The sequence below is a fragment of the Pogona vitticeps genome, chromosome 4 (assembly GCF_051106095.1).
Source record: "Pogona vitticeps strain Pit_001003342236 chromosome 4, PviZW2.1, whole genome shotgun sequence".
NCBI classification, from domain to species: Eukaryota; Metazoa; Chordata; class Lepidosauria; order Squamata; family Agamidae; genus Pogona; species Pogona vitticeps.
Window position 1 is genome coordinate 25,703,726 of NC_135786.1, and position 72,089 is coordinate 25,775,814.

General features: G+C 41.2%; 2 protein-coding genes and 2 long non-coding RNA genes across 6 annotated transcripts in view; all 4 read right to left on the bottom strand.

Moving 5' to 3' along the window:
• Positions 1-425, bottom strand: part of LOC110076760 (WAP four-disulfide core domain protein 12) — a 5,616-nt gene extending 5,191 nt beyond the window's left edge. For 2 of the 3 annotated variants that reach the window (XM_078392590.1, XM_072996936.2), the window contains exon 1: positions 1-424. This exon is cut by the window's left edge and continues 91 nt beyond it. The gene's annotated coding sequence lies outside the window, so the exon portion shown is untranslated. The other variant, XR_012086166.2, reaches the window with a different exon arrangement.
• Positions 426-23,754: 23,329 nt separating this feature from the next.
• On the bottom strand, positions 23,755-37,217 carry LOC110076797 (notewaprin-a). Its single transcript, XM_020789274.3, has 4 exons — positions 31,409-37,217; positions 29,837-29,974; positions 25,276-25,435; positions 23,755-24,136 (listed from the first exon to the last, which is right to left on the bottom strand). The coding sequence occupies exons 1-3, from the start codon at positions 31,491-31,493 to the stop codon at positions 25,299-25,301; spliced, it is 360 nt and encodes a 119-aa protein (XP_020644933.3). The 5' UTR covers positions 31,494-37,217; the 3' UTR covers positions 23,755-24,136; positions 25,276-25,298.
• An 811-nt stretch (positions 37,218-38,028) lies between these two features.
• On the bottom strand, positions 38,029-40,513 carry LOC110076796 (uncharacterized). The gene is made up of 3 exons (XR_012086168.2): positions 40,304-40,513; positions 39,500-39,640; positions 38,029-38,191 (listed from the first exon to the last, which is right to left on the bottom strand). It is a non-coding gene; the product is annotated as an uncharacterized LOC110076796 (long non-coding RNA).
• Positions 40,514-42,860: 2,347 nt separating this feature from the next.
• LOC140706519 (uncharacterized) lies at positions 42,861-55,953 on the bottom strand. Its single transcript, XR_012086169.2, has 4 exons — positions 54,379-55,953; positions 50,732-50,857; positions 47,422-47,565; positions 42,861-45,099 (listed from the first exon to the last, which is right to left on the bottom strand). It is a non-coding gene; the product is annotated as an uncharacterized LOC140706519 (long non-coding RNA).
• Between the last annotated feature and the right edge of the window lie 16,136 nt (positions 55,954-72,089).

Sequence of the window (72,089 nt, forward strand, 5' to 3'; positions counted from 1 at the left end):
CTGTTTCTACGCATGTGTAGGCCTATCAGCTGATCAGTGTGCACATCGGGTCAGCTGATCAGCGTGTGCAACTCCATGAGATTTGTCAACCAGAGAAAGAAGGTCTAAGTCAAAGTCATTCAATGAGCAGCATAGCCAAGGAGGGAAGCCATGGACTTAACGTTTGCAAGAGCTGAGCAGGACTGATAGGAAATTCTGGATGTTATTCATTTGGGGCTTGCGATAAATCAGAGGCAACTTGATGGCACATAACAATAACAACAACAGCAACACCAAAGTTTTCCTGACTCATCCTCCCAGTAAAAGGGATGGGGATAAAAAGAGCTGTTAGGGAGCACTGCCTGAGAAGTAGATTGTGAGATATGTTTGTTCCAGATTCTTGTGAAATAAAAGTATCACTGGGAATTAATAACACTTTTGTCACTTCATCACCCTGATCTATATCACTGGTTCTTAACCTTTTGGAAAGAAACGTCCAGAGGTGGGATTCAGCAGGTTCGCACCGGTTCCATCGATCCGTTTCCTAAATCTGATAATAGTTCGCCGAACCGTTTCCTAAAGGCCAGGTGACCAGCGAGGAGTGGGGGGGGGAGGGGGGCTATGTTTTTTTCCCCAAGTTAAACGTAACTAAGGCTGTTGCTCTGACAATCTGTGGAGACAAATGGCACACATTGATCGCTCACTCAAAAACAGGAAGACAGCTATCAGCTTTTTAACACTAGTAAGATTTACCACCAGGCCAGGGTTAAAGCAGAGCAAATCAACATATCAAAGGGAAATCTGAACTATCCAGACCTTCAGGCTGGGGGTGGGGGTGGGGGCAGGAGGGACTGAGAGGAAGAGGAGGAAAGGGCACACAGAGCATGACAGAGGTGCTGCGTTACCAGACTACGCCAGGGGGCGTAATGGTGAAGTGAACTGCCCAGAGATGAAACCAAACAGACACTGTTGTAGTGTTGAAAGTATTATTTACATTAAAGTCCATATATACAGGGTAAATACAGCTTCTCTTGGTCTTTATACAGTCCTAGTCATTCACAGTGGTTCTTCAGTTAGCAATGGTAAATTACAGTTTCAGTAACCAAGTATTGTTACCAATATAAATAGTCCAGCATCCACGAAGTCTTCTCCTCTCACCACGGAGATAGTCTTCCTCCAGGATCTTCTCCTTGCAATATGGCAAGTCTTCATCCAGCGATGCAGAATATACAGCAACAGCAATCACCAGCAACACAACAATCCACCCAAACTATCCAACAGCCCAACTACCCAAACTACCCAACAGTTTGTCTCTGCAAGCTTGGCTAGTTTTATCCTTGGTTCAACCAGTCAAATTGGTTGTCCCACAGCTGCCTCAATTAACTCAGCTGTGCTCCTTTGTTACATTGTTGCTCTCTAAATCCTGATTCTGTTACAACTTATACACTGAATTGCAATGAACAATTCCCTAGGTTGACTTTGAGACCTGTCAATCTCCTCCAATTGTTTATAGCAATTCTGTAACATACATTGTACATTGCCTTGAACATATACAGAGTTCTTTTTTACATTCATATACATCATATCATTCCCAACATTTCACATGCTTTGTTATGTTTAGTTGGCCCCAATACTTTTGTCAAACAATCAGCTTTATTGTTTTCTGTTCCACAGTATACCAGTTCTATTAAACCATTCTCTATACTTTGCTTTACATTTTGGTACCTGATATCTGTGTGTTTAGATCTGCCTTTTACATTTGGTGAGTTCGCCATCTGTATGACAGCTTGATTATCTTCAAAAACCTTTATTTGTGTTTTTATATTCAATCCCAGATCTTGTGCTAACTGTTTATAGAATACTAGATCTGTACACAATTCAGATAATGCTGCATACTCAGATTCGGCAGAAGACAACGATATAAATTTCTGTCTAGCTGTCTTCCAGCTTATCAAACTTTCTCCCAAATGCACAGTCATGCCTGATGTTGATCTTCGGGTTGTTAAATCACTACCATAATTTGCATCGGCATAAGCAGTAATAGCCAGTTCTCCCACTGGTTCTAAATTTAGCTTTTTATTTTGTGCTTCCTTTAAATACCTAAGTACTCTTTTTGCTGATTGCATGTGCCTTTCATTCGGCTTGCTCACATTCCTAGATAGCAAATTTACAGCTATAGAGATATCTGGCCTTGACCATCTGCTCAAATATAGTAAGCTGCCTATCAGTGACCTATATACATCAATATCACAATCCGGGCCACTAATATCTTCTTTCTCAAACTCTATGTTCATGGGAGTTGCTGCCCCTTTACAATCCTCCATTTTATACTGTTTTAGGAGTTTTAATATTTTGCTCTTTTGTGCTATTTTAAATCCTTTCTTACTTCTTTCTATCTCTACTCCCAAGTAGTTACTTATTTCTCCTAAATCTCTCAATTTGTAGTGTTTCTTTAACATTTGGATTGTTTCTTCAGCCTCTTTCTTATCTTTAGTGAATATGGCTAAATCATCCACAAATACTAATATTATAGCTTGTGTTCTCTCATTTATAAATAAACAAGGGTCAGCCTTTCCTTGCACAAAACCATTATCTTTTAAAGTTTTAGTTAAATGTTGGTTCCATTCATGGCCACTTTGTCTGAGACCATATAGACTTTTTTCAATATCCAGCATTTACCCTCACTTTCAATACCTGGTGGAATTTCCATATAAATTGTGTGTTTCAGGTCAGCATATAAATAGGCTGTTTCTATATCAACATGCCTGGTTATGAGATTATGCTTGGCTGCATAGGTTAAAGCAAATCTCAATGTCTCTGGTCTTAGAGCCGGTGCAAAAACTTGATCATAGTCGTTTGAAGTTTGTGCATACCCTTTTGCCACTAACCTTGCTCTATACCTCACATTACCATCGGCATCCACCTTCCTTTTAAATACCCATCTGGAACCAATTACTTTTGATTTTTCAGGCAGTTTTACCTCCTCATAAACTTTCAGTTGTTTTAATGAATTTAACTCCTTCTCCATTGCCTCTTTCCATTTTATTTGTTCCTTCTCAGGCATATTACATATGTCATTATATGTCTCTGGTTCAGCCACATTGAGACAATAATAGGTCTCAGGCTTGTACCTGTCAGGAGTTTTTCTCTCTCTGCTAGACCTCCTAGGTAATTCTCTATCCTCCTCGAGAGTTTCCCTCCTTTCTGAGTTGGATGGAATTTCTTTGTCAGTTTGCATTTCCTCAGGTTCTACCTCTTCTTTTATTTCTTGCTCTGATTGAGAGTCACTATCCTCTCCACTATCCTCACTACTTTCATTCCTTTCATGCAATTTAATTATTGTTTCTGGGGGTTTACATATTTTGTCCCAGTTACTGTGCTCATTGAATGAAGCACTGCTACTTATTACAAGTTTGTTGGTATTTGGCAACCCAAACCTAAATGCTCTCCTATTTTGCTGGTATCCAAGGAAATACATCAACCTGGCTTTCTTCTCTCCCTTTCTCCTTATTTCTTTTGGGATGTGAACCCATGCAGGAGATCCAAATACATGTAAAAATTTTAAATTTGGTTTTCTCCCAGTCCAAACTGTGTAGGGTATGTTGTTTATTCCACTGTGCCAAAGAATATTAATATAAAAATTCGCACAAAGTGTAGCTTCACCCCAATATTTCTCTGATAGATTACTCCCCCTAATCATTGCCTCAGCCATATTCTGCAGAGTTTGGCCCCTTCTTTCAATAAAGGCATTCTGAGTAGGTGTATAGGGAGCGGCTCTCCTGTGAGTAATGCCATTTTTCTTTAATATTGCTTGAAATTTGGCATTGGTAAACTCTGTTCCATTGTCAGTTTGTACCACCTTAACCTTTTTCCCTGTTTTGCGCTCTACAAATTTGAGCCATTTTTCAAACTCTACATGTACTGTACTTTTATCCTTCATGAGATAACAGTATCCAAACCTGGACTTTTGGTCTTGGATAGAGAGAATGTATCTGGCTCCTCCTAATGATGCACTTTTAGGTCCAATTACATCAACTGATACCAAATCTAATATATTTTTCACTTGTACATCACTATGTTTCATTATAGGAGCTTTCTTACTCTTGGCTAATTGGCAAGCTTGACAATTCACATATTCATTACATTGCTTTAAATTAACTCCTACTGAGTTTTCAATTGTTTTTCTCAATGTTTTGTAGTTTGCATGTCCTAGCCTTTGATGCCATAAATGAATACAATCTTTGTGTATACATTTGTTTTCATAGACATTGTTAGCCTTAGTACAGTTTAGTCTATATAAATTATTTCTAGCATAGCAATTCAATTTTTCATTGTTCTTGCTAGTTATTACACATTTCTCCTCATAGAAAGTGCTAACAAACCCATTCTTTGCTAATGAACTCACAGAAAGTAAATTATGCTTCAATTTTGGAACATGTAAAACATCTATTGGTCTAGCAATATAAGGCAATTTCACTTTACCTTTTCCCAGTACCTTAGCACTAACACCATTTGCTAAGCATACTTGTTGGTTGGATACAGGTTGGTAGTTAAATATTAGCTGTTTACTCTTACACATGCTGGCAGTTGCTCCAGAGTCGACAATCCACTCTTCTCCCTGTTCAGAGTTATAAATTTCCTCAGTCAGGCTTAGTGTTTCTCTCTTGCGTCTGGTTTGTTTTTCTTTTGCTTTCTTAAATTTACAGTCTTTCATCAGATGTTTTCTTGAGCCACAGGAAAAACAGCGTTTTCCAGAATGAATGCTTGCAGCTGTGTCCCCCTCCTCCTCACTTTCTTTCAGCTTATCACGGTGATTAGTGAGTTTGGAGTCTCGGAGCTGTTTGTTATCTTTTCTCTTTTGTTCTTCTTCCAACAGTTTGCTAGTTATATTAATTACTGTTAGCTCTGCTTGAGGAAGAATTTCTAAATTGGTCACCAGCTGATCATATGACTCATCTAATGAAGACAGGATAATAAATGCTTCTTGTATTTCTGTAAATGTGATGTTCTTTTCTCGTAAATCCATCAACATTGACTTCATAACCTCTAAATGTTGAAGCATACACCCTCCAGCTTGCAGTCTAGTTCAGAAAAGTTTTCTGGCAATTTGAATCTGGCTTCCAACGTTATCTCTTACGAAGAGTCTCCTTAAATCCTCCCATGCCTTCTTTGCTGAGTTTTGGCCTCTCAGGTGGATAAGAAGACGGTCTTCTAGAGTTAACCCAATAATAGCCAGAGCTTTTGCATTTAGTTTCTTTTTCCTCTCATTTAGGACTGCTGGGGGATTTTCTACAATGTCCCATAATGCTTCCTTTTGCAATAGCAACTGAACCTTCTGCTGCCAAGTTGCATAATTCTCCCCATTCAACTTTTTTATGCACAGTCCAGCCATAGACATTTCGTTGGCCATTTTTACCACAGACTGTAGCCCACACACTACTTGGCTCTCTCTGTTCAGCAGTTTCTCCAATAACTTCTTAAATTTATACCTGGATGCAGTCTGGTGCGCTGTCTGGGCCCATAACCAATTGACAGAGGTGCTGCGTTACCAGACTACACCAGGGGGCGTAATGGTGAAGTGAACTGCCCAGAGATGAAACCAAACAGACACTGTTGTAGTGTTGAAAGTATTATTTACATTAAAGTCCATATATACAGGGTAAATACAGCTTCTCTTGGTCTTTATACAGTCCTAGTCATTCACAGTGGTTCTTCAGTTAGCAATGGTAAATTACAGTTTCAGTAACCAAGTATTGTTACCAATATAAATAGTCCAGCATCCACGAAGTCTTCTCCTCTCACCACGGAGATAGTCTTCCTCCAGGATCTTCTCCTTGCAATATGGCAAGTCTTCATCCAGCGATGCAATATATACAGCAACAGCAATCACCAGCAACACAACAATCCACCCAAACTATCCAACAGCCCAACTACCCAAACTACCCAACAGTTTGTCTCTGCAAGCTTGGCTAGTTTTATCCTTGGTTCAACCAGTCAAATTGGTTGTCCCACAGCTGCCTCAATTAACTCAGCTGTGCTCCTTTGTTACATTGTTGCTCTCTAAATCCTGATTCTGTTACAACTTATACACTGAATTGCAATGAACAATTCCCTAGGTTGACTTTGAGACCTGTCAGAGCATGTTAATTCAAGCATGCATGCTGCATTTGTCTCTGTGACCAGCATCTTCAGAGGACTGTTCAAACTGGCTTTCACAAGCTTTCATTTTTAAGATTATTCAAGTAAGTAGGTAAGTATAATACATAAAGCAGACTATGTCTGAGCATAAAGCCGCTTTTTATTAAATATTTCCCTGCCTTAGCTGTTTGCCATGCAGTCTTGAGAAATGGAAGGAGGAAAATGAAATGATATTTTATCATGTAAAATATATTTTGAAAATTATTTCAACAGGATTCCCTTTAGGACCTTATTTATTTTATTTATTTATTTATTTTATTTATATCCCGCCTATCTAGTCGCGAAGACTACTCTAGGCGGCTTACAGCAAAGTTAAAATACAATAAGAATAAAACAACAAATTACAAAAACAGGTAAAAGAAAAAAGACAATAAAGAAATAAGAAAATCAAAAATAGTCTTATGAGAAGGCCTGCCGAAACATCCAGGTCTTTAATAGATTCTTAAAAGTGCCCAGCGAGGGAGCTCCGCGAATGTCAGGAGGTAAGTTATTCCACAGGCGAGGAGCCACCGCCGAGAAGGCCCTATTTCTTGTTTTCTCTTTCCGGGCCTCCCTCGGCGTTAGGCTCCTCAGCCTCACCTCCTGGCTCGCCCGTGTGACCCGGGTAGAACTTGGTGGGAGAAGGCGCTCCGCCAGGTATCGAGGCCCTAAACCGTTTAGGGCTTTATACGTAAGCATTAGCACTTTGAAGTCGATGCGGAACCTGATGGGCAGCCAATGCAATGCGGCCAGAGTGGGCGAAATATGTTGGAATTTTTTCACTCCACTAAGTAGTCTGGCCGCCGCATTCTGCACCACCTGTAATTTCCGCAGCAGCCTCAAAGGAAGCCCCACGTAGAGCGCATTACAGTGGTCTAATCTTGAGATTACGAGCGCATGTACTAAGGTGGTGAGCGCCCCCACTTCCAGGTAGGGCCGCAGCTGGGCTATCCGCCTAAGGTGAAAAAAGGCGGTGCGGACCACCGATGCCACCTGTGACTCCATGGAGAGCACCGGGTCCAGATGGATCCCCAAGCTGCGTACCCCATCCCTAGCAGGGAGAGTCACCCCCCCAAAAGAGAGGGAGTTACCCAAATCCCCGACTGTGGGGGGGCCCACCCTCAGCACTTCCGTCTTGTCCGGGTTCAGCCTGAGCCCGTTCTCCTGCATCCATTCCAGTATAGTCCCCAGGCAGCGCTGGAGGCACAGGACGGCTTCTCCTGCGGTTGGCAAAAAGGAGATGTAGACCTTTTTAGCATTTATGTAATTGTTATTGTGTTTGAGTTTAGAAAATTTGATACTTCTAATTTTTGAAATAAATAAATACCTGAACTTTGGAGAAAAAAGGTCAGAAGCCTGTTGGTGATTAATTAGTTATGCAAAATTAACTTACAGCAACTAGGTTTTCAAAGAAAGTATATGTTTTTAAAGAGTGATTTTACAATTTCCACTCCTAGTGAATTTCCATGGCTGAGTGAGGATTTGAACCCTGGTCTCCAGAGTCCTAATATGCCAGACTATTCCTGTATTTGTGATTAACACATGCTTAAGTTTAATTGTGTTCATCAGGTGCCCCAAGAAACATAACCAAATTTTGCCACCATGAGTTAATGATTTTTAACATGAAGTTAATTTGCCTCCCTCCAGTGATGTCCTTTCAAGGGAAAATGAACATTTATGATATAGGCCACTATGTTTAGATTTTCAGGGAGGGAGGGCATAACATGCCACTTTTTTCATTGGTATGCAGAAATCTAGTATTTAGGATCTATGGAAAAACTAATGGGGAACCAGGCTTGGTCAGGAGGAGGGGATGGCATTATATTTTATTATGATGATGATTAAAAAATTTAAAAGCTGGTAAGGGCATTTATTTGCAAAGGCTTTCATGGCCGGGATCTGATGGTTGTTGTGGGTTTTTCGGGAAGAGCAACCTTCAGAACATGGCCAAAGAGCCCGAAAAACTCACAACAACCAATTAAGGGAATAACCTTTCAACTTTTTTGGAATTGGCAGTTAGATGCAGGGAATCCATACAAAGCCTGTGGTTTCTACTTAGGGTGACCCCAGGAATGAGCAATCTCCAACATGGCCTGGCCTCAACAGCCCTGCCCATCTGTTGCAAACTCAAGCTTGTGGTTTCCTTAGGGAGTAGGTCTATCTTGCATTTAGCCTTCCTCTTTTCCTGCTGCCTTCCACCTTTCCAAATATTATGGTCTTTTTCAATCTATGCCTGCCTTCTCATGATGTGCCCGAAGTAGGACAGCCTCAGGTTTGTTTGTTTGTGGTTTTTTTTTCTTTTTGCCTCTGGAGATAATTTAGGCTTAATTGGATCGAGAACCCACTTACTCATCTTTTTTGGCAGTCCAGGGTATCTGCCATACGATCTGATCAGGCCAAGGGTGTCTGCAAAGATGATCGTAATTTTGTTAATTGGGACAGTCCTCTTTGTGTCAGCAAGCTGTTTTAAGCTTCTGTTGTTGTTACATGCTATCAACATTGCCCCTTTGTGCTGTCCTCAACAGCCCTGCACAGCTGCTGCAAACTCAACCCTGTGGGTTCTCTGATGGTGTCAATCCATCTCACATTTGGTTTTCCTCTTTTCCTGTTGCCTCCAGCTTTTCTGCAGAACCTGGAATGGGGAGGGATTAAATGATTGTGACGTCGTTCAGAGACCAGTTCCAAATCCCAGGGTGGCAGCCCTCTCTTGCTTGTGCTACAGAAAAAGCTTTGTTACTGTTGCTTTGTGGTAAGAACTTTTTCTTCAGAAGGGGTCAGAGAATTTGAGAGTTATTCTCAAGTTCATCTTTGCTTTACATGTGTGTTATGTGCCATTCAAGATGACCCTAATGGGCCTTTCAAGGCAAGTGAGATATTTAAAGATATTTGAGATATCTAAGGAGTGGCTTTACGTTTTACCAGTTCCACGCCCTCAGTGAGTTTCCACGCCTGAATGGGAATTCGAATGCAGGACTCTGGAGTCCCAGTCTGTCCCTCTCTGAATTGCATTACTTAATGTTAAGGGGTGTTGTGAAAGGCAGGATGTTATTATTTGCAAGCATATAAGCATGTCCTATTTTGTCTCTGTGAAAAATTTGATTTCTCTTGAAAAATTTCTCTGGAGAGAATTCTACTTCACTGTCATCATTAATACTACCAGCCTACAATTTCGTTACAAATGTGGTAGCTTTGGGGCATGAAATAGGAGCAGTCTAGAGGTAGCTTCCAGTAAACATTTATGGAAACAAGTCATTGATAATGTTAAACTGCAGTTAAGAGAACAAAAGCCAGAGGAACTTCGACAACCACATTGTTGGTGAATTGGGGGGTGGGGGGAGGAAGTGTCTGGCAGCCTACTGCTGAGTCAACATGTTTTTACATCCCTGTCTTGTTCCTTTTCAATCTGTATATTTCCATAACTAGATAGTGCTGTAGTAGATAATAATGTACTGATGAAGGTATGTGAAATCATTCAGGGCCACCCAAAGACAATTTGTGAAGTAGTGTTAATGACACATGAAGCAGAAAATCCTGCAAGCACCTCTCCCCAATCCTGTCAGTAAAAATACAACAAGTAACCCTAAGTTACTAATAATTTCCTGCCATTTCATGACATGAGGTAGTTGTCACACTCTGCATAACTACAGGTTTGACCCTGAGGCAGTGGTTGCTGAGGTCTCCAGGCTTAAAAGGAAGGTCCTTTCAAATTCCAGATGCAGGGAAGGGGGATCAGGAGACAGGCGTCTAGTTGTCTCTTTGCTCCCAGAGGCATCTGATGGGGCCACTGAGAGATCCAGGATGCTGGACTGAGATGGGTCCTTGGCCTAATCCAGCAGGGCTCCTCTTAGGTTCTTATGCGGTTTTACTATTTTCCCATGTGTGCAGATATGGGGAGAAAAATGTGTCTAATTTTCTATATTTTAGACACAGACAGGGTTTTAGCAAATTAAAGTTTTGTGTAGCACAACAGCAGTTTAAGGAAACTTATGAGAAGCATAATTCTCTTGAATAATTTAAATATAATATCTATATACAGCAGGGGTGAGCAACGTCTGTTGCCCCTGATCTCAATTTTTGCCGCAAAGTCTGTAAGTTGCAAAGTCCACCTCCTCCTTCTTCCCAAAGTGGCTAGAATTCTAATTCTGGTTTTCAAAAAGAGTTATTTTGTGTGTGTGTGTGTGCGCGCGCGCATGCTCAGTAATGCCAAAGGGCCCTGTAGATATTTTGTAAGTTAAATCCCTACACCTGGAAGAGCAGTTGTTCACATTCTTTTCACCAGGAATCTTCTGAAGTTTTAAATTTCTGGTCAAATTCCTTTGTGTGTTGCAGTAGAAGTACAGAGATCCACAGAGCAGATGTGACAGGGTTCGTCACTAGGGTATGACAGTTCCTTGATTTTTGATATGGGGGGAAATGGAGAGGTCGAGTTCTTTGGAATAGAAATTTGATTAACAGCTTTAATGGATTTGTCAGCAACAACTTCTGCAGGTGTGCAAAGGTGGCCTCCAGTTAACAACAAACTGAGCTATCAGTCATTTCAGGAGCAGGAAAGGGGAGGGAAGCAATTTTTACTGGTGAGCTATAGGGCGAAATTGGAGGTAAAGGAAAGATGTGTCAGTTCTCTGTCAAACTTGGTCATAAGCACTCACTGTGAGGTGTGTGTGTGTTTGTGTGTGCGTTTTTGGCACAAGCCCATGGTGAGGGTAACAGCAGTGGTATGCCCAAAGAGATACAGTACAGTTATCCAGATGTCCTAATCATGTGAGAGGTAGTTGTGATAATAGGCAGTAGGGAGACCACTATGGAAGAAACCCTCATCAGATCCCACTGTCCTGGGCATTTATTTATTTATTTATTTATTTATTTATTTATTTATTTATTTATTTATTTATTTATTTATTTATTTATTTATTTATTTATTTATTTATTTATTTATTTATCATTAGGACATAGAACCGGTTGTTAATTTATTTGAATCCCACCACTGGAAACGTCCCCTTGAGACATTGAGGAAGTTATAGTGGTGCCTCGCTAGACAGTTACCCCGCATGACAGTTTTTTCGCTAGACATTGACTTTTTGCGATCGCTATAGTGATTCACAAAATAGTGATTCCTATGGGGGAATTTCGCTGGACAATGTTTGGTCCCTGCTTCGCAAACCGATTTTCACTAGACAACGATTTTGACAGCTTCCTCCCCGCTCGCAAAACAGGTGTTTTCGGGACCTAAGCTTCACAAGACAGTGATTTAAACAGCTGATCGGTGGTTCGCAACACGGCTTTCCTATGGCTGATCTTCGCTAGACAACGACGATTCTTCCCCATTGGAACGCATTAAACAGGTTTCAATGCATTCCAATGGGAAAATGCTTTTCGCTAGACAATGATTTTGCTAAACAGCGATTTCAGTGGAATGGATTATCATCGTCTAGCGAGGCACCACTGCATCATTGCCCCCCACCCTATGGTGGTGCGGTAGTGGCGTGGGGAGGCGGCAATGATAACTTCCCCAATGGCGGCGGCAGCACCACATCCGCTGCCAGCACCAGCTGCCCTGGATCCGGTGGCGCAGTGGCAGCGCAGCAGGGAGGGGGTGATGATAACTTCCTCAGTGGCGGCGGCACCACATCCACTGCCAGCACCAGCTTCTCTGGATCCGGCAGCCTGGTGGCAGCACAGCAGGAAGGGCGACAATGATAAGTTCCTCAATGGCAGTGGCTGCAGCAGGGTGACCACATCCGTGGCCAGCACCAGCTGCTCTGGATCTGGTGGCGCAGGGGAGGGGGGGTGATAATAACTTCCTCAATGGTGGTAGCGGTGGCTCGGTGGCTCCATCACCCCCCTTCTGTTCCTTCGCCCCCGTGTTGCCCCTTTTGGTTCAATCGCCCCCCTGAAAAATGAAATTATCTCCTGGGGGGCAATACTGTCCAGGTTAAGAACCACTGATCTATATGAATGCACTTATATGCGGGGTCATAAGTTTTTGGTGGAATTTTAATTGCTGGGAGAAACGGGGTATTTATATTTGTATGGTGAGTGTTGTGTATATTTTTAACTTTTTTTTTGTAGTGGTGTTGTCCAGTTTTACCTTGGGGAAGAGCACCTCATTTCGTTGCACCCACTTGTGAGTGCAATGAGAAATAAATTTCTTATGTCTAATGTCTTATATACCCATAGAATATACTAAAATGAATATTTTGGCAGAGGGTCTAGTCATTTAGTAGGGCTGCATGTAGTCTGAGAGCAAACAGCACATGTGTGCATGTTGGTGAGGCAAGAGACATTCAAGCACTCATCACCTGAAATCTAGGAGTAAGTTGCAACTAGAATAAGCTGATAGAGAAAAGGGGCATAGCAAGAGTGGTGTCTGGAAAATGGGACTGACATAGAGCTCATAGCCTGAACGCCCGCTGACAATGGAGACTTCAGAGACCTGTAGCTGATGCTCAGCATGCTCAAGCTGCATAGTAAGGTACCAGGTGAGAGGTTCTAAGTGGCTGCTAGGATGTCCTCTCAGAAGAGAAGTCAGCATTGGTGGAAGAGAAGTGGTTCATGGACAGTGTGTGATTGTAAATATTTATGCACAACCAGTAGCTTGGGACCAATGGGGTTAGGATGTGTAGGGCCCACAAGGATTCCAGTGAACTGGTCAGGAGGGCATAAAACACTTGGGTGGGGGGCAGGTTATAGATTCCTAACGTGTGCAATCATATCCTCAATCAGACATAAAACAATAATTTATGGTTTCATTAGTAATTACCTCTTCCCCCGTGGCATGAGAGGGTAATAATAAGATGACAACAACAACAATTGTCTTATGTGTCATAACAACATGTCTCTCACTTTCCCCCTACACACACACCTTTGAGGGTGGAACATTTTCTATGGATGTCACCAAGGCACAGAGAGCAAGACCGAGCACTGTGAGATGAAGTTGGAAGTGTCTTGTGGTTCAGTGTGTCCCTCTTCAGGAAAGTAATGTGTGGCAGTTCATCCATACTCAATTCAAGGTGCTGGTTAAGACCTAGAAAGCCCTTAGTGATTTAGCACCTCTATACTTCTCAGAATATCTCTCATAGACATCAGCTACTCATTTCACTTGCTCCTCTCAGTCCATGTTGCTAAAAGTGACCACACTGAGGGAGGTAACAAAAGCAGTGTCAAGGAAATTTTCAGTGGTGGCCCCCAGTCTTTGGGATAAGTTACCAAATGAGATATACCTGTCTCCTTTGTTCTTTAAATTCAGGACACTGGTGAAAACAGAATTATTCAAAGTTGCTTTCAACAACTGATCCTAACAAATGTTGTTAATATTATTTCCCCCCTCATTTTAGATGCTTTTTCGATCTACACTGTTAGACTGTGATATCATTCTATGATCTGTGGGATTTTCTGGGGCTTAGTTTCAACCTGTGCACCACCTAGAGTAGTGCTTGTATTAATGGGGCGGTATGTAAATTCAACCAACCAACCAACCAACCAACCAACCAACCAACCAACCAACCAACCAATCAGTACCTTGTTATCACCCAAACATCAACCACCTGAGGGGGTCACTTCAATATAATGACAGTATAATAGCAGAGATCTGCCTGTTGGAGATAATGCTATATTTCCTAAACACAGGCTCCTCTTGTCATTATACTCTGAATGAGAAACAGATTATATGAGATACAGTCATTCCAAATTCTTGTGAAATGAAAGCATCACTGGGAATTAACGAAACTGTATCAGTACATGTGGACCTATTGTCACTTCATTACGAGTTTTCTAAGCAACAGGTGAGCTAACTTTAATTTCTAGGATTCCTAGTTCTCAAAATGATCTCATTTGATTGATGTTACTGGATTCAAGTACATTTTTAACTTCGGCGTGACTGAACTATAAAGTATAGTTGAACTGGCCATATCTATGTTCTATAACTCTAATATTTCTGTTATCTCAATAACAAAGTCATTAAAAATATAGGATAGTAACCAAAACTGAAATGCAGTTGTAGAAACAAAGTTTAATTGTATTTATGCCTGAATTGTATGCCAAGCTAGCAAAGGAGACAATGAGCTGTTTTCTACTGAGTTTTGAGCTCAGATTTGAGGGGAGGAAATGGGTGTATGCGCGTAGGATAGAGAGAATATTTGGATGCAGAAATGTTAGTATTATGCCAGAATATCTTGCCAAGCCAGTAGAGAGATGGTGACATCTTTTTAAAAGCACAATTAGTTCAGGTGCTCTTCCAGATGCTAGTTTATCTTAAAGAAAGGAAAAGAAAAGAAATCAGTCATCAACCAAGTAGCTTAAGCTACTCTTCTCTTTCACATTCTAGGAGGGAGGAGATAAAGTCCAGCCTGTCGGCTAGGTGCACCCATGAGGTCCAGCTATATGCACCACTCAAGTGTTGTTTCTGGCCCTTTAGACGTCCAGAAAAAAATACATGCAAAATTTTAGCACAAATAATATGACTTGCTGCTGAAAGCCGGTGACAAATCACAAGTCTCTGCTGCCTGTGTTAAAAGAAAATGTTATTGCAAGAAAATATAAGCCAAAATGCTATTTATGTGTGTTAGGTTTGTATAACTTGCTGCAGCTAACTGACCATCAGCTGCATCGTGTGTCCAGGCATGCACCTGAAGATGTAACTAAGATGCACCCTGGCACCTCATCGTTTAGTTGCAATTAGCTGCAGCAAGTTACACAAACTGTAGTGTATACCAATCGGATTACAGCTGTCATCTTCAGAGTTAACATACTGTATTTTTTGCACCATAAGACTCACTTTTTTCCCACAAAACAGGGGGGTGGAAAGTCTGTGCATCTTATGGAGCGAAGAAAGCAGATTATATTTCCCTGTTTTCTTCTCCTAAAAAATCGGTGCGTCTTATGGAAAGGTGCGTCTTATAGAGCGAAAAATACGGTAATTTGTTTACTTATGTTGACTTTAGAATGATTTTTTTTAGTGAATATATCTTTGTTCTTATTTTGGAGAAAGGATCATTTAACAGCTTTTCTACTTAACAAATTATACCTGCTTTGGCATCACTTAGGCTTTGCCACTGTTTGTGCTTAATGGATGGCTGTGAATATAGCCGCAGTATCAGGTGCATCATTCCCTAAAATGTGTACCATTCTGCCATTCAACCAGAGTGATGGGATTTCTCTGTTAACTCCAGTGAAGCCTTCTTTAACAATCTACAGAGTGTGCATCTGGCATGTAGTCTTTCTTCCTACTTGGACTTTCACAGACTCAGAATCAGTTACCTTTATATTGGATCTACACAACCGAGATGGCAGGGTTTATAACAACATTTCTGTTGACGTGGACATTGGGCATCCACTCTACATTCATCTCTCTGTGGTTTCAAACATGCAATTGCGATAGCAGGAGGACATTGTCCAGGTTTTTCTGTAACAAAGAACGGCAACAATTAACATAAAGAGGCCTGTGGAGGGCCATATACTGCCAAGGTTATAATGTAAAAGTGGGGGAGAAGGGGGGGAGACAACGATTCTGATTGTTTCTATGGTGGATGCTCTTCTCATTTCCAAGGAACATGCCTGGGCTGCTCCGTTTCTCCTTTGAATGGTAGCAAGTGTATTTCGAGGTGTGGAGAGACTTTGGGGTATCTTGTCTGTTGGGATAAACCACCATTAGCCCGAATTCAGCAACCCTTTCCTGAATGTTCCTGAATGTTCCTCAAGGGCCTCTTTAGTAATTATCCAGGAGACCAGTGGGGGTATTATCCTGAAGATGGGGTGGGGTATTCAGTTGTGAAAAGCACAGACCCCAGGATACAGTGGCATATCCTTTATTCTCATATCTCTGAGCTAATCTCTGTTCTAATTCTGCTCCATCCTGATCTCAAATTTTTGTAATCCCTTCACAATTTACATTTCGATATTATTTCAATTTTTACTTCATATTGATTGATTGATTGATTGATTGATTGATTGATTGATTGATTGATTGATTGATTGATTGATTGGATTTTTACCCCACCCCTCTATACAATGTCTACTCGGGGCGGCAAGTAGACATTGTCTATTTTGTAGGCATGATTTTTTTTGTAGGCGTGATTTTTTTAAAAAAAATACAACCTTTACATTTCTAGATATATTTCTTTAGAAAATATACATTTTTAGATGAATTGCAATTTCATCCTTTGTGAGTAAAGAAAGGCTTTGGAACATTGACAGTCAATTCTATGCATTTATTCTAGGTTGTCCAAATGACTATTTTTGTCTGTATTTCATTAACTACTGATTCTTCTGTTATCCACACATCCATATCTCCATCCATGGGGAAGGGTATTGTGTTTTTATCCTCATTTATCACATCCCAAATATAACTTATGTCCCGGAGCAGACTGGTTTGTGCTTAAAAGCTTCTTATATTCGGTGTGACCTATTTTATTTTCCTCTTGAGTGATCATTCAATTCATACTGGAAACGTTTATTCTCCCACTTGGTTTACCTGTTTTACTCCTGAACAAGGAGGAAACAGCAGCACTAGTGGAGGACAGTGTGAGGAGAAAACATTGTGGTGAAGACTGGGCAGAGGAAAGCGCATAAGAGCAATGTATCAATAAAGCATGTATTAGAATTGTGCTGCATCAATTAGGGAAATATTAAGGGGGGGAAATGAAAATAGAGAAGGGGGCTTCTCCATCCTCTCTTTTAATGTCACAACCCATCTAATACATCACAAGGTAAGAGGTTTAATCCTCTGGCTGGCTGGCTGGCACCCTCGCTGGGCATTTTCAAAAGCCAGTTGAAAACTTGGCTATTTAAGCAGGCCTTCCCTTCAGACAACTAAGTGACTCGTATTTTTTTTCCTTTTGATCTATGCCATCCTGGAACTGTTTACTTTAAATTAATTGTTATATCTTATATTGCCTTGTTTTTAACTATGTAAAACTGTGAATATTTTAAATTGTTTTATTGTATATGTTGTGAGCCGCCCAGAGTAGACTATGTCTAGATGGGTGGCATATAAATAAATAAATAAATAAATAAATAAATAAATAAATAAATAAATAAATAAATAAATAAATAAATAAGGTCAGCACATCAGATAACGCTGCTCTACAGCTCAATTTAGCTCCATCCACACAGGCTACACAGTGCAATAAATAGTAGTCCGCTGAATTGTATAAAACAAACAAACAAACACGAAGCCCCACTGCTGTGCAAGGAAGGATCAGGATAGCTCTTAAAGGGGAAGGATGGGTCAATCTATGGTAAATAGAAACATTTTGGGTGCCATAATTTGGTTCAAACCAAACTGTAGTCACAACAATCCAAATACCAATCTATAGGCCCATTTGGCCAGATTCTATGTGTCCATATGAAGTACCTGTTGCTGGCTTCACACAGCGCTTTTTACAGCAGGAATAACAACAAACCAGCCCTCTTTTGCAAGAAAAATGATCTGTGCACTCATCAGGTAGAGGACCACTGCATCTGCATAGATCTATTGGACAAATCCGAAGCCTTCCTTCTGGAAAAAAAAGGAGATGATACAGAACTGTGCAGTGTCCTAAACAACAAGTATTTGCTGCAGTTATGTAATAATAGTGACAGTTCCTGTACAGCAAGGTGCTAAGAAACAGCCATGCTTATACTGCTTTCAAAACCAGCTATAGAACCATGCAATGATCAAATCATCTCATCAGTGTGGCTGTTCTAATTTTGGATGTGACAGTTCCAAACAATGAGCTTGTGTTGCATCCAAACCCATCTCCCAAACTGTGCACCCAATAAGTTCCTTTCCTTCCTGGACTTCTTTTCCCAAGTATTATGTCCTGGGTTATCAATGGTAAACATCTATTCTTCTTCTTATGATGGGACTTCTGTATTTTTGCTTTCTGTATTGGTTTCTTAAATGGTTTCTCAGTCTTTACTTAGTTCCTTAAGTACAACATTGCTGGCCACATTTCTGATCCAAGAAATCCCTAACATTATGAAATAAATCTGTAATTCAAATGCTCTTACCTTGTTTTATAGTCGCCTGTGTTAAAGTCCATGATTCCATTGCCATGCAGTAGAAATCAGAGTACATAGCAACATACAATGTATGTTTTCAAGACACATTTTAAATTTTTGTGGTATGCTACATTCGTAAGGTCTAAATGTTGGACCTTTATTGCACGGCTATAATATATTTGCCGAAATTCCAAAGTACCTTTATTTAACAACATACTCCACAGTTTCATTTTAAATCTTTAATCATCACCATCATCTCAGAACTGCAGAGCTGGAAGGGACCCTATGGATAATTGAATCCAGCCCTTGTCAATGAGGCATAGTGGGGAATTAAACTCCTAACCTCTGGTTCTGCAGCCAGAGGATTAAACCTCTGAGCTATCCAGCAGTCCATTATTGGACTTACCAATTACCATTGAAAGCACTGTATGCCAAAAGCAAAAAAGCTTGGAGTGACTTGATTTTTTAAAAGATCCCATAAAGGTACAAAGTTTGGACCTTGCCTGGTGATTGCTCCTATGTTCCTTAACGAATACTGAAATGGAGGCAGACGAATGTTGTACTCACCTGTCTCCTGTTCCAACGTTCCACATGGCATTTCAACCCAAAGGATCATGAGGCTCACAAGGAGCAAGCTGCCAAATGTCTTCATGCTGCCTTTGGTGTGGTGAGATGGAGATGGGGCAAAAAGCTGCTGAATTTCATTTAAATAAGTTAGGAAAACAGGGGAAAAGTCAACTGTCATGTTTGCGAAAGATGCTTCCCTCAAGACAGAAAGCAAGAACCTGTATTACTTCATTCTGCCCTGCCAAGATATCTAAATGTCCACTTCCTCATTCATCTTTTGCACCCCCCACCTTTTAGGAATATAGTAATACTGTGAATTCCTAACTGTTTTCCAAGTGGTTGTTGTACATTTTTCGGGCTGTCTGGCCGTGTTCTTGAGGTGTTTCTTCCTAACCTTTTGCCAGTCTCTGTGGCTGGCATCTTCAGAGGACAGGAGTCAGAACTCTGGTGCAGTTTGTGGGATAGTTAAGTATTTATAGCTGTGGGACCAGCTTTTTGTCCTGTTTAGAAGATTGGGTGATTATGGTGATCAGCATGTTTTTTGTTGTGGGTGTATTGTTGTGATAAGGGGGAGACATGATCTGTCACTGTGATTGATAGGTGTTGTTAGCTGGTCTTTTGTGTGCAGTGATCACTGGTCCTTGTGGCTGAGTAGAGTTCGTTGACCTTTTGCAGGCTGTGTTTTTCAGTGCTGGGACCCAGGCTTTGTTTTCCAAGTCTTGAGCTATGGATTTCAGTTATTGTACATTCTTCTGAGTTATTCTTTAGCAGCACTGCTCAGGCTTCATTCAAAGAAACCTCTGGTAACTAAATGGTGAGGTTATTTAGGCTGGCTATTTCTTCATACTGTCACTGGCTCTGAAGGTCCTTTGAAAGAGGAGTGATTTAGACAAAATATAAATAACACATCCAAACTAGCTGTGAAGATTCTTGGTTATCCAGGTGAGGTTATCTGGAAATGGAGTCATGGCAAATGGACTTCTTTCTTGACTGATTGAAACGTTTTGCTACTCATCCATGTAGCTTGTTCAGTCTGACTGAAAAAGCTATTCGGATGAGTAGTCAAACATTTCAACCTATCAATAAAGAAGTCCAGTTGTCATGACTCAACACCCATGCTTCAAAATTACGTTCTGCCCGTGCCTAGCAGCAACATCTGCAAACAATAACACTCCTAGCATCCAGACCTACATGTGATGAACATCATTACACTATGAAAATTAATCAGTAGATGGACTGAGGTTTTCTGAAATCGGTTTAAAGTCACATTATCGTCACATGGTGCTTAGATCAATGTGTGCATCCTCTTGTCAAAACTTTTAATTCATTTTTAAGCTGCGTTGTGTATCAGTTCAGGGGTATGTCATATTTTAAGAACATTGCAGTTGAGGCTTTGTCCTACAGTTGCCTGCTCTTCTGCTGGCCATTCGCCCTTGTAGCTGTGGTGAGAGAGAGGGAGAGGGAGGGCCTGCTGGTAAAGCTGCTTTGCAATGGTTTGAAAATACTAATCCAAGGCACGGATCCTCATGAAGCCACGTTATTTGGCTTCATGAGGATCCATCATGGGTTTGCAGTGGGGCAAAAGTTTATGTAGGATCATCCCTGAGCCACAGCCCAATATGTGGGCAGAGATGGTTTCTGTGATTGGATAGTGGTTTGGGAATGAACTTACATGAAAATCATGTGGATTCATAAGGATCCATGTCTTAGATTAATAATTTTTGCCCCACTGCAAAGATAGCTCTTCACTCCTTGCTTAGACTATGCATCTCGCCCACCTCCTGCCTCCAACCCTGCAGTTCGGGCTTTCTCATTTGCCTCCCTCATGCTTTGCTAAATCACGTATGCCAAAACAACAGATTTCACAAGCAACTTAAATTAAACAACCCTCTTGCCTCCTAGTAAAATATCTCTGTTTCCAATGAAAAAGACACTTCCTGGGGGGAGAAAACTGATGCGTGTCACTGAGGTTTGGGTTTGCCGCCACCCCCATGTAGTTCAAAATCCGTGTATAACACTTATGTTCCCCAAAAACATAACTACAAAGCAAAAACAGTTGGTTGACACACAGATGGAGAAAGACCTCCCCTGATCAGCTTCCCAGCATGTCCCAGTACCTTTCCCGGCCACCACGTGCAGCCTTCATCATAGCAGGCGAGGCTGGCTGGGCCACTGCCATCAGACCAGGGCCTATTGCACCACCAACAATAGGGGCCTTGGCAGGTCCATGACCCAGCTTTGTCAGGCCACTTTCTGGAGAGGAATAGCAGCATAGTATTTACCAAATACATTTTTAATTAAATATTCTTTCATTGAAAAAAAAATATGTCTAAAACCAAAACTGGGCTGCTCAAATCTGTATTATTCACTGAAAAATTGTAATATGTATACTTTTCGTGGCGCAGTGGTTAAACCGCTGTACCAGAGCCAAAATTGTGCTCACGGCCTGGGGTTCAATCCCAGGTAGCTGGCTCAAGGTTGACTCAGCCTTTTATCCTTCCGAGGTCGGTAAAATGAGTTTGCTGGGGGGGGGGCAATGTGTAGCCTGCATAATTAACTTGTTAACTGCCCAGAGAGTGCTTGAAGTGCTATGGGATGGGATATAAGCAGCACGCTTTTCACTTCAACTCCCTACCAATCCAGAAATCTATGGTTAATGTATCTCTGACAAATGACCATCTAATGAATGAGAGTCAATAGGGCTGGTGGTGATCTGAGATAAAACTGCAAATATCAGGTGTGCATGAGGAAGCTCATGTTACATTCTTAAAAGTGAATTTCTGAAAGTCAGTAAACTGAGCACCCAGTTTACTTGGGGGGGGGGCAATGTGTAGCCTTCATAATTCAATTGCAAACCACCCAGAGAGTGCTTTAAGCACTATGGGGTGGTATATAAGCAGCATGTTTTGCTATTTTTGAGGGTTTCAGTTCAACTCCCTACCAATCCAGAAATCTATGGTTAATACATCTCTGACAAATGACCATCTAATGAATGAGAGCCCACCCCTTTCCAAGGCAGTCTGGTCCACTTGCTGAACACTTTTTTTTTACTGTCAAGAAATTCTTCCTGACATTTAGTCAAAATATCTTCTCTTGTAATTTGTCTTCATGAGTTCAGGTCTTGGCTTCTGGAACTGCAGAAAACAAGTTTTTCCCTTTTTGCACATGATACTTTCAGATATTTTAAGAGATCTCTCAGATGAACTTCCGATCTTTTTTTTCTTCCTTCAGGCTATACATACATCCCATCCCATCAACTGTTCTTTCTGTGCCTTACCTTCCAGACTCTTTACCATTTTTGTTAACCTTTATTTGGACTTTGCAATATCTTTTAAAAGCTTCGTATCCCAGAACTGGGGAAATGTTCCAGATCATACAATTACTTCTCTTGTTGTGGCTGTGATACTTCTGCAGTTTAAATAATAGTTTAAATTGCACTGGAGTGTTGGGTTTTCTGTTGGGTGGAGTTGGCCCTGATGTTGACTTACATTGGGCTGTTGGTTTGCTAGGACTCCTAGAACCAACAGCAACACCATTTGTTGCATAACTCTCTGCCATTGGACAATATGTAGTTTTAAAAATAGAAGAATATGTCACTCATAATAATGAGCTATGATACTACCCCTGCTGAAATCGCATACCAATGTTGCTTATGTACTAGGCATGAGTATTGAAGATTGTCCTTCCATGGAATGCTGAAAAGGGTTTAAATATTTTAAATTATAGCTGTCTACTGATGAAATGGATGAGATGGTTGGACAATGTCATCAAAGCAACCAACATGAATTTGACACGACTCCGGGAGACAGTGGACGATAGGAGGGCCTGGTGTGCTCTGGTCCATGGGGTCACGAAGAGTCGGACACGACGAAACGACTAAATGACAACGACTGATGAAAAGAGTGAGAAGCAGCCAAATAACTTCCTGGCAGTTGGATCCTATGTAATGGCGCTTCCCACTGGGTTATTCTTATCTCTCTATGCTCACCATGAAGCCCTGATCTGAATGATACCCCCCAGGTTATAGAGGAAAGGGGCACAGCATGCTTTAGGGGATATATGAAGTGGCAGATTATGGATTTGTAATGTGTGTGATCATAGCCTAGATCAGGCATAAAATAATAATTTATGATTTTATTAGTACTTGCTCCTTCCCCAGTGGCATGATAGGTAAATAATAAAATGCTGCTGCTGCTGTTGATGATGATTGTCTTATATTTCATAATAACATGCCTCTCCCCTACCACCTCTTTTAGTGCAGTGGTCCCCAACCTTGAGTCCCTAGATGTTCTTGGATTACAACTCCCAGAAATCCTAGGCAGCACAGCTCGTGATGAAGACCTCTGGGAGTTTTAGTCTGGGGACCCAAGGTTGGGAACCACTGCTTTAAGGGATTGAACTGATAGTTGGTCTTTGCATGAGAAACAACAACTGAAGCAGTTTTTATGGGAATCGCCTACAGACAGACAGAAAGCGAGCAAAAGAGCAAGTGAGCAGGCAAGATGTGAGATAAGTTTGGAAGCATCTTAGGGTGTCCGTCAGGAAATACTGTAATATATGGTAGTTGATCTGCTGCCTTCTAGGAAAGCTCACGTTGCTACCCATACCTACACTCTACTTTTACACTATGTGGTAAACAAGCGAAACATTATGAACAACAAAAATACCATAAGCTTTGACTGATTTGTCTTTCTTTCATAGAGAAACCAACTCCCTCTAACTGCTCTAGTGAGGGAAGTGGAAAGGACACAACTGTTATCTGTGGCAAGATAGAAAGCACATCCCCCTCCCCACCCTATAAAATGGAAACATCTTGGTAAATCAAGAGAATGCTATTCCAGGAAAAGAAAGGAAGCATGAATGAGAAAGCATGAGGACAACACACATAGTGTGCAATCCATATGAAAGTATAGATTTCTTTTGTACTAAAGCATCTGAACTTCGTGTACCAATGAATTGTATTTATTTTTGTATTTATCTTTGCTAGGCAACTGGAATCGTTATTCTTGCTATCTTGGCCTCCAAATATTAAAAAGAAAAAGAAAACAGCAATGACAAGGGTTGCATTTATTGGAAAAGCCAGCTTTTGGTACACATTGTCCTTCAACAGGAAGAATTATGAAAAGAAAATAAATTCCCAATTACCAAGAGAGCAAAGAGATTAGCCAATATAGGTTTCAGCAGAATTTCAACATTTGAGCATTGTGTTATTTTATAATACAATACACCAAATAATGAGAATAATGGGTGTGCTTCGGCAATGGCAGAATTCAGTAATTTAATGCTAACAGTACATGGCCCATGTTCTCATTCCCAGCCACCCCACCCCCAGCCACTGCTTCCTTAGGGTGTCATCTTCATGTTATCTAGCAATTCTGTTCTATGCATGATGCTCTTTCCTTGCAGCTCCTGGAGAAAAACCACGAGGAAATACCTGGAAAATAAATAACATGTTTTGCATGTGTATGTGCTTCAGTAATTTTGATTTGTAAAACCAGCCTATATTTTTCCATTCTTCTGCTTTCACAAGATTACTTCCCTCTTTTATAATGGTCACTGAAATGCTGGGTCTTCTGTTTTCACTTTGTAGGGTTTTACCCTAGTCCTGAATAAATGTGGGGTTTGAAGAACTCCTGCCCGTTTTTTTTAAAAAATAGACCCATTGTGCACAGATGATAGATGATATACCAGATATCATATCTAAATCAGCAATGTTGGTGAACTCAAGACATTTCCATGCCTCAGGAGAAGGATAGGATGGCACACCTCTCCTATCTGAACTGGCCGTTGATGCTGTGGCATCTTCTATGACAATTTAAGTAGCTGATTACTTTAAGGCAATCAGGACAGGCCACATGGCATATATACTGCTGTCCCTCTGATGACGAGGAACACCAGGAAACCTCAGGAGGAAAAGCCCAGGGTGTCTTGCTATTGTTTCCCAGCATATGCCTCCTTAGGTGGTTCCTTCACTCTGCCTAAGGGTAGGGCTGCTCCTGCATTCTTGTATTTAACCGTTCATCCAGTGGAGACAGGATACCAGGACTTCCACTATGTGACTAGAAAGAGTAACAGAATGGCATGCAAGCAAGTGAATAGGCTAGTGGAGGAGAGGCAGAGGTTCCTATTGCTCTTCTGCCAGCCCTACTGGTTACCATGTTGGTATAAAAGCCTGTTCTCAACTCTCTTCTCCTTCAGTCAACTTGTTTAACTGATATTTAAAAGTTCCCCATAAAGAGGATAGTATTAATATTTCCACACTAGCTGCAGACTATGGGGTCTCCCTTCCTCCACAGTTAGTGTGAAAACACTTGTCTGTTAGCCTCATGGCAAGCTAAAACAAATTTTTCTAGATGGTAACACTTACAAGGCTATGAGCATTTTGCTAGCACAGATGGGATTAAAATAGTAGCATTCCTGTAAAAGGGACATGCCTTGATGTAGAATTAATTCTACATGTCATGGGGATCTCGAGCTAATTCAGAAGCAGAAGTGGGTACTGCCCTGTCTCTCCCATGAACGGGTAAGTCTGGGGCAGCAAGGAAAGAAACCGAAGTGAGATGCAAGCAATACCATTACTGTTGAGTGGTGCCTCTTTATGGGACTATGCAAGATTTCCCACATATTTTGTAACAGCATTTTTGGTTTTCCGGACAATCGTAGTCATGGTTGCAATCATCACGTCCAGGGACTGAGCAAATAAATGGAAATTTGGGGCACTTGCCAGGTTTATCTGTAACAAAAGAAAAAACCAGAAACTAATGATTGTACATTATGGGCAAAGAGAGTCAGAGAGTATCCTGCTGATTATGCCTGGGGTCCATATTTCTTTTGTTGACGAATATTTCGTATTTCATACATTGACATAAGTGATTTTGTATTTCCACTAGCCATAAGATTCCCTTGGTGCTTTCCCCTTCCAGACTAACCTAGTTCCCATGAATGAAGTGATATTCAAATAGTTTAGCTCTTTGTATGGTGCCTTGAGCTCCTGGGGGAAAAGGTGGGTGGCAAATATGTGTAAAATGCTTTTTGTGCCCCTGGCAATGCCCCAGTTGCCACATTCAATGATATACTGGAAAAGAGAACTTGAATCTCTCATTTTGCTTGATTATTTTAAATGCACCCCCAGGGCACTAAAACATTACAGGACGAAGTATTAAATACAGTCAGATACATATTGCTCACATGGAGGAAATACATTTTTGTCACAGAGCTCTTCCAGACGTATTTAGTGTCTTACTCCATGAGCTGATTCTTGTACTGTTTCTTCTTCTGTTTTCTATGAGAGTTATTTCTTACAATAGAATTCCATCATTTTTGTCTAGATAGGTACAAAAATGCACTGTTTTGAGAGGAAGTGCCCATTTCTCCTTCATTTTCCAGTAAGAACCTTGGTCCCAGCCACTTTGGCTACCTTTATCAATCTCCTTCATGCCCCATTTCCATCCACTGCCACTTTTGTGTTGGGTTGTTGCTTTTCAGTTTCTGTTCCACTTTTGCTATCCTTCTTCAGTAGGTTTCTCCACATGGCTCCAAGCAAGGCGAGGGCATGAAGAAGCAACCTTTGCTTCGTATTTGGACAAAGTGAGGAGAAATGGTTTCTGAAAATGAGGTAGGAATTTGGCCATAATCTGTATAATTGGATAGCGCAGAGAAAGGTGCATGATAACTGAAGTGTACTTGCCATAGAAGTTTGAAAGGAACTTGAAGGATTTGCTGGGAAACATAGTCCTATAGCAATTGTGAAACCATGTAAAAACCAAATATATACGATGAGGCTATACCAGAACACAAATGACACAACAAGACAGATTAATGTACACATACTGTATATATATTGTACAGAACAACAGTCAAGATAATCAAGTATCTGACAGCACCACAGCAGCGTGGGGATGTACTTTAAAGATCATTTTTACAGAGTAGCATTATACCTCTTTCTTTTTTTAAAGGTATTTGAAGGCATTAGCACACAGGCTCTGGCTTGATTCATTTAACGTATGGCATATATGTGATCACATGCCTGCTACCATGTCCACCCTCAGCAGCCATGCAGGGGTTGGATACCATTACAGAGCTGTTTGATACTCTGTACATATCTTCACAAAAGGCAACAAACTGCATGCAAGGTTCTTATCAAATCATGGGCAAAAACACAACTGGAATGATACAGCAGGAAACAACAGTTGCAAAGCATGGCACAGCAGAGTTAGAAATAAAAACATTCCTCTGTCACCATCCAGCCACAAAGCAGAAAACAGTCTGGTTACATGTAGGAGAGGATAGCATTAAAGATGATGGAAGGAAAGGAGGGGAAAGGTGCAAGAGGGCAAAGGCATGGAAAATGCAAGTTGGTTGGGACAACTGGTGGCACAGTTGGGATTGTTTTTTGCAATTCATAGCATTTCAAGCAGAGAAACATGAGGGGAGAGAAATCTAACAATGACTGCAACTACGCTAGCAATTTTGCTATAATCTGAGACTGAATTATGGCTGTATTCAAAGTCAATGATCAGACAGGGCCGGCAGATTGCTTTGAGAGTTTGGTGTTCGCATTCAATTTGATACAATTCAAATTTCAGCCCACAGCCCCCTTCTTTCCTTCCTTCCTCTGGTCCTGAGGTTAATGCACTAATCTAATATACATTTTAAAAATCAGGGGAAAAGAATGCAGGGGTGAGTGTTCCTGTGGTCCTGAAATTAGACTGCAACTGCCTACATAACGGAAACACCACCCACAGACATGCCCCACTTCATCTTTACAAGAATGAATCAACTGACCACACAGGCAGAAGTCCATTTTAGAGATGGGAGTACAGTGGTGCCTCGCTTAACGAGTGCCCCGTATAACGAAAAAATCGCATAACGATGGCTTCGTTGCCATCGCTTTTGCGATCGCACAACGATCTTGCCTATGGGGAAAAATCGCTTTGCGATTTTTCCCCATAGGCACCATTTTCCCCCAGCTGAGCGGCGGGAGCTTTGAAGCCCCGCTGCTCAGCTGGGGGAAAATGTCGGCAGTGGGCTGTGGCCTCGGAAGGACCCCGAAGCCACCGTCCCCTGCCGACAATTCCCTTCCGAGCTCCGGGGACAGGCTGGGGGGTGGACCGGGGAGCTTGAAGCCTCTCCGCGCCGCCTACCCCCGCTGTTCCCGGACTTCTGGAAGTCCGGGAACAGCCTGGGTAAGCAGCGCGGAGAGGCTTCAAGCTTCCCGATCCACCCTCCAGCCTGTCCCCGCCGCTTAAAGCCTCCTTGCGCCGCCTACCCAGCCCGTTCTCGGACACCTAGGTGTCCGAGAACGGGCTGGGTAGGCGGCGGGGAAGGCTACCGGCATCGGGGACAGGCTGGGGGGTGCACCGGGGAGCTTGAAGCCTCTCCGCGCCGCCTACCCCCGCCGTTCCCGGACTTCTGGAAGTCCGGGAACGGCGGGGGTAAGCAGCGCGGGAAGGCTTCAAGCTTCCCGATCCACCCTCCAGCCTGTCCCCGCCGCTTAAAGCCTCCTTGCGCCGCCTATCCAGCCCGTTCTCGGACACCTAGGTGTCCGAGAACGGGCTGGGTAGGCGGCGGGGAAGGCTACCGGCATCGGGGACAGGCTGGGGGGTGCACCGGGGAGCTTGAAGCCTCTCCGCGCCGCCTACCCCCACCGGGAACGAGGAGGCTTTAAGCGGCGGGGACAGGCTGGAGGGTGGATCGGGAAGCTTGAAGCCTCCCAGCGCTGCTTACCCCCGCCGTTCCCGGACTTCCAGAAGTCCGGGAACGGCGGGGGTAGGCGGCGCGGAGAGGCTTCAAGCTCCCCGGTGCACCCCCCAGCCTGTCCCCGATGCCGGTAGCCTTCCCCGCCGCCTACCCAGCCCGTCCTCGGACACCTAGGTGTCCGAGAACGGGCTGGGTAGGCGGCGCAAGGAGGCTTTAAGCGACGGGGACAGGCTGGAGGGTGGATCGGGAAGCTTGAAGCCTCCCCGCGCTGCTTACCCCCGCCGTTCCCGGACTTCCAGAAGTCCGGGAACAGCGGGGGTAGGCGGCGCGGAGAGGCTTCAAGCTCCCCGGTGCACCCCCCAGCCTGTCCCCGATGCCGGTAGCCTTCCCCGCCGCCTACCCAGCCCGTTCTCGGACACCTAGGTGTCCGAGAACGGGCTGGGTAGGCGGCGCAAGGAGGCTTTAAGCGGCGGGGACAGGCTGGAGGGTGGATCGGGAAGCTTGAAGCCTCCCAGCGCTGCTTACCCAGGTCGTTCCCGGACTTCCAGAAGTCCGGGAACGACCTGGGTAGGCGGCACGGAGAGGCTTCAAGCTCCCCGATCCACCCCCCAGCCTGTCCCCGCCGCTTAAAGGGTAACCGCAGCGGCTACCCCAGCCATGGCCGGACTCTAGGGAGTCCAGCCATGGCTGAGGTAGCCACCATGGGTCAGATCCAAGCCGCGGGGGGAGGGAAAAAACCGGATAATCCGTTCCAGTTGGAACGGATTAACCGGTTTTCAATGCATTTCTATGGGAAATGGTGCTTCCCATAACGATGTTTTCACATAACGTTTTTTTTTCTGGAACCAATTAACATCGTTATGCGAGGCACCACTGTATTCATATTCTTATATGAATATCCCCGCACAGGTGGAAATAACGATTTTGCTGCTGCTGCGGCTCTGCAGAGGCTTCCTATCACACTGTTCTGCGCAATGGATTAGCCACCATGTGACCTAGCAGAGAGGCTTGTCATCCTGCCTCCTGCCAGGAGTGGGTAATCGATTGTGAACAACGGCACAATAGGAAGGCTCCACGGAGCCGGTGGCAGTGGCGTTATTTCCACCTGTGCAGGGATATTCGTATTCATATACAAATACTCCCATCTCTAGGCCATTTGCATCATTCCGGCTTTAAAACAGTAGAAGTCCCCAGTGGGAGACCAAAAAAAGCTGCATTGGAAGCAAAAAGGGCCAGACTGATTTGAATCGGCCTTTTAGTCATGTGATCAATAAAAAATAATTTGAATTCATCCACTTTATAAACAGAGCAAATCTCACAGTATTTGACCATGTAGTTGCAGTCAGAGACAGGAATGTCTGCGTGAGGAAACATAAGATGACTCACAACAGGGCACAAAATAAGGTCATGTCTGGAAGAGTCTAAAACACCATACCTTGTGGGTTTCGGCAAATCTTGTCACATTTAAAGTAACAACACTTCTGGATTCCGGGGCAGTCATAGTCAAAATTGCAAGCATTTTGTCCTGGTGCAAAGCATCGATATGGATTGGGAGGGCATGTCCCCATTTTGTCTGGAAGGGTAAAGAAAAGCAGGCAAATCATCAAATACCACATCTTGTAGCATTACTATAAAGTTGAAGAGTGGCGAAATTAAACACACCACAATTCCTCAACTGTCCCGATCCCATATATAGAAACAGCGCTATCACATATACAAGAGACATCAGCAAGTTTGGGAGAAAGCCGGAGGTTTCCACAACTACAAAACAACTTGAATAAAAGAAAAACATGGAAGGGGAGAATCCTGAAAACAGTCCCGTGAAGACTGAGCCTCTTCAGTGGGCACCAAATACTAATGAGCTTTTATGGAGGGAACATAGCAAGGGAGGGGGAAATGGAGTAGAGAACCTTGCAAAAGAATATGATTCAACAGGAACACACCATATAAAAAAACTTTTCCCCAGATGCCACTTGTACATAAGAAAACATAAGGAAACAGCAAACAAATCTCAGTTCTCCTAATGCAGGTCTTTCAGCAGGCCAAATGGCACCCATTTACACATAAAGAGGGAGGTCTGCAGAACAACAGCAACAGACAGAACTTTGGGAAAACCTGAAGTGTGTGTAGAAGACTCCTCCCACCCCTAGAACCCGCCGGTCCACTTACTTCTCAACATACGTGGCTGGCATCATTGTCAGTGCACCAATCACAGCAGTAGCCTGCTTGCCCGGCCACTCCATGGCTGAGTGGGGAGACTTGTCATCTTGCTTCCTTGCCAAAGTGGCCAGGTGAGCAGGGAGGTGGGGACGTGGCAGTCAGGCTACTGCTGTGATTGGTGCACTGACAATGATGCCAGCCATGTGTGTTGTGCAGTGAGTGGACCAGTGGGTTCTGTGGGTGGGAGGTAACCAGGCCAGCACCCTGTGCCAGTGGGATTCGTCTTTGTAGACAGAGATGAATCCCCCATCTCTAGTGGAGATGGTCATGAACTGCTGGTTTGGCAGTTCATGCTGGTTTGGCAATCAGCCCTACAGGTGTTCTGTTATTCTGAGCCCTGCTCCCTTTGGCAGGCACCCACTCAGAGGCAGCATCCCAGCCTACTCCAGGTACTGCCTATGAGTGGGTGCCTGCTGTGAGGCTCAGAACCATGGACCACCTGTTGGGCCAACTTTCAAACTGGCAAGACCCACCGAATCGGTGGTTCGTGTCCATCTCTAATTTAATAGCCACTTGTTTATACTTATTGTGGACAAATAAACCAAGTAAACCCTTTGTCCTATCTACAGCCTGGGGATATATTTTTTAAACTGCAATTCCAAGAATTCTCAACAAGGGTAATTTACAAAAACCATGTTGAGTTCAGTATGAATTCTTTGTAATTTAAAGTGCTGAAGAAGCAGCTGAGTGTTTTTTAAACTAATTTCCTTAAACTACTTGGCCAATTTCATTCATTTTTGGTTGAATCACTCTTCCTCTTCAGCTGCTAGTTTCTTTCCCAACTTACCTATTGGAGGCAAGGCAGTGGAGGATGGCAAGTGCATCCAAAGGGCCAGGAGCCCCACCAGGAATAAGGTGTTCATGGTTTTCATGGCACATGCATAATCCAGTTCTCTGACTCTCAATGAATTTAAATCTGTTGAAGTAAGAGGTTGGGTCACAAGAGGGAGGAACCCTCTTTGAACTTTGTCACAGAGGATTTATCAACTGAAAATCATTTTCTGCCATCGTTGATGACCATTGACCATGTACACTTGCATACACCATCTCCTGACTCCTGACCTAGGAGGTCAGCTAAAAATATGTCAGTTGCCTTATTCATGCAGAATGTAAGTTATGGGTATGGGACCATTGTTTCACAAAAAGGGAAATTCCACATACTGTGCAAACCAGAAATTGGCTGTTTTAAGGGGAACACACTTCCTGTCAGATCTTTCCCCACTCTTTCAGAGTGACTCAGCCTGTCATGGCCATCCTGTGTAGGGCCAAAATTAAGATAGATTGCTACAATGAGCTAAGCTACTGGTGGAACATTAGTCAAGTTTTTGAAGGATATACAATATCAGTCAAATTATTTAGTCACATGAGACAGGAATGCCCACATGTACCTCTCCCTCTCTCTGGAATAAAAATGCAGTTATCAGCAACAGCAGCTAGTAATTATAAGAACAAAAAATTGACTGTCTTATGTCAACAATAAATATTGCTGCCCGAGGTGACTTCCTCACTCTGCCTCTTAACAGAACTAAATTTGTGTAGTTCTGTAAATTCGTGACATTTCTAATCTCACACTAAAGATCACGATCTGAGCACAATCATGTGCATGCACAATAATTAGGTTGCTGAGGGGTCTTCATCAGACCTTAGGGAAATATGTCCACTTGGAGATTCTGGAGCTGGTCTAAAAAAGTCTTCACCTGGTCTTCACCTGGCTTATGCTATGTTCATTTTACATAAAAATTGGTTGTTTATCCTGCCTCGGCTTTTGTTGCACAGCATGTTAACAAACAGGAGATAGGTTTTCTGCAGCCAAGAAATCAGAAGATGACAGATTTGAAAGGGTAGCTATGAAGAAACTGAACAAGATCCTTTCATGTCCAAATGTATTCATCGTCGTTTAGTCGTTTAGTCGTGTCCGACTCTTCCTGACCCCATGGACCAGAGCACGCCAGCCCCTCCTATCTTCCACTGCCTCCCAGAGTTCTGTCAATTTCATGTTGGTTGCTTCACAGACACTGTCTACCCATCTCATCCTCTGTCGTCCCCTTCTCCTCTTTCCGTCACATTTTCCTAACATCAAAGTCTTTTCCAAGGAGTCTTCTCTTCTCATGAGATGGTCAAAGTACTGGATCCTCAGCTTCAGGATCTGTCCTTCCAGGGAGCACTCAGGGTTAATTTCCTATAGAATTGATAGGTTTGTTCTCCTTGCAGTCCAGGGGACTCTCAAGAGCCTCCTCCAGCACCACAATTCAAAGGCATCAATTCTTCCGCAGTCTGCTTTCTTTATGGTCCAGCTCTCACTTCCATACATCACGACAGGGAAAACCATAGCTTTGACTATTCGGACTTTTGTTGGCAAGGTGATGTCTCTGCTTTTTAAGATGCTGTCAAGGTTTGTCATTGCTTTCCTCGCAAGAAGCAGGTGTCTTTTAATTTTGTGGCTGCTGTCTCCATCTGCAGTGATCATGGAGCCCAAGAAAGTAAAATCTTTCACTGCCTCCATATCTTCCCCTTCAGGAGGTGATGGGACCAGTAGCCATGATCTTAGTTTTTTGATGTTGAGTTTCAGGCCGTTGTTTGCACTCTCCTCTTTCACCCTCATTACAAGGTTCTTTAATTCCTCCTCACTTTCTGCCATCAGAGTGGTATCATCTGCATATCGGAGGTTGTTGATATTTCTTCTGGCAATCTTAATTCCGGTTTGGGATTCCTCCAGTCCAGCCTTCCGCATGATGTATTCTGCATATAAATTAAATAAGCTGGGGAACAATATACAGCCTTGTCGTACTCCTTTCCCAATTTTGAACCAATCAGTTGTTCCATATCCAGTTCTAACTGTTGCTTCCTGTCCCACATATAGGTTTCTCAGGAAATAGATAAGGTGGTCAGGCACTCCCATTTCTTTAAGGACTTGCCATAGTTTGCTGTGGTCCACACAGTCAAAGGCTTTTGCATAGTCAATGAAGCAGAAGTAGATGTTTTTCTGGAACTCTCTGGCTTTCTCTATAATCCAGCGCATGTTTGCAATTTGGTCTCTAGTTCCTCTGCCCCTTCGGAATCCAGCTTGTACTTCTGGGAGTTCTCGGTCCACATACTGCTGAAGCCTACCTTGTAGGATTTTGAGCATAACCTTGCTAGCGTGTGAAATGAGTGCAATTGTACGGTAGTTGGAGCATTCTTTGGCACTGCCCTTCTTTGGGATTGGGATGGAGACTGATCTTTTCCAGTCCTCTGGCCACTGTTGAGTTTGCAACAACAGCTAGTACAATGTAAAGAGCAAAATCTCCCAGGAAACAAGTTCATGTACTTCAAGCAGCTCTTGTGTATAAGCACCAAATTCCAGGCTGCTATTTCATCTATATGGGGTTGAACAGAAACATAGTGCTCTGTTAGTCTGTGCATATAGGAAAACTAATCACGTAAACAAGTATGCAGTTCCATGATGGATGTTATGGACGTCTGTGAATCTCCCTGAAACTGGATTTTTTTTTTCAATTTAAATTCTAGAATCTTGGTCATGCTGGATGGGGGATTTTGGAACATGTAATTTTAAAATATAGCCTTTCTTGTGCTTATGTGGGACAGCTTAGGCAAGTGAGATCAGAACAAAATGTCCTTCTACCTTTACTTACAATATTGATCTGCAATCAGAATCTGTAAGTAATTTCCCTAGGTACATTTCAGGCCTTGTTTATTGACAAAAAATTGTCCAAGAACATTATATATTTTATATACAATGCCTCTTTCATCACTATTTTGTGACACTAAAGATATAATGGTTCAGGGTTGACACCATGCCTATTCCAACACTGAAGGCATCTCATCAAAGTTTATCATCCATAGAACATAAAACCTACAGAATTGGAGTTTCCTGAGAAGGTTTTTTAACAGCATTCCCGCTTTCAGCTGCATGCCTACACACAAAGGAGACTATTGGATACTCTTAAATGTGAACCATTCTGGACTCAGATTCTTCTATTCAGCCAAGAACACCTCTGTAATCCCATTGGATGCTGCCTCTATATACTCTTTAGGGAGGCAGCCTCTGTTGGAACTCATTCCCCAATACGCCTGTGCAAGTTGCAGGGAATCATTGCAACACCCATAATGCTTACCCCACTTCACTTCCTGAAGGTTCTTTAGCTTTCTTGCCTTCAGACATCTCTGTTTCCCAAACAGCCACTGAAGAAACCCCAACGGGGGCTTGGGACTTCACAGGTAGAGCCCTGGTATTGTATGCATCTCCATGACAGGTACTCTAAGGGGTTGTAGAGGGTCTCAGGATTAACCCTACCTGTGGCCTGCTGATTGCCCTCTCATAAAAAACTGACCCTGACAGCAATTATACTTCAGAGAGCCACTTGCTTTTCTGTTTTATTTTCAGACTAGCTTTGTTGCAAGATCAGATAGACTCGATTTTACCATAACACTGTTTTGTGATAATGGGGAAGCTTCATATGATGCAAAGTGCTGCATGCAAGCATTTTGACTAGTGGCAAGTTCTTAGAACAAGCAGCTGCTTTGTAGGATTGACTGCATTGACAATGGGTCCATTCTGGATGCAATCTGATGTATTGTCATTTTTACAGCCTAACTATTTTAGGAATAAAATGCCTAAAAGAATACACAAAGAATGTCATACTTGGGGGCTGAATTGAACTGGCTGGAGTTCCCAAGAGGCATATGCCCCCTTCCTCATCCTATCAGCTTCGATCCCAGTTAGATGTTTCAGATCCCAATTGTGGAAGAAAGGTGACAAGAAATAAAATGAAATGAAACCAAGTAACATCATTTGTTGATTTCCCAGTTTTTGCACACTCTGTCTCCTAAAGTTTGGTTGCTGATAAGAGGAGTTTAATCTAAAATATACTGGGCATTTTAGTTCTCTCTCTCTTGCTCACAGGTCCACTCATCTCTGGAATTGTAGTCCCTCCTTCCCACCTCAAGAACATCTCTGAAATGGAATTCAGCTCTTGAAGAAGACTTGGCTGAAGAAAGTTCTGTTTTCTTTGCTAAGATTATCTGGAAAGCCTCTTTTGCATGGCCTTCTGAGCTATGGCTTGGGGTGACATGGGATAAGGTCTTCTCTGTATTTGCACAAAAGACCTTTGTACCATGGGAGACTTCTTTGACCCACAGTTTCCCACTATTTCCACTATTCTTCATAGAATCATGATGTTGGAAGGGGCCTATAAGGCCATTGAGTCCAACCTTCTGCTCAATGCAGGAATACAAACAAAGGATTTCTGCCAAGTGGTTTTCTAAATTTCTCTTGAATGCCTCCAGTGTTAGAGCACTAACCACCTGTCAAAGTAATTGATTCCATTCTCATACTGCTCTAACAGTTAGGACATTTTTCCTGATATTTAACCGAAATCTGGCTTCTTGTAATTTGTTGTATGCCCTGCACTCTGGGATGACTGAAAACATATCCTGCCCCTTCTCTGAATGACAGCCTTTCAAGTGTTTGAAAAGTGCTATCATTTCTCCCCTCAGTCTTATTTTTTTTCAAGACTATACATGGCCAGTTCTTTCAAACTTTCTCATACGGCTTGGTTTCCAGTCCCCTGATCATCCTTGTCCTCCTTGGAATATGTCAGCATCCTAAGTGTAGTGTCCAGAACTGAACCCAGAACTCAAGATGAGACCTAACCAGTGCTGAATGGAGGGGGAACTAGTACCTTGTGGGATTTGGAGATTATACTTCTGTTAATGCAGCCTAAAATAGTATTTGCATTTTTAGTAACCACATCACATTGTATGTGATCCACGACTATTCCAAGATCCTTCTTGCTGGTAGTATTGCTGAGTCAAGTATCCTCCATCTTGTAGCTGTGTATTTAGTTTCTTTTTCCTTGGTGTAGTACTTTGCATTTCTTCTCGTTGAATTTCACTCTGTTGCTTTCAGGTCAGTGCTCAAGCCTATCATGATCATTTTGAATTTTCTTTCTGTCTTCTAGGATTTTAGTTATTCTACTCAATTTTGTGTCATCTGCAAATCTGATTAGCATTCCCTGCATCCCCTGAACCAGGTCATTAATAAAAATGTTGAAGAGCACTGGACTCCCCACCCCCCTTTTAAAAAAAGATTTGACCACCACTTTGTTTCTCTTGTTCACTGATGCCTCATTGTTTGTTTTATCTGGTACTTTTGTTAATGTTTTCTAAAGCCCTAAATGACTTGGTCCAAAGCTACTTGAACAATGTATTCTCGAAGGCTTTCACAGCCGGGATCTGATGGTTCTGTCAACAGAGCATGGACAGAGTTCCTACTCCAGTCCTCTGAAGATGCCAGCCACAGGGACTGGAGAAACGTCAGGAAGAACAACCTTCAGAACACGGCCAAAGAACCCGAAAGACCCACAACAACTACTTGAAAATTTGTTTCCCTTTATGAATCTGCTCCACTTCTAAAATATACCGTATTTTTCCGTGTATAAGACGCCGCCATGTATAAGACGCCCCCCACTTTTCTAACCCAAAATTAAGAAATCTAAGTGGGGCTTAGCAAATGTAGGGTAAAAGGGATCAAAGTGCTGCAGGATGGCTTTGATCCCTGCTTTCTCCCTTTGTGCTAAACCCCGCGTGGCTTAGCAAAAGGAGGGGGAAAGAGATCAAAGCAATTTCACAACTGCACAATCATTTTGATCCCTTTCCGCCTTATACAGCCACGGGATTGCTTTTATCCTTTCCCCTCCTTTTGCTAAGCCCCATGGGACTTAGCAAGCAGAGGGGAAAGCAGGGATCAAAGCAGTCCTGCAGCACTTTGATCCCTGCTTTCCTTTTGCTAAGGCTTAGCAAGTGGGGGGAAAGCAGGGATCAAAGCCCTGCAGGATCACTTTGATCCCTGCTTTCCCCTCCACTTGTTTTTCTCTCCTCAGCTTACTTCCATGTATAAGATGACCCTCAATTTTTAGTCTAAAGATTTTAGACAAAAGTATAGTCTTATACACGGAAAAATACGATACATATTGTTAATAAGCCACTTTGGGTCCTCTTAAGGGGAAAGGTAGGGTGTAAATATTTTAAATAAACAAAAGCCTTACACACACACCGGCATAATTCTGGCCACTGGTAAATATCATTATGTCATATACACTTATTATAAATTATAGTCACATAGCAGCTAGTGTTGTGTAGTGGTTGGAGTGTTGTTTCTGAGAGTTAAGAGACTCACATTCTAAGCATCATTGAGTAACAAATCAACAAAGTAAAGATCAAGTAGCAAGCAGGAGATCCATGTACACTGATGTGAGCACATTAGAGGAAGGTTGCGAAAATATCCAAGGAATAATTAAACATATATTTGCTCATTATCATTAAGATTGGTGTGACTTTGTTAGATTTTGCTTGATGCCATGTAAGTCCACTATACTGGAGCATAAATGTGAGATTTTGCACAAATGCAAAACTTGTGTTATTTTTATTGTCCCCCAACCACCCATAGGCACTACACAGATTTTTTTTTTCCAAGCAGGTTTATGAGCATTGAGGTTTAGCCATATTCCATGCCATGCCATCCCTGCATTTGAGGATATCCTTCTGCATACTGGTTCAGTTTGAAATTAACCTGGAAAATAAATTAGAAAGATTGGAGAAAGTTCAAATTAATATAGAAAAATTGTGCCAGTGAAATCCCACCCCTAGAATAGACAATGTAAAGATGACACCTCTGTCATGGGTGACTACTCTGATTCATATATGTTCTCTTAGGGCACTGGAGAGGCCCCTGAACCCTTCATATGTTTTGGACTTCAGCTCCTGGAAACCCCACTCAGCATGGAACTGTACAAGATTATGGTAGCTATGGTTTGGGAGCAGCTCTGTAGCGGACAAAGAAGCTCTACAGAGAACCATTAAAACTGCCCAGAATATCATTGGGCTCCAGCTATCAACCCTGGATGACATCTTCACATCCCGCTGTCTGAGGAATTCACACAACATCCTTAGAGACTTTTCCCATCCTGCTCACAACTTCTTTGAATTGTTGCTGTCTGGCAGAAGATACAGAACAATTAAGACTTGGACCACACGTTTTTCTGAATAGTTTTTATCCCAGAGCTATAATTGCACTTATTTATTATTTATTTTATTTATTTTATTTATATCCCCCCTATCTAGTCACTTAAGACCACTCTAGGCAGCTTAATAATGAACTTAAAGACCACCAGCAGTGAACAGCTGAACAGTGTTATTTAGTCTGTGGTGTAGATGTATGTGTTCTTAGTGGGGGATTTTTAATGGGTGGGGAATGTTTGGGGATTTTTTATGTATGTGCATGTGGGTCTGGTGTCTGTGTGAATTTTGTTGTATGTGCATACTATGCATATACTTACAATGACAATAAATTTATTTGATAGCTGTAATCCCAACATCTGGAAGGCCAAAGAGTTATCACTGCTGCCTTAAGGAATGCCCACTTCCATTACTATGCAATATCATAACTCAGGTAGTAACCAATTCCAATAAAATTTGAAGTTCTTCATATTCAAGCAGTGCCCATTGCAAAAATTTAGTTTTCTGGTAATTAGAGATGGTTCTTTCCCACCATAGACAGTTCAGAGCCATTTTGTGCTGTTCAGTGAGAAAGGAAATAACCTTTGTCACTGCACAGCTCATAAAAGCTGTGCAAGTCAATGTCTGGGAACCCCTTTCTCATTGAGAAGGTGCACTGAGATCGTTACTTCTGATGTCCGTTAGGAGAAGATGACATTGGAGAGGCTGATAGGTCAGATGGAGGAGCTCTATATGCCCTAGTCTTTTCTGCTCTGTTAAATTTCCACAGGGTTAGTTAACTGTGTTCCTTTGAACCTGGCCTTTTTTCTAGACTTACTGTTCCATTTAGGGTTTTTCCAGAATTAAACATATTCTCAGATACCTTTCACTGGATACACACAGCGTTTTGCACAAGTATTTTGGCAGCAAATCTTGTTTTCTTTACAATCACGGTTTTTCTCGCATTCATTTGGTTCTGCTCGAATGCATACATAAGGGTCTGGTGGGCAGTTGGAAGGATATTCTGTAGTGGGAAGATACCATTGTATAATATGGATCACTCCAAAACCTGAATAATTAGTATGTCACATCCCCCTCAACATCCCTACCAAGAACACCCATGTATCCATGCACCATATTGTGACACTGCTGGACATAAAGCCAAGCTCTATACCAAACTGTGGTCTAGTTATTCAGACTGTGGCTTGGTAAAACTGGCTTGTGTTTCCCTGCATATATGGCAGCCTTGTGGCTGTATTGCCTTTCCTATATTACCTATTACCTAAGGCTCATGTCATGTATTGCATGGTAGAAACAGGAACCAGAAACCTTTCTAGTTGCCTTTTTCAGGCAGGCACATAAGTTCTCTCTCTCTCTCTCTCTCTCTCTCTCTCTCTCTCTCTCTGTGTATGTGTGTGTGTGTGTGTTTAGCGAGTAAATACTACTGAATGATTTTGAGGAGATCGTGAATAGTTAGATAAAAACCCATTAACTCAGTTTGCATATTTTAAAAATTCTATGCTAGGCATAATTAGGAAGAAATTCAAAAACAGAAGGTTCAAAAATCTAATATCTTTGTTCAAAGCTGTAGCGCAATGACACTGTTTTTTGTCAGACCCAGATGCAAGATATGCCGGTTAAAGCAAAGCAAAGGTAACAGGGGATTGTCTTATTTTCTTGCACTTACCTGTTTCTTGGGCAGCTCCATATGGCAACTCCATCCAAAGCATTAGAAGAGTGAAAAAGACCAAGGTACTCATGGTGCTGGCAGGGGCTCAGGAGACAGCAGGAGAAATGAGAAAGAGATGCTTGTTGCTTTCCTAATTGTCTAACCTTTCTGGTTTTCTTTCACACACTAGGTCTCATGCGTGCTTATTTTCATATCTTGGGCAAGAAGAGGTTACATCAGCATGAATTTTGTTTTGAATCGACCCAGGGAATTTCCAGAGTCACAGATCATGACATATCCTCATTCTGGTTCCTTCTAGGTATGAGGGTGGGATTAGTTCAGCCCATATTTTAATAGCAACTAATCTAATTTGTACTTCCCAAACCTAATGATGTTATAATGTATTGTCAAGTAATTTTGGACGAATGGGATCCCAATGAATTAATAATCTCCAAAAGGTTCTGTCTTTAACACTTCTTTTCAGGTTGCCCTTTCCTTTATTGAGTCAAGTCACTGAAATAAAGAAAAAACCGAGTTGAGTCACCAGTGCGATTTAAGTCTGACTTGACAGTGAGTCCCGTGACCCGAGTCCCCATCACTGACCAAAAGTGGCAGAGAAAGAACAAAGCAAGAGTGGAGTTGAAGTATAACACGTGCCCATTTCCTCCAATCCAGGCAGAGCCCTCTAAAAACCATTCTCCCTAAGTAGGAGATGCCTTGCAAGCTGCAAAATCTCTGGAACACATGAAAATCCCATCTGTAGAGAAGGTAGAGAAAAGTGGAAAAGCTGGAATAAAACTAGTGCCTAAAGTGAAAGGACATAACCAAGAGAGATGATCTGGAGAATGTTCGTATACAACACACTTTCACAGAATGAAGTGTGATTATAAAAGGAAAGTACTAGCGCAAAATGCACCCCAATCTGACTTCAGAAGATGAAGTGGCTCCAAAGTAGAGATTCCTATTCATCTACAAATAAGAAGCCCACCAGCACAGGTGGCCAGTCTGATTAGCTCCTGCCCCCAGAACCCACCGCTCCGCTTACAGCGCAACACGTACCACACATTGCCGGCGTCATTGTCAGCGCACCAATTGCAGCAGTAATCCGGCTGCCACAGCCCCATCTCCTTGCTCATCCTGCCACTCTGACAAGGGGAAGGGAGGATGAGTCTCCCTGCTTAGCTGCAGAGTGGCAGGACAAGCAGGGAGATGGGGCTGCAGGAGCTGGGCTACTGCCATGATTAGTGCACTGATGATGAGGCCAGCCACATGTGCCATGTGTCATGCTGTAAGTGGACCGGTGGGTTCTGGGAGTGGGATGTAATCAGACCAGCCGCCAGTGTCAGTGGGCTTCATATTCGTCTACGAATACAAAGCCCCCATCTCTACTCTAAAGCAAAGCAAAGCAGTAGCTCCACATATTCTCACGGATCTTCTAAATGCTGATTTACACACTTATTACCCGAACTTTAGGCCAAGATAATATGGGTTCCACGTTTATGAAATGACAAGGGCAAAGTCATTTAAAAATAACTAGTGGGAAGGATTAAAAAACAAAAGCACAGGTGTCTTCCTGGAAAGAACGGGGCTTAATATGTGCTTACAGGTGAAGGTTGCTAATCATTACAGCTATGCAACTGATGGGGGTTGCAGACCTCACAAAATTGGTTTGGGCAACTAGTGATGATGGCTTCTCTTTTGGCCAAGCTAGAGATTAAGGTATCTTGGTTTCACATGCTTCCAGCTGTCACAATTGATGCCCACCTTGGTTCACTGTAACCATCATAAGCTTCTGATGAGGATGTTGGAAGAACCAACCATCGATCCTCCAGAACAGGTGACACTGACATTCACCCCAGCCACAACACTGGAAAACCCAGAGGCAGTTAAAAAAGCTTGAGAGGTGGGAAAGAGCCTACATGCCCAGGAAGACCAATCCAAGGACTACTGAGGTGCCCATACCCAGCTGGCATTGACCCATAGACTGTTTCTGGCTATTAGAACTAGGAGTAAAGGTATTGGATCGGAAATGCAGGACCAGGGATGGTGCTTAGACAAAGAGGAATGCAACAGACTAAAAGGGGATGCCCGTATATAGTTGTAAAATAAAGTTCAGCATCCAAGCAACCTACTACAGTCTGAGGAGTTCTTATGACTGGGCCCATGGAGCACTTCCATATCCCTCTGTCCATAGGGGTGGGGGGTAAGGGATGCTCATAGTGAAACAAGACAGATGTATTCTTCCCTACCCAAACAGTGCTTTAAGGACTTGCCTTTAGGAAAGATGTCTAACAAATGTAGCTGTCATCTTTGACCAGGGAACTAGGAAGCCTTGAGGAGTCAGCCTTAGGACTGTTGTTAAGAGCTAGATTCAGCTGCCTCGGACAGAACGTGACTGGTTTTTCTACTAGGGGAACTACATTATGTGAGAGTAGTATCTTCTCACATCTGCATACCTACTGTAATTGGACACTGGTACTGTACATGTTTTCATGTTACTTGTTTTTATGTATGTCTTTACTTGCATGTAGGCAAGAACAGTTATTTAATACTAAATTACATGAGATGCATTTCCTTTTTGTGGATAGAAAGAAGTGTCCGTTCATTTTAATACAACAAAATCTATAGAGGCCACATTGGAACCTCTGAACTTCATAACAGTGTGACTTTCACAGATGTGCTAGTTGTAATGGATTTGAAAAATACTAAATTACACAAGACATATTCGCCTTGGACAGAAAAACAGAAACAAAGGAGTATCTTCTGAAAGGGTCAGCCTAAAATTCCTCAACTTGATAACAGTGCTGTCTTCACTGACCGACTATGCTAATCATAGTGTATTTGAAAGAGTCAGAACCCTCTTCTGCCAGCAGGGTCCCTGCCTATCAGCTGATCTCAGTAGGGATCCACAAACAATGGATGGCCGCCTTCTGTTGGGAGAAGAGCCCAAAAGAGGCAGAGAAGGAGCAAGGCAAGGGGTGGAACTGTGTTATGACACACGTCCTCCTCTTCTAATCTAGGCACACAGCCACCATGTCGAGACAATGTTAGACCAAACTGAGGACAGTCCAAAGTCATTTTCAGCATTTCTAAGCTTTGAGAGAATAGGATTCCTCACAGCTTCAATTGGCCTAGTGACAGTGCACTGGGCTCTCAATCACCTTTACTGGTTAAAGATTCCCCTTGACATTTAGTCCAGTCGTGTCTGACTCTAGGGTCCCTGTTTCCAAGCCATAAAGCCAGCGTTTGTCCGAAGACAGTTTCCATGGCCACGTGGCCACTAGACATGGAATGCTGTTACCTTCCCAATGAAGTGGTACCTATTTATCTAGTCACATTTTTCCATGCTTTCGAACTGTTAGGTTGGCAGGAGCTGGGACAAGTGATGGGAGCTAACTCCATCACATGGATTCGATCTTACAACTGCAGGTCTTCTGACCTTGCAGCACAGAGGCGTGACCACGGAAACTGTCTTCGGACAAATGCTGGCTTCGGACAAAGAAGCCATGAAGGAGGTTGTCTGTGACCCTTCTCATTGAGACTCAAGCCTGCTCATGCATTAAGCCCACTGAGAGTTGCCAGACTATAACAGAACATAGGAAACAAAACAATCACTAGATAAATAAATGAAAAAATAAATAGATAAGAAGTATCTTGTTGGTTGTTGTATGTTTTTTAGTCTGTTTGGCCGTGTTCTGGAGGTTTTTCTTCCTAATGTTTCACCAGTCTCTGTGGCTGGTATCTTCAGAGGACAGGAGTTAGAACCCTTTCTGTTCTGGTGTAGTGTGTCACTCAACTATCCCACATACTACACTGGAACAGATTGTGTTCTAACTCCTGTCCTCTGAAGATGCCGGCCACAGAGATTGGTGAAATGTTAGAAAGAAAAACCTCAAACAGCCTGAAAAAAATCTACAACAACCATCGGATCCCATCCAGGAAAGCCTTTGAGAATACACTGAAAGTCTCTTGTAGCTGAAATGTTCTTGGTAGTTTTCATAGGCAAAAGTTGTCCTTCATTTACAGAAAAATGTCCTCTTGTTTATCATATGCAGTAGCCAGTCTAATGTGGGTTTATATTGTTATGAGGGAAAGGAGAACTAGCAGGCATGGAACAAACAATGTCTGTCTCCAAGGCTTATAAAACTGGTATTTGGTGGAACATCAGAATGCAATTCCTGAATACTTTAACAAGCTTTAGAATAGGTCCATGTTCCAAAGCAGAAGTTTGCGAACACTATCAAATTTTGTGAGGAAGCAAAACACAAACACCTGATTCATAATATTATTTATTGGTAAATATTTGTAGATATACAAATGTATCTGATTAGTCAGTAAAAAACAGAATAAAGAACCAGGATGTCCCATGCAAGAAAACTCTAAATAAAAAGGTATCTCGCCTTTGCTTAAGAAGCACTAGAATGGAAGCTAATACCGAAATCCAATAATGCAGAGTATTGCCAAGAAAGTGAGGATAAGATAGCATCTTAACCTGAGTATCATCTTTAACCTTCAGTTGGCTTGATAGGAAATCTATATTTAGCTATAAGGTTAAGGTTTAAATCATTCCCCTTACCCAAATCAAGATCATCAATTAGAGGCAGCAACTTCAGAATAAAACACTTAATCAGCTGACCAAGCTAGCTATATTACTTTCAGATACTGTATCTCAAATAAATGAATGATTCAGATGCGTACTCTTCCTGCAGGTGAAGTGAGCAGCCGATGTTTGGCTTCCAATCATGAAAACATGCATAGATGAACCAGGTGCCATTGGTCATGCCAGATATCCATCCAGGCAGCAGGAATTTAAACTAAAAGAAACATTTTTTAAAAAATTGCTGGATTAAATGCTACCAACAACTAATAACAGTTACTGTAAGTATAGTTATTCATGTCCTGCATGGCTTAGTGTGTATCCTAAGGTCCTGTCTGAAGGCTGTGAATGGAGGAGCAATCAACCTTGCCTGGTCTAAAACATTCAAAACCTTCTTATGACATAGTATAATTCTGATGAAAGTTTTGAATCCTAATGAATATTGAGCATGAACTCAAGAACGCAGGAGATCAATCGTTAAGTATGAAAGGATGCACAATAATGCACAACTTCAGTGTGATATGCATGAACAATCTATTATAGCCATATGTCTCTATGTTTTTCTGTCTGTCAGAGCCATGACCACAAGACCATCTATCCTATTCAGCTGAAACTTTGCTTGCATGCATGCTAAGGGGACCCAAGGACTGTGCACTGGGGAGTTATTTCGGGTTTTAAACTGTCCTTATGAACTTTGTTGTTATGTGCTGTCAAGTCAGAACTGACTTATAGTGACCCTTACAGGGCTTTCAAAGTAAGTGAAACATTTAAGCAGTGATTTTAGCAGTTCCACTCCCCCAGCGAGTTTTCATGGCTGAGCGGAGACTCAAATTTGTTCTCCAGAGTCCTAGTCTGTCACTCTGTTCATTACACCACACTAGGCATCTCTTATGAACTTCAAGTTATTTAAATGTGTCTGTGAGTTTAAAGATTGCAACACCATCTTACTTAATAGGCTTCCTTAACCAGTACAAAACTTTGCACTTAATACAATCTGATGCTGACAGAGAGGAAGCAGCTTTGAAGCAGCCTCCACGAGGGATATAGAATATTTGGACTTTGAGTTCTTCACACTGGTACAATCCTGATGAAGTGGTGTTTTAATCCAGAAAAGTTTGTAAATTGCATGATGATTTTTAGTAGTCTATAAAGGTATCACCTATTTTTGCATCTGTATTGAATACTGGAGAGTTGTAAATGAACTTATGTGTTCCTGTGGCCAGGACTTCAGTTAGCTAAGAATAGCACAGTAAGTTCAAATCTAACTGCTGTGTAACTTTGCTTGAAGAATCAAACAAACAACCATTCCAAGCTAGAAAATTTCACTAATGAATGAAAATGTATTGTATGTAGTCCAAGATAACTCTTACATCTAAACCCTTGGGACTGGCCTTGTGTGTATCAAATCCAATAATATACTAAAAATACAGACACAGTTATATCATCACACCTGATAATACTGTCATCACACCTGATTACCTGTTCCCTTCCTGAACATGAACATAAGTTTTACAAATGTAGATATGATAGTGTTCATACTGTATTTATATTTGTTCATGTTTTCTATCATTGCATACAGATTTTGTCATTCATGCTCACCTTCACACTCTTATATAGACCCTTTGGTACAAGAACTGCTCCAAACTCATGTATTCACCATCACCACCACCACCACCATCATCTTAGAACTGCAGAGTTGGAAGGGACCCCCTGTTAAGGAGGCACAGTGGGGAACTGAACACCCGACTGCTGACTCCACAACCAGTTGCCTAAACCACTTTTCTATCCAGCAGTTCAGCATAAAACGATAAAACTGCCTACCATTCAGCTAAAGTGCTAAGTTGTCAAATGTGGTCAACTATTAACTTTCCAGAGGTTGTTGGGTTGCAATTTTCATCGGCATTAGCCAGCATAGCGAATGGTGAGAAATCATTAGAAGCTGCAGTCCAACAACATCCGGAAGGCCAGACATTTCCAATTCTTGCCATAAACCTTCCAAAAATATAGAAGTAATATTATAAACATCTATAGCTTGTTTTCATGGCATAAGATTCAAGGGACCCATTCAAAACAACAATTGTTGGATCCAGCCAATTAAAAATTTGCCGGAGGAAGAAGCGCCTAGTGCAGTTAGTGTAGGAAGGAAGGAAACTTCCATGTTGCTTGGAGAATTCATTGTTTCTTTGTAAGAGAAAAAGAAATCCACAATTTTCTCACGTTAGTTGGACTCCAAATGCTGTGAACCTCTTTCCCTAGCCTGCCACTTGCAGAATATTCTAGGCATTTAGGATCAGAGCTAACCAACATTTATTTATTTATTTATTTATTTATTTATTTATTTATTTATTTATTTATTTATTTATTTATTTATTTATTTATTTATTTATTTATTTATTTATTTATTTATTTATTTATTTGCCACTTCTCTGCTAAAAGTACCACTTGACTTACTCTTCATGCAGGAATAGAGCATATCATCGCCTACTACAATTACTGGCAAGAATATATTTTACATCAGTAATCTTTTAGGGTACAGTACCAAACACTGGCAGGAAGCAGTCCAATCCACATGTTCCTTTACAGCATTTCTTATCAAATGGGCAGTCAATGTCCAAAGCACAGTAATTTGGAGGGTCCAGCATAAAGCACTCTATATCAAACAGTGGGCAAAGTCCAGGTTTCTCTACAAAGGAGAACATATGGGATGTTAGAATACAAACTCATAATTGTTGTTCATTCTTGGTGATTTGTTTTGTTCATATTTTGCCTTCCTCCCGAAGATGTTGATGTGATGTATGTGGGCCCCCATCCCACTCACGACTTTCAAAACAATGTTTTAATGGCTAGATATTTCAGTCTGCAACTGCAGTCATCATCCAATGAGACCGAGAGGAAAGGGCAGGGGGAAGACACAATTCCTCTACAATGTGTTTGTGTGTGCATGTGTGTGCATATGTACACATGCACACAAATGCATGCATGTTCATTTTTTCATTGCAAAGGTCAGAGGAATTGAGGATCCCGCCCTTCTTGTTTCTAGATGTCAAGATACCTGAATGGCATTAGGGTTCAAAGCATAGGAAGGGTCTCCTTTCTGCATGCAGTGGGGAGGTACTTTGCTGAGGAGCGCAATCTTTCCCAGTAAATTTTCAAAGAAAATACTCAGCTAAAAGGCAAAAGATTTATGCGATCTGAAGAGAAACCAGAATAGCCACAATAAAAATAAATATATTACCAAAGCTAGTTTTCCTCTTTCAGACAATTCCAATATTATTAAAACAAGATTTTTTAAAAGAACTGAATAAGATAATGACCAAGTATGTTAGGGATAGGCTGGTATGCCTACCTATGGTATCAAGATGACAAGCAATGCAAAACATTTAATTTACATTTAATCACTAGAGCTCTGTTATGAGTTTGGGAGACAGTTAAGGCACAACATTAATGAAAGATACCATTATGGGTAGCTCTATTAGAATTGTTCACTGATCTGGCAAGAACATCTCAAGGGACAAATGGGAGATATGTCGAAATATTAGATAGTGATTTTAATCTAAAGAACAAAGATTACCTGGCAGAACAAGGTATTATCTTAGATTGGTGGTCAATAAACTTGTTGAAATCAAGATATGTAAAAGATAAAGCTACAGGGTTTCATGAAAACAAAATACCTTTGGATAAGGGGTTGCTGGACTCAGAGGAAAAATTGATTAAAGGTTTATATAATACTTTAATGGAGCAAAAATGGGAGATGAAATTGTGAAGTAAAATGATAAAATGAATTGTGTGGTAAAATGGGCTTAAAATATAGGTCATAATATATTCATTTATTTATTTACTTATTTATTTATTCTATTTATATCCCGCCTATCTGGTCGAAACGATATAGAACTAAGTGCCTGATCACAAATTTGGGAACAAAATATTAAATCTATAAATCTAAAAGAATATATATACAAAATGTTTTACAGATGGTATGTAACACCAGAGAAATTAACAAAAATGTATAAAAATGCTTCTAATAAGTGTTGGAAATGTGAAAGGAAAGCAGGGAGATTCTATCATATGTGGTGGATGTGCAGTAGGGCCAAGGACTTTTGGAAAATGATTCATGAAATGATAAAGAAAATTTTAGGGGTTAAAATTGCTTTGACACCAGAAATTTTCTTATTGAATATATTGACACTCAGAAGAAAACAGGACTTACTTGACCTTACACCTGAAAACTGCAGCTAGAATTGTATATGCCAGTAAGTGGAAGACTACAAAGGTGTCGACAAAGAGGGAATTTATTGAGAAGATTTTGGAACTAGCAGAAATGGATATTCTGACAGATACACTAAATGATAGACTGGAAAATAATAAATGGGAACCTCTTTATACCTGGATGAAATCTACACCAATTTAAATAGAATAGATTAGTTTAATATTATGTTAGAAAGTATAAGACAAGATGAAATGAATAGAACATATTGTAATAAATCACTCTGGTTGCAACGGATAGAAAAGTAGAAAAATACAATAAAAATATGTATTTATTTTTTTAAAAAGAAAATACTCAGCTAATGTGGAGAAGGAAGGAAGCAGGGCGAGAAGAAAGAAGAAACCACAGTTGGAAACAGTGCACAAAATAAAAAGAGTCAGTCTTTTCCCATTACCAAGCTGTGCAAAATAGCAAAGAATGGGGAACACTGGCAATTGTGTGTGCAAGCAATGTATGCATGATCTGGTGGGTGGAAACAAAGGAGGAACTGAGCATGTGCAGGTTTATTTCTTCCCTAGCCTTTCCTAACCCAGCTCTGAGACATCTGGGTTTTGATGCATCATGTCCATGTTTAGCTGTTATCCCCTTCAGCTTTGGCGCCTTGCATCATCACCACCACTGCCGAAGGTTTAAGGCATTGTGCTACTTTTGCAGGTCTTTGGTAAGTGCTAATGAAACGATTTTGTCACACTTAACAAATATCAGCAAATACAGAAGTAAGATGACTCTGTTGAGCTTCCTTGATCTCTCTCTGGCATTCATCACCATTAGTCCTAATGTTGCTAGACAGGGATAAAACAGTTATCCTGAACCACATGGCATGTTTGTTGTAGGATACTATCTCATCCCCATTCTTTTAAGGATGCATATGACGTACTTGGAGAGATTATTGGAAATGAAATAATTTAAGGGTGTCTGTTTTTTTAAGGTGGAGTAAAGTCTCATTATCCATCCAGACAGAGGGTTTTGGCTGCTTAGTTCTTAAAAGTTTAGGTTTGATTTGCTGTGCATTAAGCCATATTGGGGACGTGGTGGCGCTGCGGGCTAAACCGCAGAAGCCTGTGCTGCAGGGTCAGAAGACCAAGCAGTCGTAAGATCGAATCCACGCGACGGAGTGAGCGCCCGTCGCTTGTCCCAGCTCCCGCCAACCTAGCGGTTCGAAAGCATGCAAATGCAAGTAGATAAATAGGGACCACCTTGGTGGGAAGGTAACAGCGTTCTGTGTCTAAGTCGCACTGGCCATGTGACCACGGAAGATTGTCTTTGGACAAAACGCTGGCTCTATGGCTTGGAAACGGGGATGAGCACCGCCCCCTAGAGTCGAACACGACTGGAGAAAAAATTGTCAAGGGGAACCTTTACCTTTACCTTTAAGCCATATTTGCGATGATGAACAGGTTGTTCATTTTCACAGCTACACTGCAGAGAAGTACAATATGGTCTCATCCATGTTGGGCACAGCTTCATATTTTGACATTAACTCCTTCAAATGAAGAATTCCACTTAGGGGTTTTGTTTGTTTGTTTTAAACAAAGCAGTGTTCCAAAATTAGGGTTAGGTGAAATTAAGGTGCTCTGGGACTTACCTACAGATGCAGCAGAGGCAGGTGTCATATCTGACAAAAGGACAAGGATGCCGATGAGAAGAAAGATGCTCAACGTTTTCATAGTGCTGGTAGGATTCAGATCTTGATGTCTTGTACTCAGCTAGGCTAGTATTTATATTGGTAGAATGAGATTAACAGATTAGGGGATGATCATTATCTTCTCCCATCCTCATACCTATAATTGTTCTTTTTTACTGATCTATTTCGTAATGTTTATTCTTTCCCCTAAACTTCCACATAGACACCAAGAGAATATGAGATTTGTTTCAAATCTTTTGTGAATATATTCAGGATTCTATACAGCTGAATCTGTTTGCATGTCCATTTTTGAGAAAGAGAGAGAGAAGAATGTAAAATAAAAATCCTTTCCTACAGCTGAGTAGCAAAAACTAATACGGAGGACAGCTTTCGCTGCTCAACCTCAAACAACAAAATGTCTTTGGCCAGCTCTATGTTGCTGTGAAGGAACATAGCCCCCAGATCAAGAGTAAATTTACTTGGAGAACACCTTTTGCAGTTGAGGGAGTGGAATTAGACAGTAAACTCTCACTGACATTGATGAAATTACAAGTATTATTCAGAGATTGAAATAATGTATTCTTTGTTCACACTCTTTTTTGGAAGTGTATCTGGCCAGATGTTATCTCATTAAACTAACAGCAGTACCTTCTGGCCACCAGCAATGGGTATTTCTCAATCCTGCTGTACTGTAAATCAGAATGAATTTCTTGCTTGAAAGTTGCTCAAGACCCTTGTTCCCTTTTCCATTTGACAAGAACCACACTGAGTTCTTGGAAGTAGCTCGTACATATGTAAAGAGCTGCATAGCCCATTGATCCCCCTGAACAGGCAATGATCATGGTGCCCTTGAAGTGCCATCATCAAATGCCCATTGATACAAGAATTAAAGTAAAGATTGGCTGCAGCATTTTGTCACTTTAGAGTGTAGATAAGTGGTAGACAACCTCCATAGCTCTGAGGACCATTCCATCCCCGCAGACCAAGGGGATTACTCTGTGCAGCCACTGCAACATTGAATTTGCTGGCCAAAGCTGTCCACAGTTTATGGGGAAAAATACAACATAAAGCTTTGGAATGAGGTTCTAAATGTTTGAAGGGCTGTCATGTGGAAGATGGAGAAGGCTTGTTTTGTGCAGGCCCAGAGTGTGAGTCCCAAAGTAATGGTTTCCAACAATAAGGAAGGAGAGCTTGATTAAACATTAAGAAGACTTTCTGGACAGCTTGACAATGAAACACACTATTTTGGCAAATGATGGATTCTTCTTCACTGGAGATTCTAGACAGACAACCATATATCAAGTGTGCTTTAGTTGTGGATTTCCTACTTAGGCAGCAAGTTACCTCACAGACTCTGTGGAATGTCTCCAGAAATATGGTTCTATAATTCTAAGATAGAGAGGGATGTATTTTAAAGCAAATTGGCACTTCCATGGGGCTTCCAGCCCATCATTCCATTAGTTAAATTGATTAAAGTGGCAGAACCCAAGAAAACAGATGATAATTGGATTCACTTGGTTGCATACATGGGTCTGATACAGCTTTTTCGGTGGTAAATATCCTAGCAGAGCCGTTCCAGTTCTTTGGGATCTGGGATTCCCTGATCCTTGTTGTTTTCTTCTGGTTGTTGAGAAGAAAGCAAGATGACTCTAAATGTTACACTCCCATTTGGAACCAGCTGTCTTCCTAACAAATATTAATTGTTTAGGGAAAAGAAGAGATCCTAATCACCTACCTCCCACATTGAATCTATGTGCAGGAATTTAGCTGTGTTTCAGGTTTCTCAGGTTGATATTAATCAAGTGTTCAGCATATCGTATGACCATCTACTTCCTTATATGTTGCACATTTAGTTTTACAATTCGAAAACAATTATCTACCATCCTCTGTCTTCCTCTTCTAGGATCATATTGCTTAAGAAAATATTGCAGACATGTCTTCTCTCCAAAACCTTCAGGCCCTCAGCTTTGCTTCTCCTTTGTCTTAATTCCATTTCCCACCATTACCCGTTTTGTACAGGGCTTGGTAATTGAACAGCTACAGTTTTCAGATTTTAAAAGGTGACACACATTCATCACAGAGAGCCTAGCCGCACTGGCATTTTGTATTTCTTTACCCACTGAGTTTAATTGGACATGCTCCAAGTATCTGCAATATTTCAGCCTTTGTTTCCTGAGAATGGGGATGATTGCCACTAATGATTTTGACTGCTGAGAAGGGACTTCTCAGCAAAAATGACTTCTTTAGGAACTTCATCTTGAAGCCATTGCCTAATTCAAAATTATTAAATTTTGCCGCCAATGTGGCTGTGATTTTATTTGGTTTCATGCCTCTTCGGTTACTACATTCTCTCTGGAATATAGCTCAGAGTAGACTTGCACCCAGCGTTCCGTCTGCTGTGCTCGGTCCTGGATGATCATGCCTGTAGCAGTCTTCAAAGGAGCAGATTTCTTCTATACAGTATTGGACCTAAAGCCTGCTTGATACAGTCATACATTCCCTTGAGGTTACCTGTGTCTGCTGCTGTCTGTATCTGAGAGCAGAGCTGAAGCCAATAATTGTTAGAACATCTCCTGCCAGTCTGTTGGACTTTGCTATGAGCAACTCGAAGAACCTGCAAGTTGTACTCACTAGGACACGCTTTGTATGCTGCTAGAGCTCTCTTCTTTTCCTCGATGGCTGGCATCAACTCCTCCGAATGGGATTCGAACCAGTTGGCTGTCTTTTTGGTCTTCTTGACAAATGTGGACAAGGCGGTGTTATAAACAGCGTTCTTGAAATGTTCCCATTGCTCAGGTGCATTTGCATCAGCCGGGCCTGGAAGGGTTTCCTGAAGCGCTTGGGTAAATTCCTCCACTTTTCTTTGATTGCGAGTCTTACTGATGTCAATACATGGTCTTCCTTCCTTTTTTGTGTGAAACAATCTCTTTGCAGTTTTACTCTACTACACACCAGGGAGTCATCAATATCGCAATCAGCACTCTGGTAACTGTGTGTGATCGTAATACTAAGAAGGCTAGTATGTCTAGTGAGGATCAAATTGAGCTGATGCCAATGCTTGGATCTTGGATGTCTCCAGGGAACTCTGTGTTGAAGCTTCGTATTAAAGAACGTGTTGCTGACACAAAGACCATAATAACAGCAAAACTCCAGCAAGCGTTGGCCATTTTTGTTCATCTTCCCAATGCCAAAACGGCCTAGACAGGTGGGTCAAGAATTGTGATCAGCATCAACCCTAGTGTTAAACTCTCCGAGAATGAACAACGTCTCACTCTTGGAGATTTTTTTGACAGTAGGCTGTCAGATCGTCATAGAAATTGTCTTTGACTTCTGTTGTAGACGACAGTGTTGGTGCATTTAATGAGGATGGCTGGTCCTGCTAAAGAGTGGAGCTGCAGAGACAGGATTCTTTCACTCCCTGCAGTAGGTGAAAAAATGGATCTCAGCAGAGTATTTCTAACTGCTAAACCAACACCATATTCCTGTTGAAAACTTTGTTTATAACGTGTATTCTCATAACATCAGCAGAGTAAGGAGATATTGGTTAGCAGAGATGCTTATGACACTATGACACTGAGAGAGTAAAACCGACAGCTTAGTCTATTTACATATATGCATAGATAACAGACGTTCCTCTGGCAGCATGATATGACATGAAGCAACACACAGCATAGGAAAAAGTGATCTGACTCACAGCAGATAAAGACGTTCATTTTACACATGACTTATGAACAGTTCTGTGACCAATCAGAAATTGCATTACATTATTTTCTGTTACAACAAGTTTCATCATCTACACAGCTGTACAACATTGAGTCTTAATCCTTGATAACCACACCTGAATACAATCGGTATGGTGACTCGGGTAAAATCAGCCATTTTACATTTAACTACGCAAGATTAATATTTAATACATTTTCATATCAACATCTCAGCAATCCCTGGTCTAATTCAATGGTTTTCCTGTCAGAAGAATGAGAATTTTTTTTTTTTTTGACAGCTCACGAGTTTGGCAATCTCATCTCTTACAGGGCAACAATGTCGATCTGAGTTGCCATTCCAATCCCACACTCAGCAGCTACACGAGGTAGCATAAGCCACTGAAGCGGACATATGCCCATTTTCCTCTGAATGCAATTGAAACCAGTCAATCTAATTGGCACAGCCTCATCTTTGGCCTTGCTAATTTTATCTAGCCAATAAAAGAGGCAAGCCTAATGCCTGCACCAGGTACTTGTTCACAAAGAATGTTTCCAGAACTCTTAGAAATGAAGTACTAAACATAATAAGCGAGCTGACACTTACTAATAGTACCAATCCTAGGAGTTTCCTTCACAGTATTCATTTGTCAAGTTACGGCTTTTGGACCTTAGACAAGTGTCCTTCAGTTATCCTACCAAAAGACATTGTGGCAGAGGCCCTCAAACAAGGAAGGGAAAATGGTTGAGCAATAGCAAATATGTATTCAGAGGAACCCCTGGGGAGGACATAGCTTCTGAGAAAGACCATCAGATATATCTCATGGAATGTTGTCTCCCCTGAAAATTACAGGGAAGTTGTCAATCGTAAAGAAATGTTACTGAAATATGTGAAATTATGTATTTTCAGGTACTTCTTTTCAATTGAGTCAAATGATTCTATCATTCAGTATTCAGCAATTTGTTCAGCATCCAAGTTTAAGGAAAGTCATGTACCTTTGGACAAACTGGCATTTGTTACTAGCTGTGATCAGATTAGCAACAATACCTGAGAACGGATTGCAGTCATTAGAATTTTCTTGCTCTGATATGTCACTTGGTACAAAAATAAGCAGTCCTCAAGAGGACATTTGCATATACGTTTATTTGTTTGTTTGTTCATTTGTTTGTTTGTTTGTTTTAAAATTTAGATCATATAGATAGCCTTAAAAGGTTGTTACACATTAATCACAGAGAAGTTAAAACTATGTCTGGATTCAAGATACAGTATGGTACCTCAGTCTTCTTGAACTCTGAAGAACAAGAAATCTTGATAGATTACTCATTTGATCCATCAAGTCTACTTATGGTCAGATGGCAATTATTTCTCTACAGAGGGCAGAAACATGTATCAATAGACCTTGTTTGGAGATACATAATTCAGGCCTACTTTCGTATTTGAGATATCAAATGAAAAAGGAACACCCATTTATATCCTGAAATTAATAAAAATGTGTGTTTAGTCGTTTAGTCGTGTCCGACTCTTCGTGACCCCATGGACCAGAGCACGCCAGGCCCTCCTGTCTTCTACTGCCTCCCGGAGTTGTGTCAGGTTCATGTTGGTTGCTTCGCAGACACTGTCCAGCCATCTCATCCTCGGTCGTCCCCTTCTCCTCTTGCCATCACACCTTCCTAACATCAAGGTTTTTTCCAAGGACTCTTTTCTTCTCATGAGATGGCCAAAGTACTGGAGCCTCAGCTTCAGGATCTGTCCTTCAAGTGAGCATTCAGGGTTGATTTCCTTTAGAACTGATAGGTTTGTTCTCCTTGCAGTCCAGGGGATTCTCAAGAGCCTCCTCCAGCACCACAATTCAAAGGCATCAATTCTTCGGCGGTCTGCTTTCTTTATGGTCCAGCTCTCACTTCCATACATCACGACAGGAAAAACCATAGCTTTGACTATTCGGACTTTTGTTGGCAAGGTGATGTCTCTGCTTTTCAAGATGCTGTCAAGATTTGTCATCGCTTTCCTCCCAAGAAGAAGGCGCCTTTTAATTTCAGGGCTGCTGTCTCCATCTGCAGTGATCATGGAGCCCAGGAAGATAAAATTTGACACTGCCTCCATATCTTCCCCTTCTATTTCCCAGGAGGTGATGGGACCAGTGGCCATGATCTTAGTTTTTTTGATGTTGAGTTTCAGACCGTTTTTTGCACTCTCCTCTTTCACTCTCATTACAAGGTTCTTTAATTCCTCCTCACTTTCTGCCATCAGAGTGGTATCATCTGCATATCGGAGGTTGTTGATATTTCTTCCGGCAGTCTTAACTCCTTCATGGATTGCTGCCTTGTCGTGGCGAAGGGGCTTGAGTAACTCAGAGAAGCTATGGGCTATGCCGTGCAGGGACACCCAAGACGGACAGGACATAGTGGAGAGTTCCGACTAAACGCAATCCACCTGGAGTAGGAAATGGCAAGCCACTCCAGTATCTTTGCCAAGAACGCCCCATGATCTGATCAGAAATAAAAATACTGTAAATAAATAAAGCTAAATTACAGGTTACACCAAGTAAGAAATGCTTCTGCTCTTCTAGACTTACACTCAGGTACTTTCAGCAGTTAAGGAATTCTTTCTACCACCAGAAGCCTAAACTACATTTCAAATCAAAACTTTTAGTATCTTTTTTTGTGTCTATGTGTGGATCAGAACTTCATACAATGATCAGAAATAATTCTTCCCCCTAGTTGGGCCAACTCCCCATACACAGAATAGAATTATTGTTGATCTGGTGTGTAATAATAGGACATGAGGAGAAGACTCTTGTGTAGCTACTCTTCTCACCAAAAGTGGTCCCAGTGACATTTGATTTATTTATTTATTTATTTATTTATTTAACTTATATGCCGCCCACACTATCCAAAGGTCTCTGGGTGGCTTACAACATGTGGAGAAGGAGGGAAACTCTACTCAAAAGCTTATACATTCCTTCATTGAAACAGCCCTAATAATTAATACAATATATTTTCATATAGAATCATTTGACTCAGTTGAAAAGAAGCACCTGAAAATACGTAATTTCACATATTTCAGGGGAAACTGTCTTCCTCAGTAATATAACCCACTCACCTTTTCTAGAAATGATCAGCTAGTTTTCTAATCCATAATTTCATATTACTTTCTTGTTCTTTATGACCCCTATCATTCAGAATTTAACTTGCTTGTATGTAATCTGTTTTGATTTCTTTGTTAGTTATATTAGATTATGATGGAATGTTAGAAATATTTATCTAGACATAGAGGAAAAACAGGCAAAGTTTGACACTAGAGATGGGGACAACTCACCATTTTGGCGCGTCGTTCCGCTTCATGAGTAGTCAAAAATTGATGACTAACGAAGCACAAAGTTGCCCCATGAAGCAATGAATAACAAATACATTTGTTGGTTCATGGGGGGTTTATTTTAAAATACCCACCCCTGCTGCCCTCTTCCACCCCCCCAGCCACACTGACACCCCCTTCCTATTAAAGAAAACAACAAAACACCATTATGCCTATTGGCCACCAATCAGTTGATCTGCAGCAGAAAGGCAGCCACTCCCCAACAGCCACCCAAGCCCTCAGCCTACCACCATTCCCTTCTTTTCCTACCTTAGCCCTCCCCCATCCCCACTGGCACTCCCATGCCCTTTGCAAAGATGGCAGCTGCAGCTTCCCTACCCTAAATGAAGCCCCAGCCACCATCTTTGTAAAGGGCAGCCAGTTTCCCTTATTACATGCCATGGCTGGGAGGCCAGAAGGAGAACTCAGCAGCAGCAATTAAGGTAAGGGGGTGTCGGTGGGGATGGGGGAAGTCTAAGGTAGGGAAAGGAAGGGGGTGGGGTAGGCTGTGTGTTTGGGTGGCTGTGGGTGTGTGTGGATGCCTTTCTGCCACTGATCAGTGATCAGCCGCCAGTAGGCAGAATGGTTGTTGTTGCTTTAAAATAAGAATGATGAATAAAAATGTGTAAATATTTGTCCCTTCATATTCATGGGGGTCTCTGGAACCCATGAATATGAAGGGACTAATATTTAATGAATTGGCTATTTTTGTCAAAAAAGCCGATCCGTTTTTATATTCATCCCCATCTCCATTTGATACTGTTTCCAATGTTGGTACAGGATCTCCTGCACACATATCATCAACTTATAGAAATGCATTTTTAAAATTATTCTCTTTTGTATCAATCAGTTGTTGAGCATTATATTGGTTGGTAGCAGAATATCAAATTCTTCTGGGCCACATGTACCAAAATAAATATTTCTAAAGAGTTCATCCGGAAAAATAGTTCCACGTTCTAAAGTAGTGAGGTTTCTTTTAGGGGAATCAATTTGACTTAGCAAAAGACTTACAATTGCTGCACAAGAGAGTTTATTGATGAATGTTTACAGAGCTCCAGCTATTTTTAGCAAGCAAGTTCAAAAGAGAAATAAGGCCCAGACCCTTCTGCACGAACATGGCAGTTTCCTCCCACCTTCCAGTAAGAGGAACAAGGATGAAAAACTGAGGTGTATCTGTCATTATGTATTTTGGAGAAGCAATGCTTAAGAATTCATACTACATTCAAGTTCAGGCTGAAAATGCACTAGATGTAGATTACTTGCCAAAACACTGCTGTTATATCAGGAGGCATAGCAATTTCCTACTGTACCCTAGGCAACTGCCATATCCAAAATCTGTCACATAGCTGCCACTACATGCCCATGAGAAGAGGCTCTGAGAATAGATGTGAATATGGAGCTGCCATTGCAGTCATTACAAAGCCTGCTGCTGCCATTGCATCATGAAGTCTTCTGTAATTGAGATTATTTATTGTCAATAGGGCATGATGTAAGAAAAAGAATGATGTTGCATAAGGATACCCTTCAGGGTTAACATCACAAATCTCAGGAAGTGATGGCAGCATATAATATTATGATGTGAACATCGAGACTGGCTTTTAAGGAAGGCCTACAGATTAAAATAAAAATGGACATTACTTCAAGAGTCACCCCAACAACAGGCCAAAAGGACCAATTTGGTAAAAAAACTAAAACAAGAAACAACTCTGCCTAGGATAGGATGGGTGACTTTTGGAGTCCAGAAGCCACCTCCAGCCTCAGGAACACCCCATTTTAGGAAACTCCAGGATCATGTGTCTTCTCCAGCCCTCCTTGCCCTCCCCACATTACCCCCAAATAGTTCTGTCCCTTTTTGGCGAAAAAACCCTACTAATACTAAAACTAGAATGTAGAGCTTTCAAATATGTGAAATGGCCAGTCATGCCTCCTACAGGGCTATGTGTGGTTAAAAATTGTCATGTATTGCATGACTGGTGAGGGGCTTTTTTGCTCACCCCTAACAGTTTTATCACTTCTGTTCCTCAAATCAATAAACGGAAGCTGTTCATTGGGTTTTGGCTTGAATGTGTAGTTTTCAAAAGTTCAAAACTATTAATCAATCAGTCAGCATTTCTTTTGCATATTAGGATGTGGATTGGTGGCTTCCAATCAAGAGCAAGCTCATAGATGCAATCGCTTATTAGAGGATGTTGTTGATGATGATCAATGAAGGTAGTCACAGGCTGAACGTATCACTTCTGAAAATCCAGTGTAATGAATCATTCAGATTGATTTTCCTCCTTCTGATGTGGTGCATAATTGTCTAGTGACTCTTGATCATGAGACTGTCCGTAGGTGAAACACAAATATATATGGTATTGTTGTTGACGCTACATGCCCATCCATGAAGCAGGAATTTATACTAAAGGAAAAGAAAAAAAAGATGTATTGAGTTAAATAGGACTATCACAAACAATACAGACTAGAGCAGTCCAACTTTGGCCCTCCAGATGTTCTTAGACTACAGCTCCTAGAAGCCTTCACCACCACCTCTGCTGGCCAGGATTTCTGGGATTTGAAGTCCAAGAACATCTGGAGGGCCAAGGTTGGACACCACTGGTCTAGAGTATTCACCTTCTGAATGGTCTGGAATGGGTTTCATACAGTTCTTATGGCTTTTCTGTAGGCTACTAGAAAAGGAGCTATCAACACTGGCTGATTCAGTTTACAAAAGCAGTTCTAATATCATGATGTGGCATAACTATGATGAAAGTTTTGGAGCCATTTCAATACCAAAACCACAAACTACCATATTTGCATTTTGTTTAAGCCTTGTGGTTGTCTGTGACTGAAGTTGTAATAATACACAGTGATAATGTGTTATGGCTGAACAATGAATAACAGCAGTATTAGGATGCTTTCATCTTCTCTTCCATTTGACTTTAGCTTCTTTTGCACCATGAGCAACAGCTAAAGAACGGAACAGAAAAGATAGCCACGTTGACATCAGCTCATACATTATTTCCACTGGGAACCGATTCCAAATGTACCAATTTGTAATTTTATTATTTTATTATTCTATTGTTATGCCACCATTCTCCTGATGTGGCTCACACATAGTTAAAATGAATAGGAATGTGAAACAAAATAATTGCCCCATTTTAAGCATAAACGGCTTTTAGGGGAATTGTTAGGGCCAAAAATTCAAGGCTCATTAAAAAAAATTAAAACAATGTGGAGTTACTGAATCATTAGAATAAATTGCTTAGGCATTGTCTTGGGCATGTTCTCCCTCCTGAGACAATTCTGATCACCAATTACACATGATAAGGTGCCTATTTCCTTCCTAGATTCAAAGGCATGTTTCGGCTAATCATCAGCTGGTACAACCTCAATCTACAGATATGCAGTTTATCACTAAACCTAGTTGTAGGGATATAAATCCTTCTTTACCTCACCTTCAGTAAAGATGACTGCTATTTTCTTCTCCTGGTAAGAATGGTGAGGAATTTCCTGGCATAGTAGAATTTGTAATGCTATTTTGCACCAAACATACTATTTTGCTCAAAATTGCCTTCTTGCACGAAATTGTGCAAATGTCTTTTAAATTTCTACCACAAATTTATTGTACTAAATTGTATGAGTTATGCAAACAGACCAAAAGATGCCTTTTGGCTTTATTTAAGAATGTAAAGGGCAAGATGGTTTTTTGAATCTTTCTTAACAGTTATCTAATCATTTTGTGCTTGCGCTTGCTTTCTCTCTCTCTGTCTCTGTCTCTGTCTCTCTCTCTCTCTCTCTCTCTCTCTGTGTTTTCTCCCTTTGTTCCTCAAAGAGAAAAAAAGTGACAGAGACATTTTAAGCAAGTTGTAGAGAATCTGAATTAGGTGGGGGGAAATTCTTTTTCTAACTCTCAGCTGGAAGTGAGGAATCTTGTGGGATTTTAAAATTCCTCATCAAGGTGTTTCCTTTTATCAAGAAAGTCAACATTGGCAAGTACAAGGAATTTGGAGAGTGTTTTTTAAACCTCTATTCAGGACCGACCGTGTGAAAATTTTCAGTTTATGCGCAGGCATAATATTTAAGTGGAGCAATCACAAAAAATATTGTTGGATGGATGCAGGGAAAAATGTTGCTAGGCACAGAATGTTTCACCCTGAACCGTAGAGAGACCCCTCAGTTAATCAAGGAGAGGAGAAAAAGCCCTTCTGCTTTGCTAAGAGATTTCATTTCTCCCTTGCAAGGTAAAAGGATTTCTATCATTCCTTAGTATAGTGCTATGCCTCTTCTGCCTCTTCCTGTGTATCCAGCTACTTTCAAAATGTTCTGAGCATATAGGGAAGGAAGCAACACCGGACTCATTTCCATTAAAGGACGAATCTCTATGGCCTCCCAGCCAATAAGCACTAGCACTGCTGGAAAAACATGCCTTGTCTCAACAATATGACAATCTTGTTTTGTACAGTACCAAATATTGGTTTCATGCAATCTCTCCCGCAAATTCCTTCGCAACATTTCAGCTCGTTCATGCAGTCATAATCGTTGTTGCAGCGGCTAGGGGGATCAAGCATCCGACATCTTTCAGCAATAAATGGACAGAGTCCTGGTTTCCCTACAGTGGGGGTGGGGATGGGGAGTGCGGAATAAAAGAAAATTTCATAACTGTCATGCTTCTTGTGCTCAAACTAGATATCAAAGGCAGGGTTTATCTTCTCTAGTTAATCTCTTTTCTATCTTGCATTGGGATTTCCTCAGAGATGCATTCCTCAGCAATCAGCTAAGCAAATGAGGTCTACATATCCTTTCCACTGATCAAAGGACATTAAATGCAAGATATAAAAGTGAGGAAATCAAAGACTGTGGCAAACAAGTATCCTTCACAATTGGACAGAGTATTTCTTCTCAGACTTGCAAAGTATCATTTAATTTGACAGACTTTTTGATTGATTTCCACCTGTATTTATACATTTCATCATGCCTGAAGCTGTATACGCAATAGGGGGCAGACGTAGTCACAATATATTCTTCTGCCTGAGCCAAAGCACCAGTAACCAGTAATAGCTTGGGATGAATAGTTTTGGGAGATCATCAAGATTATTGATGTATTGAAATATTTCTGTCCCTCCCTATATCCAGGAGAACCAGTGTGGTGTAATGGGTAGAATTAGGCCAGGGGCAGGGCTAGTTAAGCACTCAGGAAATTTGAGTTTGAATCCATTCATGAGCATGGAAACTTACAAGGGGTAACAATGGTAAACCAACCCTTCAGCATATCATCTATCTGGAAATACTAATAGGTTGGAAAGGACATGATGGCATATAACACCTACATCCTGACAACACAGGATGGGATCCACACATTAAAAATAATAGTAAAACAATTTAAACAATTATTTAAATATTGAATATAATAAAATAAAGCACATAAATCATAACTGAAAACAGGTGGCAAAACAATTTACAGAACATACTACAACAATGCATTATTCATCCCCTCTTCCTTCTAGTGTCCCAACTATTTGGGGAAATTCTCCCCAAAAGCTTCCCTGAATAGTTCTGTTTTTAGGAGCTTTCTGAATGTGTGGAGGAAGGGTGCCTGTCATACTTCCTATGGGAGAGCATTCCATAGAAACAACACCATTGCAGAGAAAGCACAGTTTCTGGTTACTATTTTCGGGGCTTCTTCGGGAGTTGGTAACACCCATAGGCGTGGGGTCTGTGAGGACTGGGTCCGTTGGGCAGTTGAACTTGGCAGAAGATAGTCAGAAGATGTGTCCTGTGATACCCAACAGTTTAATAGTGATGGGTTGTACAGAAATCTTCCCAAATTCCACTAGATCTAACCCACCAACTATGATGGGTTTGGGGCTTAGTGGGGCATGAATTGTCCAAGCAACACCTTTTAAACATGTTGAATAAGATGATATGAAGTTTGGAAATGTTACATTTTTGGATTGTGGTGTTCATTCTCTCTCTCTCTCTCTCTCTCTCTCTGACACACACACACACACACACACACACACACACACACACGCACACACACACGCACACAAACACACACACACACACAAACACACACACAGACACAAACAGTGTCATGTTTCAATGCTCATCTTCAGTAAATGGATTCTTCTCTTCTGTGTCCTGGAGCAGCCCATACAAAAGAAGAACTTACCTCTTAAGTGCGTTATACCGGATGCAGGCAGCATCTGTCCACAAAGGACTAGGAGGCCCATAAGAAAGAAAGCACTGAAGGTCTTCATAGTAGAACCAGGATCTAGACTGAAATGCCTAGGCCTGTGCTAGCTAGCCTGATATTTATAGTGATAGGGCTGGGTCATGAGATGGTAATAATCTTCTCACATCCTCATACTCAGATGTTACATCTTGCTAATTAAATTGTGTTGCCTAGCATTTTTCATCTATGTCTTCTAGTTACCAGAATAAACAGAGAATAACCTATAATGTGCCAACATGACTAGTAGTTATGTGGTGTTTCCCCAGGAAAACTGTTTTTCCTTTCTTTTACAAATAGCTGTTCATGGGTCAGAGGAGAGAAAGAGATAAATTGAGACCAGTGGTTCTCACCCTTTAGTCCCCAGATGTTCCTGGACAGCAACTCCAAGAAATCCTGGTCAGCGCAGTGAGCGGCGAAGGCTTCTGGGGATCTAAGGTCGGGAATGACAAATCTAAACCAGCCTTTATTTATTTATTTATTTATTTATTTATTTATTGGACTTATATACCGCCCCATAGCGCTACAAGCACTCTCCGGGCGGTTTACAATTTTAATTATAAAGGCTACACATTGCCCCCCCAGCAAGCTGGGTACTCATTTTACCGACCTCGGAAGGATGGAAGGCTGAGTCAACCTTGAGCCGGCTACCTGGGATTTGAACCCCAGGTCGTGAGCACAGTTTTAGCTGCAGTACAGCGTTTTAACCACTGCGCCACGAGGCTCTTTCTCAGTGGAGGCCATGGCACATTTGACCGGGGTCACAGATTGAAAATGTTTATATTCTACTTTTATATTCATCTATTTGTGTTGTATCCTTGTTTGACCGGGGACCCTCAAACCTGAGAAGAACTAAAAGGGCCATAGCAAAAAACAAACAAACAAAAAGGTTATGAATGGCTGATCTAGACAAGTGATTCTCAAACTGGAGTTCCCAGATGTTCTTGGACTGCAGTTTGCAGGAGGATTAACAATTTGTTGTGCTAGCCAGGATTTCTGGGATTTCTCTATAATGGGTGAGAAATATGTCCTTTCCTCCCTATTTTCCTGCATACCTCCCATTGTCTATAAACCCTGAGGAAATTTATAAGGTCCCTGCTCCAAGCTATCTGAAGGCTTCCATTGGTTCTGCTGCTCTATAAGTGGAGATGAGACTGAGCAGAGGGACAATTGAACCAGGGAAAGATTGGCACAGAAGAAAAAAAGGAGGAATTAGAGAGGGAGAAAAAGCACTTGCCAGTCTGAGGGCCCACTGAAGTTTATTCATATCTTAGAATCAAATCATGAACATTCTCTTAGTATAGATCATTATCATTCCTGTAGATTTAATTTAGGGTTTGTTTGGGAATTGTGGAATTACAAATGACTTCCAAACTATGGTGACCTTACAAGGCTTTCAGGGTATGTGAGATATCCAAATAGTTTTTTTTAAACCATTGCTGTCCCCCCCCCCCGTATGTTTACATGGTCGAGATCATTACATGCCTGATTTGTCGACCATTGCTTACTATGCAATTATTTATAAACTTTGTCCAGTACTGTATCTGCATTTGAATTGTGGTGCTTAAGCAGAGACTGAAAACCTTCATTTGCCTTTGGATCATCTTTAATTTCTGAATGTTTCCTTCCCTATTATTTCCGTTTCTATATGTTCTATTTCCTTCTTTTTCCATGTCACAACATAAACTGTCAGTCAGCAAGAAAAAAAAACATTGCAGGCACAATTCAAGAAAAAAGAAGTCATAATCATGAGAGGTTGCCAAACTCTTTTTGAGAATGTTTATAAGTTCTCATTCAACCATGATATTTGGGCAGGATGGAGGTGGGGATGGAAAGAATTAACGGTAGACAAAGAATCTTATTCCTGTTCCAAATGTTTCCTTTCCTCTTCAGGGTTCACAACCACAAGAGAACAGAAAACATCAGCATCTAGTGTACGGCCATTTTATAATAGAAGAATTTCTGCAAATAAAGTAAAATATGGTAAACTGCAGTTATCTATTGCTACTGTGGAAGAAGATACACATAATATTCACAAATATATAATCTCAGGAAAATGTAGTTATTTCTAGAAACTCACAAATATTATGCTTATTTTTATTGGAAACTGAAGACCACTTATATGACAGGATTTCTGAAAATCAAGCCTGTCCTGCCCAAGATGATTTGTAGGAAAATTTATGGTACATTGAGTCTCTGTGAGCAAGCACACTTACTTCAAAGAGTACATGAGGTGTGTAAAGAAGGAAGCTGTGTGAAATTACCTGGATGAGTTGACTTGGCATGATAGGTATCTCAGGTGGACATGAATCACATAATTTAGGTTTACAAGAGTCAGATAATACATGCTGGATCAATAGACTCAGGCACACCTAATCTTTGCAGGTGTGTTTTAACTCAGAGCAATAGCCTATTGTCAGTTAGAGTCTTCTCAACACTAAGAAAGAGGATATAGATGGGAAACTCCTCATAAGGACAATAGAGGCCAAGGAGGAAGAAGTCCTGTATGTACTATAGCTATGTCTGACCAGACAGCCAAGTAATAAAGGAGGTGGAGAAGAACTCTTCCCCTCTGATTGATGCTAAAGGTGACCCTTTCCTCATAGCACCACTTATTTTACATTGGAATGTGTGTGTGGAGGGGGGGGAGAGAGATACAGTCTACTTTAGAAATGAAGAATGTGCAAATTAAAAAGCCATACTGGACTGCTGGATAGCGGTTTAGGTATCTGGCTGTGGAGCCAGAGGTTGGGGGTTTGACTCCCCACTGTGCCTCCTTGACAGGAACTGGACTCGATGATCCATAGGTCCCTTCTAGCTCTGCACTTCTGAGATGATGATGATATAAAGTTAGTTTCAGTCTGAAAAGACATAATAGTGTCCGCACCTGTGAAAGATCTAATGTAGACATGGGGACAAATTTAAAAAATGGGATATTCGTGAAATATTGTTGATTCGTGGGATATTTGTCTGTTCATATTCATCAGGTTCAGAGACCCTGACAAATACAAAAGGGATGAATATATACTCATTTTTATTCATCCCTTTTATGCAGGCTGGCCGCAGGAATGAAAATGGGGTTTGCCTTCCTGCAGCCGGCCTGCTTGTCATGTCCCAACCATCAGCTGATTAGCGTGATATTGACAAGTAGGCTGGCTGTGGGAAGGCAAACCCTGGCTTCCATTCCACAGGCAGCCTGTTTGCAATTGTCCCAATGATGAGCTGATTGTCAGGACACTGAGAAGCAGGCTGGCTGGGGAATGGAAACTTGGCTCCATTCTTGCTGCCAGCTTGCTTGTCAGTGTCCCGACAATCAGCTTTTCGGTGTGATATTTGTTTTAAAGGATGAATTGACAAATATTCATCAATTTGTCACTAAAATTTGGTGCTTTGTCGATCTGTTGATTTGTCAACTTTGATGAATGATGAATTGCGATGAATCACCATTTTTCCCCAATTCATCCCCATCTCTAGTCTAATGTGCCAATTAGATGTCTGCTATTCAGCCTCCTTATTTGCATGGGAGCCAAGGATGAGTTATGCTTAAACTGGGCTGAATTGATCAACTACATGTATCACAACAAACAGGCATACTATGAAAATTCATTCTCAGTTGAGGTTGTTTGCAAAACTTGGCTGGCATATTTGAAGGCTTTGCCATTTCAAGGCTGGCTGAACGACAGCAACATTCATCACCACCTCAATTGAATAGGTTTATGTGATGGTGGGGAGGACTGGTTATACTGCCTCCAATTTAGAAGAGAAACCATAAATATAGGAAAGGGAATGGGGAAGATTTCTTGACTGGGGTCCTTTGCATTTGCAGTGAATAAGAATATTGTAATGAAGGACTTAGTATGTATAGATAGTCCTGACTGTATATCTGTATCTATCCCAGGCAAAACCAAGCAATACTTCTGAGTCTCCAAATTATCTTACACTGGGTCCATACAGCGCAGGGCATAACAATATTCGTAACACTTCTTCCTTCCCGGGCAACAAAAATCATTGGTGCACTCATTCGTGTGGGGACCAGTGCATATGCACTGGTCTATTGGACAGATGCCAGGTTTTCCTGCAATTGAAAGTGATGAAGACTAGCATACTAGAGCATCACAAGTATGTACTAAGAAATCATTCTAATTTAGCCTGGTAAACTAGGCGCATAAATCTTTGTTTATTTCATTCTTATCAGCAAAAATGAAAACATAGACAGATTTCTCCTTGCTTGGTACGATCGTCACCATTTGTGTGTATTTTTCAATTTTTGGCACTTTTTGCATAAAATCTGAATAATATTTGTGCAAAACTCCTTTTTTGTGCATGGGAAAACCTTGCGCTTAGCATTCAATACATGCCTTGTAAAGCAGAACACATGGTTTTAGCTAAATTAAAATCTACAGGGATGATGATAAAGAAAGATAAAAAGCTGTGTTTTCACTCTTGTGCCAGCATGAGAAATCTTTCAATGATTTAATTTAGTTTAGTTTCAGTGGTTAACCAATTTTTTTTTCAGATTGGTAAAGACACCACAGAGGTTCGATCCAGGACAAGTTCATTCTTTACAATAAAGTATAATAAAATTTGATATGATTAAATTACATTATATTCATCTTACAATCAATGCAACTTGTAAGGATTAAAAACAGACTACATTACAATTCCAATTTAAAGATTCCTATTTGTAATAAATTATAGCTTGTAACAACTAAACCAGTGAAATCTATCTCATGGAGCAGAATCTTTCTCCAATGACTGTTTTGAAAAAGTGAGCATTAGCCTTCTTAGTCATAACTAATAGAGAGAATAATTGAATTGATACATCTCCTCTACTCCATCTCTAAAAATGGTCTATTATACCTCCCTGGAAGAGGAATCTCTGCCTGTGGCTGGTGTAACAGGATCTTATTTTATAGGGTACTGTATCTTCTTGATGTCACTGAATTGCCAATCAGATGTGGAGCACCTTTGCCACAAACTATAAAATGAAGACAGAAGACAATGTATGGATTTAATAAAAGGCCACAACGTTATTATAACCCACAGGGTACTAGAATGAGTGTGAATTTTTCTCCAGCGTATTTAATTCAACCCTAACAAAATAAGCTTCCTAGTACAAACCTAAACATGTTTTAAAATAAATAAAATAATAAATAAATATGTGCCAGACCGATCTTTTGATTTTGAGTTCATACTTAGGCAGCATTTTTGATGCTTCAAGGTATGAATTTTGCACTGATCTAAACAGAACTTCTTCTGACATCAAAATCACATTCCTCTTATCATTTTTTGTCTAGTTTTTTTCTATCATCACTTCCCATAGCTTTGGATTCCTCCAACAACTATGTTTATTGTGTTTTGTATCAATACATTATTTGTCTCCATCTGCTGGTCTGCATCTCCCGAGCAGAATTTCCATGTTATTATTGGGTATGTCTTGAAAGGGGTATGTAGTGACATTCATTGTGCGTGTGGAGGGGGTGGTCTCTTCCCACAGCTGCCTCAACAGCAGTGGACATTTACCATACATTGGTAAGTACAGCTGTGTTGTGAACTTTGTGGAGCCATGACACATATTCAAGTTACAAGTATAGCACTGAACCAATTTAATGCTAGACTGATAACTTTTGTTTTAATTGTAGCCTATGAAGTGTGGAAAATAAGATAAGAACAAGAAATGAGCCCTAAGTCCATCCTTAAGTAAAAGAATATCTTTATATTTTTCGCAGATGCCAAAAAAGTGGAAATATTGAATGCTATACATTGATTATACAAAATCCTTTGACTGTGGACCACAGCAAACTATGGCAAATTCTTAAAGAAATGGGAGTGCCTGACCACCTTATCTTTTGCCTGAGAAATCTATATGTGGAACAGGAAGCAACAGTTAGAACTGGATATGGAACAACTGATTGGTTCAAAACTGGGAAAGGAGTACGACAAGGTATATTATCTCCCTGATTATTTAACTTATATGCAGAATACATCATGCGAAAAGCTGGACTGGAGGAATCCCAAGCCGGAATTAAGATTGCCAGAAGAAATATCAACACCACTCTGATGGCAGAAAAAGAGGACGAATTAGGGAACCTTATAATGAGGGTGAAAGAGGAGAGTGCCAAAAATGATCTGAAGCTGAACATCAAAAAAAAAACGAAGATCATGGCCACTGGTCCCATCACTTCCTGGGAAATAGAAGGGGAAGACATGGAGGCAGTGACAGATTTTATTTTCCTGGGCTCCATGATCACTGCAGATGGAGAGAGCAGCCACAAAATTAAAAGATGCCTGCTTCTTGGGAGGAAAGCAATGACAAACCTCGACAGCATCTTAAAAAGCAGAGACATCACCTTGCCAACAAAGGTCCGCATAGTCAAATTTCCAGCTTTTTTCCAGCTTTTACTCCGCCCATCTAGATTCAACAAATCTACTCTGGATGACTTACAGTCTGAGTACAAAACAAATAAACAATACAAATAAATATACTTTAAAAGGGAAAGCATTGTGAATAAAACCTGAATGCCTCACACAATCATAGTAGAATACATGTAGTAGATACAGTGGATGAAATATATACCTCTTTCTTCAACTATAAATCCAAAGGAATGTGTGGTATGGGCATTCCATATGAAAGACAACCATAAACTGATTTTACTCACATGATTCTAGCCCCCCAAAGTAATATGGTATGAGATACATAATCACATTACATGCACATACACACAGAGAGATTGCCTCACACATTTGCTACACTCTTTGTTCTCTTAGTATTGTATTAGATTTTCTAGATATGACAAGTCAAAGCTATGGTTTTTCCAGTAGCGATGAATGGAAGTGAGAGCTGGACCATAAAGAAGGCTGACCATCAAAGAATTGATGCTTGTGAACTGTGGTGCTGGAAGAGACTCTTTAGAGTCCCCTGGACTGCAAGGAGAACAAACCTATCCATTTTGAAGGAAATCAACCCTGAATGCTCACTGGAAGGACAGATCCTGAAGCTAAGGCTCCAATACTTTGGCCATCTCATGAGAAGAGAAGACTCCCTGGAAAAGCCCCTGATGTTGGGAAAATATGAAGACAAGAGGAGAAGGGGACGACAGAGGACAAAATGACTGGACAGTGCCATCGAAGCTACCAACACGAATTTGACCAAACTCTGGGAGGGAGTGGAAGACAGGAGGGCCTGGCGTGCTCTGGTCCATGAGGTCACAAAGAGTCCGATGCGACTTAACGACTAAACAACAACAGTACATTATATGATCTCTGGCTCCCTATAGTGGCCAGTTCTGTTAACATATTTTCAGGCAATGGATAAGTGAAACAGTGGATAGTGCTCCTGTGGATAGGTGAGTTCTTTTATATGATGCTGAAACAGTTTAGTGCAGGTGGACTGTTACCATTTTTGTTTGTTTGTTGAAAAGGGTAGCCTGTGAAAAGGTAGGGTGTTTTAATCTCCCCCACCCCATACAGCACCAAGGGCCTCACTGATTTCATTTGCAAGCAACTGAGACTGATAGGATATTTTCCAATTTCATAAAAACTATCACAAAATTTAAGTTTTAAACATTGTAACAAAATTACTTTCCTATTATTTGTTCTGATATCACATTTATTGCAGTGACACCATTAGTATTGTCATTTCACTTTTTTAATTTTTTATTTTATTGGACTTCTACCTCACCCATTATACCAAAGGTCTACTCTGGGCAGCATTACAAATTTAAAAACAGTTAAACCGATGAATATATACTATGAATCCAAGATTGCAAAATATGAAGTTAAGATCAGGTGGATCTTCACGGGCAGATTGTTCCAGAGGCGAGGGGCCACTGCTGAGAAGGCCCGGTTCCTTGTTTTTTCCTTCTGGACCTCTCTTGGTGTTAGTCCCCTCAGCCTACATGTTTACATTGTAAACATACTATGTTTATGAAGTGCTGATCTGTCATAAATTTCATGAGCATTAATAATCCTTCTTCATTTCACATTATAAAGACAAACACATTTATAGCAGTGTCTCTCATAGTATTTGTAGAATCATTCAGAGAATAACAT

Coding starts and splice junctions, on each gene's coding strand:
- LOC110076797 (XM_020789274.3), bottom strand. CDS start 31,493: ATGAAAACCATGAACACCTTATTCCTGGTGGGGCTCCTGGCCCTTTGG. Junction 29,975..31,408: donor CACTGCCTTGCCTCCAATAG/GTAAGTTGGGAA, acceptor TTACCCTTCCAG/ACAAAATGGGGACATGCCCT. Junction 25,436..29,836: donor GATTTGCCGAAACCCACAAG/GTATGGTGTTTT, acceptor CTTTTGTTACAG/ATAAACCTGGCAAGTGCCCC.